This window comes from Homo sapiens, chromosome 5 (genome assembly GCF_000001405.40).
Source record: "Homo sapiens chromosome 5, GRCh38.p14 Primary Assembly".
Lineage (NCBI taxonomy): Eukaryota > Metazoa > Chordata > Mammalia > Primates > Hominidae > Homo > Homo sapiens.
In genome coordinates, this window is record NC_000005.10 from 50,948,528 (window position 1) to 51,020,616 (window position 72,089).

Genomic DNA, 72,089 nt, shown 5'->3' on the forward strand with positions numbered 1-72,089 from the left:
GCAGAAAGATGTTCTGAATAAGAGTGCAAAAGATATACTTTTCTGGCCACAGGCTTTGGTACCCAAGTCTTAGTCAAATAACTCTCACTGCTTCATTGTTTGTCACAGGGCTCCTTGCTAAAGAACACAGAAGTCCATTTTCCTCTCAAGGCTCTTCTCAACTCACAAACTCATGATGACTTGTCTCTTTGACAATTGCTACAGTTCGTTTAATGGATGATTACTGAGTTCTTAATGTGTGCTGTATAACTTTTTAGTATCTTTTTTCTTAACATATGCTTTTATAATTGTCATTTTCCTGATTATATCCCATCTAGGGCTATGAGGTGCATAGCTCTAGGTGACACCACTCATGTTGTATTCTGTGTAAATGATCACCTTGTAGTTGTGTCATGCAAAGTCCTTGCTATTTTGACCAAGAGGACAAGTTCTTTGGAGGCAGAACCAATGTGTGTTGCTACTTGAATTTACTTCTAGGGTTAAAGAAAAGATGCTGCACATGATAGTTGCTCAGTTAATGGAAGTAGATTATTATGACATTGATGATTATTTTGAATTTGTTTCCGTCAGTGAAAGAATCACTTCAAGTATGTGCATAGGTTGTTAAGGTTATTTGGTCTCTGAAAATTTATCAATCAATACCCTTTCATGACCATGTTATTTTTATTTCTTATCTTGAGAATGTAAATAGTTAATATGTTTGGGAAAGATTTCACTGTGATATTTGCTTTTATCAAGGAAAATAATTGCATTTAAATCAAGCACTGTTTAAAAGTGATATAACTATAGATCACTAATGTTTACACTAGCCAGAAAGAAATATCTTTGATTTTGCCCAACTATGTATGCAATCTAAACTGTTTTTATACTAAATAAAATAGAAGTATTAACTTTTTTATCACTGTGCACATGAATATAGCTCCTTATTTATGCTTCATTAATGTTAAGATTGATAAAACACACTTAAGGGCCTCTGAAGAAATCTGTGCCCCAATGTTTGCGTAGACCACTTGGAATGAGCTAGTCCTTGTCCTGCCTTCAAAATTGATTTTATATTCCATGATGACATTTTCAGTTATCACATATATGTGAGACAATATCATACTTCATATTTGGAAACTATATAGTTTCACAAATTAAACTTTACAATTTATTTAATTTGCAGACATGGTCTTGAATTAATGTAACTAGAAATTACAACTATAAATAAATAAAAGGAAAATATCAATCAAAGACCCAATTTACAAATACATATTGTTCAGCAAAGTGTTAGGTCTTAGATTGGTACACAGATGATTTAAAAACATGGTTCTTATGGTCAAAGAACACACAATTTGAAAATTAATGAAAACAATTACAACTGGTTGAAAACAATATATGGTAATATGTTGCTTACCAATGGGGTTACAAGCTGAGAAACACATCCTTAGGCAATTTCACTGTCATGTGAACATCATAGAGTGTGCTTACACAAACTTAGATAGGGTAACCTACGACACACCTAGGCTATATGATAGTCTATTGCTTCTAAGCTACAAATCTGTACAGCATGTTACTACACTAAATACTGTAGGCAATTGTAGCAGAAAGGGAAGTATTTGTGTATCTAAACATATCTAAATACAGAAAAGGTACAGTAAAAATACAGCATATTAGATAAAAAATGGTACACCTGTATAGTAGAAGAAGTACACCCTAAAACAATGATAAAAAGTATAGTATAAATGTAAACTGTAACATAGTCATTTATTGTCATTATTGAGTATTATGTATTGTAAATATTTGTATGTGCTATACCTTCATATGACTGTCAGTGTAGGTTTGTTTACATCAGCAGCACCACAAACATGTATTGTGTTGCCCTATGATGTAACAACTGCTACAATGTCACTAAACCATAGGATTTTTCATCTCCAGTGTAATCTTATGAGATCATGGTTATATAAACTGTCCATTGTTGACCAAAACAATGTTATGTGGTGCTTTATTGTACTGATATTAAGGCTGTGTTTTACATTTAGGATTGTTGTAAGTACTCCCCCCCAAAAAAGTTAGAAGATCAATGAAGAATGGACTGAAGCTTGAACTGGGCCTTTAAAAATAAATTGAAAGTGAACGTACCTCTCAGTCTCCATCATTACTGGACTAACTAAGTATTGAATAAGCAGCAGCATTTGTCCAACCTAGGGCCTACACTCATGACATTCCCTTTACCTGAAATGTTTTCCTCTTGTTCCTGCCCACTGTGTCTTACTATCCCTGATCATCATCCTTAAGGTCTCAAATTAGTTCCCTATTATACTTCTTCATTTTACTCTACATTCTCCCTTTGTTGCATTTATCAAGACTGTCATGAAATATTTACTTATGCAATTATATTTTAATGATTGTGTTTTTGCTAAAAAATGTATATTCCAAAGGGTGAAGATCAAATATATTTTGTTTTCTACCCATCACAGTGCCTAACACATTAGGCACTCGATGCCTCATATGAATGAATGAATGAGTCAAGCATAGTGGATACTGGGGGAAGAAAGATAAATAAACCCTTATATAACTCTTGGAGAACACACAATATAACAAAGAAGAGCAGGTACTCATACAACAGTTAAGTTTTAGGGCTAGCTTTTCTAGAAATGTTTTAAAATAAAGACTATTCACTTAGGAGAGGATTTATAGCATTCCTGACTTGTGAAGATCACTTTGTCCCACAACATATAATTCAAGCTACTTACTATAAGCCTGAATGGTTGCACTACAAGATCTACTTGCAGATTTTAAAGAATTATGAATTGAATGCCTTTGATAGAGTAAATGCATTTGAAGCACAGTACCCTTAAAATGAATTACAATCTGAGACGGTACTCTAGGAAGAATGGAGAGATTCAAAATGCCCTTTGTTCTTTGATGTTTTTTCTTTATCCATATGTAATTATTCTAGTCTTTTGTCTTTAGAATTATTGTTCTATGCTTCACATTTCAGGTTGTTTATTACCAGCAGTTACGTGGATTTACTATTTTATGAAGCCAAAGAGATGGCAATTAACAGGTTTAGAACACTGGTGATTTTATTTTTAGATGCATTTTCCTAATATTAATCACTATATGTAAATCATCACATTATTCAGTTGTAGTGGTTTTAATTGTGCTAGATGAAAGAAACAATGATAATTAAGAAATGCATATGTATATGTGAAAAAATATAAATAGCAAATTGTAATAGTTGTCTTTAGTGAAGGCTTAAGAGGAATTTAACTCAAACAACACTAAGCATTTTAATACAAAGCGAATTAGAAAAATTGATGTCTTCTCTTGTTTAAAACAAAAATAAGAACCTGAATAAAATGTTATCCATGATTGTAACACGAAATAAAGATTTGCTCAAGGGAGAAAATTATATTGGAGAATTTAAGTCCACAAAATACTTGACTGTTGCTACTTAACACAAGAAACTTGCTTGCCTATGGATAAGCATAATAGCATCAGTATCGCTGGTATAGGAAATGAAGCTTAGTCATCAAACATTCTGCATGTGAACCTTATGTATGGATTTTAGGGTGTCCCACGATAAAGAGATATTTAATTGAAGAATACTCTCTTCTTCCTTTTTTTCACCTTTTGGTTGAGGAATAAATAAATGTCCCTCTTTTTACTTTTAGTTCAAATTAATACATTTGGTTAACAATGGCTTCTAAAAAGTTAAATTTATTTTCTTGTGTAACAATCATTCTGGAGAAAGGCAACATAGGGTGAGTGTAGCTGCTCAAGAAAGTGATGAGAGACCCAGACTTCTTCTTTCTTTATGCTCTGCCATGGTGTGGCATGTTCTAAAACCTGTTAATTGCCATCTCTTCGGGTTCATAAAATAGTAAATGCGCATAACTGCTGGTTATTTTGTGACAGTTATTAATTTTTGTAATATAATAACTTGAAATGTGAAGCATGAAACAGTAATTCTGAAGACAAAAGACTAGAATAATTAAGTATGAATAACGAAAAAAATCAAACATGCTCCAACAGCATCTCAAGATGGCTGTTGCATTTGAAGGCAAAACATCCACATTTCAGGTAGGAGGAAGTGGGGAGAGAAGAGATTTTTCCCCATTGAGCCTACATTAGGGAATGAAACCTCTGTCCAGGAATTGTTGTCTCCATCTTATTGACCAGAATCGTATCACAAAGCCACCTCCAACTGCAAGAAAGGCTGGGAACTTGAGAATTCTATTTTTTAGCCTTATTGGAAAAGATGATAAAAGTTGTTGGGGGGGTGGTTTGGAATGGGTGTTGTCGAGCCAATTTAACAGAATCTGCAATAATACTACTTAAGAAGTTCCACCTTCCCTTAGAGAGGTCCTCATAACACAGATTCTGAGGAAAGGTAGAGAGAGGATAACTGGTTGGTTATTCTAGCTGTGTAACAAACCACCCCAAACTTAGTGGTAAAAACAGTAACTTTTCTTATGGTCCTGTATTCTGTTGTCCAGCAATTCAGAAGGGCACAGTGGGCACAGCTTGTCTCTCTGCTTCTCTGCTCCACAGTGTCTGGGGCCTCATTTGATACAATAGTGCACATGGCTGAGAGTGACTTTCATCACGGTGGGGCACTGGAATTATCTGGAGGCTGCTTCACTCACATGTCAGGCTCCTGGGCTGGGATGACTTGAAGGCTGAGCTCCGCTGGAGCTATCAACCAGATACCCACACTTGGTTTTCTCAGGCTTCTATCAGGGAGGAGGCTGGATTCTGAGAGAAGACACTGGAAGAACAAGTATGCAAACAGATCCAAGCAGAAGCTACATGACTTTTATGACTAGCCCTGAAAGTCACATGGTGACTTGTAAAAATAGTTACCAGTCCACCCAGATTCAAGAGGAGGGGACAAAGACCACTTCCTTTCAATGGAGGATGCCCAAAGAATTTGCAGCCATTTTTAAAAACTGCCAGTCACAGTGATGGTACTCAATATTGAGCATGATTTTCTTCTCTTCTCTTCTCTTCTTTTCCCTTCTCCTTCCCTCCCCTCCCCTCCCCTCCCCTCCCCTCCCCTCCTCTCCCCTCCCCTCCCCTCTCTTCTCCTCTCCTGTCCTCTCCTCTCCTCTCCCCTTCTCTTCTTTCTTTTTGAGTCAGGGTCTCGCTCTGTCACCCTGGCTGGAGTCCAGTGGCCTGATCATGTCTTACGTCGAACCCTGGTTGATCATGATCTTCTAAGAATGGTCTTATTCAACTTTCTTTCCATTTTCCCCATTCCTCAAGCACACTAAGAAAAGGCTGTATTACATGGACACATGGAGGGGAACAACATACACTGGGGACTGTCAGGGGGAGGGGAAGGCATAGCTTCAGGAAGAATAGCTAATGGATGCTGGGCTTAATACGTAGGTGATGGGATGATTTGTGCAGCAAACCATCATGGCACATGTTTACCTATGTAACAAACCTGCACATCCTGCACATGTACCCCTGAACTTAAAAGTTTGAAGAAAAATAAAAAAGAATGCTTCATCCAGGTGAAGTTTTCCAAAAACAACAACAACAACAAAAGAATGCTTTTGGAGTTCCTGGAGCAGGTGGCACGAATTCAATCAACTGATACCCTCCAGTGTCAAGTCTCACAGAGAGACAACAGTTCTCTACCTCAGTGCAGAAAGAAAGAGTGAGGCCCTCCAGGGCTACCAGTTACAATAATATTATGTTCTTTTTTACTACCTTGTACGTGGTGCCAGGGCCATATCCCGCAAATTCAAAATTCAGCTCCTGTAGTACAATCCATATGGGTAATCATAATGGTTGCTGACCTATGTGATTCCAGGAGTGGGTCTAAATCTTGAGACTGTAAACCAAAAACAAAATGCTAAGGCCCCCCAGCCGTCTGAATGGACTTCCTCCTCAGCCGAGGCACTCTTAAAATTTAACCTGAAAGACTGGAAGACTGGTTGAGGCCATGATGGGGCCGTGGGTGTCGGATATGCCTCATTATACCTCTCTGGCATTAGCATCAACACAGCCCTTAACTCTGATAAGAAGAATTTGAAGCATTTACAATCGATTCTCTCTGAAGCCTGCTGCTTGAAGGCTTCCTCTGCATGATAAGAATTTTGATCTTCACAATCCTTTAACCCAGACACTTCCTTTCAATTGATCCCAGGTCTTCAGATAAACTCAACCCAGAATTAATTAATTAATTAATTAATTAATTAATTAATTTTGAGATGGCATCTCGCTCTGTTGCCAGGCTGGAGTGCCGTGACGTGATCTCGTCTCACTGCAACCTCCGCCTCCCGGTTTCAAGCGATTCTCCTGCCTCAGCCTCCTGAGTAGCTGGGACTACAGACACGCCACCACACCCACCTAATTTTTGTATTTTTAGTAGCAACGGGGTTTCACTCTCCATCTCTTGACCTCGTGATCCACCCACCTCGGCCTCCCAAAGTGCTGGGATTACAGGCGTGAGCTAACGCGCCTGGCCCAGAAAAATTTTAAATTCACCTATAACCTGGAAGCCACCTCCCCCACCACCCATCCCCCTCCTGTCCCCTGCCCCGCTTCAAGTTGTTCCACCTTTCTGAACAGAACCAACATATTTCTTAAATGTATGTGATTGAAGTCACATGCCTCCCTAAAATGTATTAAACCAAGCTGCACCCTGACCACCTTGGGCACATGTTCTTAGGACCTCCTGAGGGCTGTGTCACAGGCCATGGTCACTCATATTTGGCTCAGAATAAATCTCTCCAAATATTAAAAAAAGAAAAAAAGACTGTGTTAAATCTATTGACGAAAGCCTCTTTCCAGTGTTTCTAAAGGAGGAGTAAGCTGTTGATCCACTGGCCGGTAGAGAGCATTCAGAGATGAGGCTGTTCTACCAGGGCCAAGCTTGGTGTTGTCTGCCTAGTGAGCATGAACAGGATAGGGCAACAGCCAGAGAATTAACCAATCTCATCTTCACCAAAATGGCTGGGTTTTTCTATGTGCATGTTCAAGTGTAGAGAATTGCTTTTCTATTTTCCATGCAGTTTGGAATGTATGACGTGTGTTTGTAACAAGGAAGCCAGATACAAGGTTAGATCATGAAAAGACAGTGAGGTGGAATCCAAGAAGGCTCCTCTTGATCTGCAGCGAAGAGTGACATGTTGTGATACTCTTCATAGCACAGGAAAAACATCACAGCAACATTTCTGAGTGAATGGGGTCTATGAAGAACAATTTCAGGCACTAGATATCATTTCTGATTTTGAGGCTCGTACAGTCCTATTCTTTGCAGGTAAGTGCAGTGGAATGATTTAATCTTATCCCTGACATGTACTAACTCTGGGACTCTGGGCAAGTTCACATAGCTCACTCTCAGTTTCTTTTTCTCACTTCAGATAATGGGGATAAAAATGCCCATCTTAAACTGCCATTATGAGGATTAAATGCATATTTTCCCTCCCTCTTGCTTCCTGGAATTCCTGTCTTTTTACCTCTGCCCCTAATGATGAACAGTCTGCCGGTGCTGAAGGATGTCACTTCCTCCTGGAAACCATATGACATGCCATCAAAGACTGGGTCAACTCTCTCTCCTATGTACTTCCAAATAGAGCTCTGTGCTTACCCCTGTCATAACTCTTAACATCCAGCAATTCATTTCATGAATTCTAGTAGAAAAATGAGTGTGTTCCAGGCACTGTCCTAGGGTCTGGAAACAAAGCAACGAATAAAATTGGAGAGGTCTCCACCCTTGTGTTTTGAACTCTCTAGTAGGCAAAAGAGACAATTAATAAGCAAGCAAATAAGATGAATGTAATTCCACAGAGTGATAGGCCCATAAGGAATTAAAGAACGTGGTAGGAATGAGAGTGACTCTTGAGGAGAGCCTGGTTTTAAAAGGTCGATGAGTCTCAAAATAAATATATTAAAAAGGCCGATGGGAAAATTCCAGTCAAGGACATGACATTTGAGCTGAAATCTGGATATTGAGAAGTAGCTACGTATATAATCTAAATACCAGGCACCTTTATAAGCACTCCCAGTGTATTAATTCATTTTATCTGCACAACAACATATTGAAGTAAATGCTCTTCTTATTCCTAATTCACAGATGAGACAACAAAGGTCCAAGGGTGAAGTAACTTGCACAAGATTACAGGGCTAGCAAGTAGCAGAATTTGTATTCAACCCAAATAGGCTGTCTTCAAAGTCCATATTTCCAAGCACTGTGTTGTAACTGCCTCTCAAAAGCATTTGATATTGCATCAACCTTGACTTTTTACTTGTATGTTTCTCCTACTGGACAGTAAATTAGTTTATGGTTAGTACTCAGTCCCAAGAATGCCCAGCTCTTAGTGTGTGTGTGTGTGCGTGTGTGTATATATATATATATTTATTTATTTTTTCCTTTTGGTCTGAGAAAGGGTCTTGCTCTGTTGCCCAGGCTGGAATACAATGGCGCAACCATAGCTCACTGCAGCCTCAACCTCCCAGGCTCAAACAATCCTCTCACCTCAGCCTCTCTAGTAGCTGGGACCAAAAGCAAACAACATCACACCTCGCTAATTTTTAAGTTTTTTGTAAACATAAGATCTCCCTGTGTTGCCCAAGCTGGTCTCAAACTCCTGGGCTCAAGCGATTGCTCCTGCCTCAGCCTCCCAAAGTGCTGGGTTTACAGTTTTGAGCCACCTTAGTACAATCTTAATAAGTATTTATCAAATTAATTCATGATTTTAATGAGCAAATATATATGACATGAAGGATCTCACTTAGTGCTTAGCATCAGATAAGTGATTAACATGTTAATTCTTCCTCCCTCCCTCCCTTCCTAATTCCCTGAGTTAGATTCATATATCCTGCTGCTGCACTAAAAGTACCTGGAAGATTTATAGAGGAAGGGTGGGGGGCTGTCTTCATAACATATCAAAGAAGAAATTAGAAGAAGTTTTTCAGTTTGTTAGCAAAAGATGGAAAAGTAACTTCAGTGAGCTCTGAAGAAAAACATGTGCAAGCAAGGAGCTTGTAAAGTAATAAATTTCTGCCCTCCAGCACTAAAATGATGTCCTCTGTGCTTTAAGGAAAAGCAATTTGGAAAATTTCCACACATACACGTTTTGGGGAAAATGTAGGGAGAAATATAAAGTTAGTTAAATGTCTTTCATAGGCACTTCAAAGCCATGAACCATTAAATCATTTCCACAGCTTTTTGACTGTTATCAACCCCACCCCCAGAACATTGCCAAAATCACCCCTTTAAAGGTTGCAATAAATTTGAAAGCCAAATCAGATTTGGGAATGTTGCACAAAAGAGAACTATATCTTGTACTTTAGATACATTTTTTTTTTTAATATCAGCACAGAGCTACATCCTGCCAAAGATGAACTTGGAAGCAGTGACCTTTGCGGATGACTTCTCTTTGTTAGATTTTTGCCCTACAGGATTTTAGAAGCCTGGTCACAAGAACATTTGAGGATACCAGGTGGTTTTGAAATGCATGGTTGAGCTGGATGACTTATCTTGGCCTGAATGTAAATTTGGAAAAGGAGTTCTGTCATGAAGAAAGCGAATATTTGTACAAGAAGCATCAGCCGCAGTGTTCTCAAAAGTAACTGTAACCTTCCCGCTGCTGCTGCTGAGTTTGATGGAGAAAGATGGTGAGCTTAAGAAGAAAGCAAGAGATCATTCTCTGCATTTTTTTTACCCAGTGCTGTGTTGAATTTCTTTCTAGTTACAATTGTAAAGTGTCACAAACAAAAGTCATTTAGCCTATGCAACTTCTGCCATTAAGGTGTTGTCTCTAGAAAATGAACTACAATGTTAGCAGATGCTCCAGCAATGTTAGGGAGAGACCTCCCTGCTAAATGAATTACTGAGATGGGCACACTTATAAGAAAAAGGTAACATTTTATGCACTTAAACACCTAGCATTCACATAAAGGATTGAGGAACAGCATGTATTTAGTCTGTATTGTGAACCCAGTTTATAACTCCAAAGCTAGAGAACTGAGCCTGCTCAGTAATAAAGGAGCACAAAGGGAGTAAAGAAACAGCAAGGAAGCAACATTTACTGCAGCCCAACTCTCCTGACAGTGAGTGTGGCAGAAAGATGAGAGCAACCAAGCAACCAAGATACAAGCAACCAAGATACAAGCAACCAAGATAGCAAAGCGGAGGTTGGGCAGCTGGAAGCATGGAGTACAAATAAATGCTATTAATTCATTAGTGGACTGCAGTTACACATGGTGGCTCCAGCTTACAATTCTGGCCTCAACAACTTAAAGACTGATTTCCTCAACGACCAGCCTGCTGTTCTTGAAAGGAGAAAGAAATAGGATTTCTTAGGTTATTATGCTACTATGTCACACTAAGAGTGTGACAAAGGAAGTAAATTTCTACAAACATTAAATGCAGCTACTGGTTCGAAGGTCATGTTTAAGTGTGATCACTTGACAGGATCTGGCAATGCATCAGTTTTGTTATCTTTACCCACCCCTTACGTTAGAAAATACACCATCAACAATGGATAGCATTGACAGCTTTCATAAATGTAGGCTGAACAGCAGGTGGCAGCAAAGGATACTATAAGAAACACTTCCACTGGAATATCTGAGAAAATTCTAGAAAACTCATTTTCGTAGGATGCAGGTAGAGAAGGCCCTCAAAGATGATTGCTCTCTTACCTCTGGCTAAAGCACGTGATAGAAAAAGAAAGCTATTGGGAAGGTTGATCATGATAACTAAGTTTAAATGCTTTTCTGTCATTTTAATCACCTTTCCACTAAATGAAAGGATTGAAAAAGCTTACCAAAAGTTCAAGTATCCCACAGCAAAGCCCAGCTAATCCTCTTACAAAATGGACATGCATGCTGAAAAGAGATTTTTATAATAAGAAATGACATGCAATATTTATTATAAAATTATCATTCAGTCCAGTATGGAAATATGCCAGTTGGACGTTATCTGTCTCTTGGCTCAGAAGAAATATTAATGGAAGAATATTAACATCCTTCAAAGAAAGAAGGATATATGTAAAGAAAACATTAAAGGCTCATTCATCATGAATGGCTCTTTGAGAATGAGACAATAGCATGGGACAAATGAGACAGGACAGAGCATCTGGATCTTTTGATAAAAAATACCCAAAATAAGAAGGATGAAAATACTATAAGGAAAAGGATGTGTCTTAATTTGTTGGAGGGGTAAGTTTCTTGGAAAAGGGGAAATGTGACTACCTGTGAGTAATTATAATCCAGGGGAATCTACCTATATGCAGATAACAGAGATAATTCAACATTAAGACCAGCTTCTAGGTTTCTGAGAAAACCAAAGCAATGATCTTAGTAAATCAGGTTTTGAAAAAGACTGCAACTTACTTCTGTACATCTTGGCTGTGATATTATCTGTTTTACTTGATGCCCACCTAGATCAGTGAGTAATTAGATGGAGTTGAATATTCCTCCAACGTAGTCAAAATAACTAACTGATAGAAAGAAACACACATGGCAGAATAACTTTAGATTCTGGAATTATAACCACTGGTCTCCAAATGCCATTTCAGCCCTAGGATAACAATCTTTGCTGTGGTTTAAGTTATGAAATTCCTGACTCCCAGTTTCCTGACTGCAAAGTGGGCGTGGATGACTACTCCTAGCACCAAGCCATGTGAGGATTAAGTAGGACACTGTATCGAAATGCTTGCCCCATATAAATTGCTTCTTAATACATTTTATTTTCTTTCTCTCTTCAAGAACATTCCCAAAGGCATTGACACATTTTGAGAAATGTCTCCAAAACATCCTCACTAACATCTGCAAGTGTCAGAAATTCCTAATCGTAAAGTTCTATCTTTAGATGGAGACAAAATGCCTAGGAAGATTAGCTCAGTCTGACCAAGGACCGATGCTAAACAATAGCACATAGCAGATGATGTAAACATGGCGATGGGCACAGTTCTCCATTCTAATCACAAATAAGGTCTAACCTTATTTGAATTCCAATTTCATATTTCCTTCCTTCCTTCCTCTTTCTTTCTTTCATTCTTTCTTTCTTTCTTTCTCTTTTTTTTTTTTGGTGGAGTTCAGCTTTTTTGCCCAGGCTGGAGCACAGTGGCGGGAATCTCGGCTCACTGCAACCTCCACCTCCCAGGTTCAAGTGATTCTCCTGCCTCAGCCTCCCAAGTAGCTGGGACTGCAGGCACCTGCCACCACGCCCAGCTAATTTTCGTATTCTTAGTAGAGACAGGGTTTCACTATGTTGGCCAAGCTGGTCTCGAACTTCTGACCTCAGGTGATCCGCCCACCTCAGCCTCCCAAAGTGCTGGGAGAGAGACTTTGATTTCTCCGAATCCTTGTAAAAGAGATTCATCCCTTTCCAGTCAGTTGTGGGCAGGGAGAAGGCAGAGGTAATGGTGGTTAGATTGGTTGCATAGTGAAAATCTGGCTGCCCAGGTTCAGGTCTGTGGCAGGAGGTGGAGTTCTCATAGCAGGTGTCATGAAGTGGTCAGTTACCCCAACCTGTGTGTGCTACCACCACTACTATTGCTGTACACATGCCTGTACACACTCAAGCACATTCTCTTCTTTATGTCACATTATCATGTAAACTACCATAAAATGAAAGCAAATTATTTATGAACTCTTATTGTTTTGCTTAAACATCACAGATACATTTTTTTTAAGTAATCATAAAACAACATTTTTGGAACCAAGTTGCCAAGAATACTGTGAAAATCTCAAATACCAGCAAGACTTCAAAGCAAGTCCCTTAATCAAACTAGTGCTTATTTACTAGGAAAAAATGCAAAAGGCTGGGACGCATAGCCCAGATAAGCCAGTTCTGAAGTTGCTGTCATAAATGAGGTATGGGATGTGAACAGCTTCAGTGCTTGTGTCTTTGAAATGTTCATTCTCTCTGTAACCTTAAAAATAATTACCGCTTATGATTAAAAACTGTATTTTTCATATGATTGATACTTTATTTTACTAAAAGATATTAATATGAGTGTTGATGTAACCATCGAGCATCTAAGTGCTATATTGTGTTGTGATTCTTGATGAGAATTAACAAAGTGAAAACATCATGTTCTGTTGCTGTTTACAATTTTTTTCTGTTTCCTTTGAGATACTTCACCTTTAATTGGTGCCTTCCCAAAACACATTTTTCTGCTGATACCAATAATCACAGCCTCCTCTGCTAAAGTGTCTCGGTGATGCACATCTGGTTCTTGAGAACTGAAACCCAGAAAGGGTCTCAAATATTTCATGCTGAAGCCCCTCAAAGGGCAGTTAATCACAAGTATCTGCTCACCACTTAGCTGGAGTGGTAAAGCAGATGATGTAAAGATGGTGATGGGCACAGTTCTCCATTCTAACCACAAATAAGGCCTACCTTTATTTGAATTCCAATTTCATATTCCTTTTTTTTTTTTTTTTGAGATGGAATTCAGCTCTTTTGCCCAGGCTGGAGTGCAGTGGAAGAAAAATTCAGCGTTTTCTTCCCTTTTAAATATCAATTCATTTGCGGAGACAGTAGCAAAACTATCAAAAATACTATGCCTGAATTGCAGGACTGGTTGGATGAATGGAGCAGTAATGATAGGTTGCTTAATTTTATTTTAGTGTAAGTTTGTGCTATATTTCTCTAATGTTTATATGATTTTTTTTGGTACCAGACAAAAAATTCTGGATATGCCTTGACTATAGAAAAGGCCACATTTCAAAAATCTGGATTTATAATAATAATTCCTCTTTGAAAGGATGAATATAACATATAAAGCCTATATCTGCAAACTTTTTAGTAACATGTGTTTTCTCTAGTGCTTTAGGTTTACACATTCACTAAATCTAGAAGGTAACTTAAAATTATCCAATGGGTTCACTTCATTTGTGGAAGAGGAAATTGAGGCACAGCTTGATTAAAAGAATTGTCCAAAGTGAGTCAACCAACAACTTACTGCAATAAGAATCTGGTGTCCACCTTAGAGTGGTGGACTGCTATTACTTGCCCTCCTCACAATTATAATTTTATATTAATTCTATTTTTATCATTATTGATAACACTACATATATTTTACCCCAAGGAAAGAAGGAAGGAAACAAGAACCTAGTCTTAAAAATCTTAAAATTTCAAATACTGAAACTCAAATCACTTTTCCAATAACCTGAAAAAAAATATCTTTCAAATAATATCTCCCAAGTAGCCCAGGAAATAATGGTGGGCCTGTGGTTTTCTAGGTAAAATAAGTAAATATCAAATGATATATAAAAGTTAAATATTAAGCCAGTTAACTTTTTCACTTGCACTCTAACCAGGAAATTCTCAAATATTGGTTCTCTACAGTGATAGCATATTATATTATCTGGGAAAAGAAAAAATTGCCTAAGAATATCAGAATCCCTGAAGGTGGTCGTGTGTGTGTGTGTGTGTGTGTGTGTGTGTGTGTGTGTGTGTGTGTGTGTTTACTATTTCGGTTAGAATACTAGTGTGAACCGCGGTTGAGAACCGCTTTCCCAGTCTCAGCACTCAACCCTATCCCACTCTAATCCGCTGAGGGACAGCATCAGACCGCTCAAACTCAGAGGGCACGCCGAGAACCGCGTCCCTTCCCCTTGAAGCCACGAGGGGGCGCTCCTGCACCGGATTTGCTCATTGGCCGCCTCTCATCCCCCAAATTTAGAGACAACACCGCAGAAAAGGCTTTCGTTTGGAAGCCGGCAGAAAGAGAAAAGGCAGGGAATTGCCTTTGTATATCCGAGGGCCGACGGATAATTCGTGTAAACAACAATATCCCTCAAGATGAGCTCTTCGGAGCTTCCTACCCAGTGGCAGCTCCCCGTTTTCTCCTTTGGACTTGGAAAAACTTCACTTCCCGCAAGGAGAAAGTCGGGGGGCCGGCGGCTGGGTGGGATGGTTTATGGCTTTGGATCTTGAGCAGTTCACTGTTCAAATAAATCTTGGTGAGCCATAGAGAACAATCTCCACATTAATCTTGTGTAATTAGCGTTATAACCCTCGGCAGCCTAAGAAGCAGGAAAGACAAAGCTTTATGCAAATGTGGCTTCCCTGGCCTCCGCTCCTCCTCCGCCCGGGCCCCTTTCTCCCTGGGCCCCTCGATCTCGCGCCGCAGACTGCGAGCCTCTTTTTAATGGCACGGTACCTTAAAACCAGTGATAAGGTTCTTGACTTTAAAAATAAAAAATGAAAAAGGAGAAGCAGCGGCAACCGAAGGAGGGGAGAGACGTGTGCAAGCTGAGGCTATTAGAAGGATTTAGCTTCTGGGGAATTGGCACCTGCCTTTGGCAGCCAGCACTGTCCAGTTAAGGACGGAACCCAACACGTGGGGAGACTTAGGGACTGGGAAGTGGCGTTTTCTCCAACCAGCAGCTCTTGGGAGGTTGTGGGGGGGCGGGGGGGGGGGGGCGGTGCGGGGGCAAACCCGTGGCTGGGGCGCTTTTCTGGCAGAAAGGGGCAGTTCTCCCAGTTCGCCCCAGGGACTCCACTCTGCCTTCCAGACCCGCACATTTCCCAGTCAGGAGTCTTGAACCGAGCCCTCAGATGACAGTCTCTGCTAAGCCGAGACAAGGCCCCACAGGAGGAGGAGGGTGTGAGGAACCCCAACACACAAGTCTTCACTTGCAAAGGTTGGGGAGGGGGTTGAGGGAGAGGTGCCCGCAGAGGCCGAGGTGCGCGCACAGCCGCGCACACGCGCGGGCACCGACGCGAAGCCGAGAGGATGCAGATCCCCCGCCTGGCTCTGGATTATCTGCTCTGTGTTTACTGTTTCGGAGGGCTTTACGTGAAACGAATAAATTTTTACTTGCTCCCAGGGACCGGCTTGTTGTTTTATGGCATGTACTTATTTAAAAGCCTCTTTTGTCGGTGTTGAAATGGTCCAAGCTCCCAAACCCTGTGCCGGGCTATGAGCGTGGAACCAGCCGAACTGCAATGAGCATCACTGCAGCAGCAAAAGGCAGTGAAGAGAGGAGCCTTATTCTTTCCAGTACACACACACACGCACACGCACACGCACGCACTCACGCCCTGAATGCTTGCTTTTCTTTTTCACAAACCAGAACCTAATGTTTTTCATGTCTTACACAGGGGGCTAAGGGAATGTATTCTAGCGAATTATACCTGAAATACTGCAAGATTTGAAAATTTTCTACAGAAAGTGTATTCTGATTAAAAACAAACCTCAATACATATCTGTTTATCCCCCTTCCATGTGTATCCGCTTAGGGTTTATTCCTCCCTTTTCTGACTTCCCCACCCTCAAAAAGGTAAGCATAATGCCAGGCAAAAGCTAAGATTGGGCTCTTTTAACCCGTAATCGCTGTCGTCTCTACACTTTGTTTATGAAACGGAATAAGAATGGAGAGAGACTTAATTTAACAGCACAACCAGGCTGTATAAATACAATATTCATTTTTTAAAAGCGAAGTGGATTTGGTTTACTCTGAAGAACAGTAATTCAAACAGCACCTATCTGCTCCAGATAGAGTAGCTATGCACATCTATACAGGCAAGTTTGAAATTTAGAACAAGGCTTTGATTTATTCCCTTTCTATCAGTGATTAATGCCCCTTAATTAGCTAATCTCAAAGCCATTATTTACAACTAGGGCAGACAAAGGGAAAACTGATGATCCAACACTTATGTCAGTTTGAAATTTTGAAACAACAAAAAGTGCTTTATTCAGAGTGGAATTCTGAGTCTCTTAGATGAATCTCAAAATAACAAAGAAACTCAAAGAAAAAAATAAAACAAAAATAAAACAAAATAAATGGGAACAAATAAAACTCCATCTCCCAAACAATCCCAACCGCCACTCCTTTTTCGCAGAAATTGCTGCCTGGCACAATTTGAAATGTGGCTATTTAAAGGGAAAAGGAATATATCTTCTCTTCATTCCATCTAAAATCTATAAGTTTTCAATTTTAGCATAAGAGGAGAAAGCGTTTATAGCTGAGTTTTTCCAAGTTGCTTAAAAGGAAAGGGCTTTGGGATTTGAAAAATCAGTTTTCTCTTTGTACTTTTCCAAGGCGGGGATTTGAAGCTGGGCACTAGATTTGCTTCTCAAGATCCGGTGCCTTAAACGTTGGGGAAGGGGCTGCGGGGGAGTGTGGGGAGAGGAGGTTTGTAAGGCGCCCTTTAACGCGGACCTGGCCTAGGGTCCTGAGGAATTCCTCTTTGAACTCTGCTCCCTAAAGCACCGCCCTCGCAGCAGCTCAAATTCAAGTGACCCTAAAAACTCGTTTCTGGACAGAACTGCAGGTCTTCGGGGTCTTTCTTGGTAGGAAACCATTCAGACCGGGTATCCTGGTGGCTGTCGGGGGGTTCTTGAAGGTTCCAGGGAGTCTCCTCAGGAAAAGGAGAGCGCAGGCCTTGGTTGCCTGATGTTGCAGAGGAGCCTAGGGAAAGAGCGGAGCAGGCCATGTCTGAGCCGAGGCCTGGGTCCTCCACTGTGGACGCGCTGCTGGTCGCCTCAGACCACTTAGGTCATCTCGGCGGTTTATCCAGCTCTCTCCCGCTTCAGATTCCGGAGTGAGGAGAGCACCCCCATCCCCACCTTCACCTCCATCATTTTTACGAGGAAAACCTGTTCATTCGCTGCATCTGGGGACCCTTATGTGCGTTTGCCTGTTAAGAAACAGAAAATATGAAAGGAACAATACCGCGGGACACGTTGCCAAGTCGACGGGGGCAGCTTAAGGTGTGCAAAAGTGGAACTGAGGAGGACCTCGAAAGTCCTTCGATCTGAACGGTTAGGAAAAAAAGCTTTAGGTTTATTCCTGGGCTCCTGAATCCATGACCTGAAAGGGAACAGAAAAAGGCCTTTGGAAAGCGGAACGTGCCTTCAGGCAGCACTAGAATGGGATTAGAAATCCCTCCTGGAAAGTAGGAGGCGAAGGAGAGGGAAACTACAGGGGAGTGGAAACTGGGGAAGGAGAGGCAGAGCTCGGAGACGGGTGTGTGTGTGTGTGTGTGTGTGTGTGTGTGTGTGTGTGTAGGGGGTGGGGGCTCGGGGCCAGGGAGGAAGGAAAGGAAGAGGGTAAAAAAGAAGCTAGAGGAGCGAAGAAGGAAAAACTAGAGGACCTCGTGTCTTTCGTGTGAAAGCACCCGCGTCCTAAATCGTAGGAACGAGGTAGTCATTAGCGCTCTGACCCGGAGGAGAGACGCATTAGAGAAAGAAATGAACAGAGAACATGCACCTCCCTGCCTGGTTCATTTCGCTTTCCTTGAAATCCCTGGGCCTCAAGGTTCCCATCGCTTAAGCTTTCCCCATCTCTCCCTCCCCCGCCCCTTCAACATACAATGCACTGAGGCTGAGAGGGAAGGAACGGAGCGAGTCAGGGAGAGAAATCATGAAGCTTTTCAGGGTAAAATACAAACCTGCTCATCCAGCTTGCCAACACGTTTTTAACATTTGCATCGACTAATCTGTGAACAGTCGTTGGGGTGATAATTTCGTCTGAGAGATTAACCATTCAAGTCTCAAAGTTCCCAAGGATTGTGAAATCCTGCTTGTAAAAATACAGATTTTGAAGTGTTTCTTTTTTCTCCCTTTCTCAAATGAAACCCCGAGGATGCGCTTTGGACTTGGGGACTGAGGGCGTGGTGGGCAGACAGCTGTTGAATCCAAACAAAGACTATTCTGGATCTGACGCCGTTTCGGTTTCCATCTGGGAGTACTTTTCATTTCCTTCTTCCCATTCCAAAGGAAAGAAATGGATTAGGAATGGGGCAGTCAGAATTATGTGTTTATGGCGGACAGATGGAACAGGAGAGGATGAACCTTCAGCAACAAAAGGATCATTGAGATTTGGTTCCTGGGTGTGCAAATTTGGAAACAAAATAACCAAGGAAGCTATGGGAATACCAAGACTCTAGCTATCGACAATGTTGACTCATAGACGAATCATCTCTCCTTCTCTACTTTCCTATCATCAATCAAGAATTGTGGCCCCATCTCACAAACTGCCGCGGAAGCCAAAATTGCAGGACATTTTGAGAAACAAGTCTTGAAATCTGCCTGAAACTAACAAAAGCCACCCGCCAGTCAACCAGAGTCAGTCGCTCTCTCTCTCTCCCTTTCTTCCCTCCTCTCCCCCACTCTTCCTCGTCTCCCGCCCCCGCCCCCCATCTTTCTCCAGCTAGCCTCGCCCCAATTAACGCCCTACAGCCAGTCAGCCTTACACCTGCTGGAAAAATCTTGGTGGCAGTGGTGGGAGGTGGTGGTTTTGGTTTTTAGCAGAGCGCGGGAGCACCCTGTCACACCCTCCTGAGACCGCCCTAGGACCGTCCTCTGGAATATCTTGGAGCCAGGAGCCAGGGAGGCTTTCCTCAGTCCCAGTCGTTGCCTGTCGCCGCTTTCGGTTTCTCTTCCCTAATAGCACCCGCCACCCCTTTTCTCTGAAATTCTCAAAGCAATTTCATCCTTTGCAGAGTTGCAAAGCTCTCCTACTGACTTGGGGTGTGCGGCTTAAAAAGGGGAGAATGGAGTAGCTCGAAAGGGAAGGAGGGTCACATTGAATTCTCCTTTTAAAAATTTTAATTTCATTGACACGTCTTGAAAGGTTTGTTTTGGTATAAGGCAAGGCTGCCAATTCCAAATACAAACAGACGGACACACACTGTGTGTATCAGATGTTGGGAATAAAAATGGTTTATTGATTGAAATAATAGAGGCATTATTTTGATTTGTCTTGACATGGACGCTGATTTATAGAGCTCTTCCCCCAGTGATTTCTTCTTGTAGTCCAGACACATGGAAATGATAAAAATCTCACCAAAGCTCACCTTGGTGCTAATCAAGACTGCTCGATGCACGTTATAAATCTGATACAATATTTATTGCTTATCTGTATTCGAGGGGTTAGTCTCCATCCTAGGATTGTCCCTTTCAAAAAAAATTTTTTGGATGCATCTGTTTTCACTTTGCACTTTCAACGGGCTGGAGCAGACAATAGTGTGAAAAACATCTGAAAATATGAGGCGACAGAGCTGCATGTGTGTTTCATTTCTGCGGTGTTAGGGGAGAAAATAACAAAAGAAACACACACTACAACACACACGCACGCACGCACACACACACACCGGCCCAGGACCTCAGCACAAAGGGCGCGCTGACCCAGCGCTAACACACAAGACAAATTAAAGAAAGGGGCAAATCGGAGGAGGGGCTAAGGCGAGGGTCCAGGCATTTCGGGAAAAGATCAAGGACAAGGAGAGTTAAGAAACTGACCGTGGGCCAGGGAAGACCGGAGAGAGAGAAAGTAAAGTGTCCAGGACTGGAACTCACGTCCCTGAGGCAGGGGACAGTAAGTTTGCTTGTAACACAGACAGTTTTCCTTGACTGCAGGAAACAAGAAAAATAGTAATCATAAAACAAGCACAAATCCCCCAAACATCAGGGGGGTAAAACCCCCATTATTAGCCATCACAAACCAAAACCCAAACCGAGTCTTTTCTGCTGAATTGCTGCAAGATCACAAGAGACCAAGAGATCCGGAGTCAGGCTGTGAACTTGGGAAAGATAAGTTGCCCGGCGAGGTTGGAGGTAGACTGAGGAACGCCTTTTTTTGTGAAGGACACAAATATTTGCAGAGTTTAAAGCTGCAGGAATACAAAAGCAGGAGTGAGATTATCTGATTACGGATACAGGATGTCCGAGTTGTTGCCTCCCAAAAACGACTGCGTAAAAAAAAATAAATAAAAGGCCAGTTCGAAAAGTGAAATTTTAATATCAGTGAAAGCATCGGAGGGACTCGGATTGAACGCGGCAGCTCCGGAACTGGACAACAGCTGCGTGGTGCAGCCAATCCCGGGGCCTGTGGGAACGAGCGACCGATCTCAGGACCACGCGGGCGAGAGCAAGGAGCCTCCCGGCCACACAGCCACAGGCGCTGCGGAACCCAGCCCGGACTCTCCCCGGCTGGAGTGTGCGAAGGGCTTCCCGCCCAGGGGCCCAGGGTGGTCTTAGTGAAAAAGGGATGGCGCTGCAGCACTGACCACGTTGCCCTGGTTTCTCCATTTCTCCTTCCCAAGTCTCTGCCTCTGTTTCCCCATGACCCGGAGGACGCGCCTACGGAAGAGACGTCTGGTCGAGGGGGTGCCGGGGAGCGGAAGGGGGAGGGGAAGGTCTCATCCCTGGGACGCTGACACCCCCCTCCCCGCGGCACTCCAGCTCCGAAGAGCGAGCTTCGGTTCCGCCCGCCCTCCAGACCATTTGCTTATTCTCACTATTGTTTTAATTTATTGTGCAGCCTGTTGCGCCGCGGGCCCGGCTGAGCCATTTGGGGCCCTCTAGATGCCCTGCAGGGCGCCTGTCTCCGGACGACCACCACGCAGGAGCAGCGGGGGCACGCGCGTGTTTTCTTGTGGATAACTGCCTCGGACTTGGCGGGGCCGGTCCCCACCTGAAGCTCACCTCAGGCAGTCGCTAGAAGTTCCAATCCAATCGTGAGCTTTCCTCTGGGAGGGACAGGATCCCCTTCAACTCCTGAGGCTGCTCCTCTGGGCGAATCCCACAGTAATTGCGCATTTCTCTCCCTTTAGTGCTTTGGAAATTTAGAAAGCGCGCTTTCATTTGTACATCGCCTGCCGACAGCCCCTTTGCTGATTAGAGAAGCCTTGTTCCCCCTCTCCACGCGTACGCACACTCATTTTTAGTTTTAACAAATGATTTAAAAATCAAAACAAACCTCTGAGTCAGTCCGCCCAATTTTATGCTCCATCTCCTCTGTGTATGTGTTAGATTCTCTCTGCCAATCGATGGGAAAGAGCATTTAGGGGCATTTGCAATTTCCTTTGTCACTTGCCACTCTGTGCGTATAGATTTTACATATCATTTGTTTACCAAATCAGTTCGTATTTTCTTAGCCCAGGGTTCAGGATTTTGCGTTTGTGGATTAATTGCCCAGTACCCAAAGGGCAGGACAGTCAGAGGAGCCACCTGATGCAAGAAGGATCAGCTCACGTTAGGACAAAACAAGGAGGTTGTTGTGAGCCCTTCTGCGGGCTCTGAATTAACTCAAACAGCCCTTCCTAGGACTTGTTAAAAAGACCGTACCTTGAAGGGATAGTGTGGTGCCTAATGTCTGCTAGCCTATAACTCAATGCATTACAAGGTCATTTTTGCCCAGCCCAAAGAAACTGAGTAAATCCAATGTCCCTGGTTGAAGATAATACGTAGTCACTTCATTTCTGGCCATATGGTGCCTACCTGCATTCTAGTCTTGAACAGTCTCAGGTTCCTTACTGGGTCTCACTTATTGATTTTTTTACTAGATTACATCATAATTTAATATGGCTGAGTGATGTGGAGCTTGTGGATGATCCTTTTATTGCCCTGATTAAAATCCACACAGTAAGAAATTTTTTAAACGGAGGTTGATGATGGAAGCTTCCTCAATAAGTATCCTTCAGTCAAGAAATGATTGAGCTTTAAATTATAAGAATCTCAAAATTACTGTGCAAGTGTTTGGCAATCAATTTCAGGTTTTCATGACAACAGGAGCCTAGGCCATAGGATGGCAAACTAAATTCAATGATCACTTGTCTGCTTCTGCAGATAATCTTAAAGGAAGCTTCATTACAATTCACCCATCAAACAACTGGCATCTCAAAATGCATCAAGAGCTTTGTCTATGTAAGCAGACAGCACATTCTATGGCATTTGAATTTTATAAAAATAACTAGTTAAAAGATATATTTTGAGGTCAGGCTTAATTTTTGTTTGGACCAATTTGCCTTATCATTTATAAAGGTATCCTTAGATGTATGTCGTTACACCAAGCTTTCAGCTGTCTCTAAGGACACATTAAGGTGAGGTGGTGCTGCTGTCTAAGATTCTAAGGACAGCATTCATGGGTAAACAACAGACAAGTCCTGTGCCCTTACCATTACTTCAGAGCACAGCAGTTCCACTGGATTCAAGGTGGCTTCTTCCTACTCTTGTCTTCATTATTGAACATAATTTGATCTTATTTAAGATGATAATAAGTTCCCTGACAGTCAGAGCATGCTGGTCAGAGCAATGTCTCTTTCTTGTGAATGAAAGGACAATTAATAGGAAACTCTGTTGGTCTTCTATATCGTCTTTGTTAGGATGTGGGCAGAGTGAGTCAATAAATAGAATTTGAAATAAGCAACACATATTTGCCCTCCAAATCTTAAGCTATAATTCAATATCTAATGGATTTGAGGAAAGAAAAAAGAGGTACCTGGTCTTCTGAGCTGATAGAGGGTTAGATTATAACCTGATTGAAGGACTGGCAAAAAGAGTAATAGACACAATTGATGGTGTATTTTCATTCAACCACCAGCTAGGCAGAAGAGATGTGGACCAAGGAAATTCCACCTCAACTTTCTTTATTCTGATTCCATGTTCACCAAGAAACTTTCTGATTATAATTGAAATTGCTGTTTATATCTGCTAAGTAATGGGAATGTATTTAGGTCTCTGAGATCTTTTTTGTGTATATATATATATATATATATATATATATATATATATACACACACACACACACACACATATATACATACATGTAAACACACAAAACGTTTTAATCAATGGATTCTGGTCTTAATCACTGTGGTTAAAGTGATTTTGCTCTGAGAGACAGTTTGCTAAGAAGTCAGGTTTCCGGCTAGGTGTGGTGGCTCACACCTGTAATCCCAACACTTTGGGAGACTGAGGCTGGTGGATCACCTGAGGTCAGGAGTTCAAGACCAGCCTGCCCAACATGGTGAAACCCCATCTCTACTAAAAATACAAAAAGTTAGCCAGGCGTGGTGGCAGGCGCCTGTAATCCCAGCTACTTGGGAGACTGAGGCAGGAGAATCGTTTGAACCCGCGAGGCGGAGGTTGCATTGAGCCGAGATCCCACCATTGCACTCCAGCCTGGGTGACAAGAGCGAAACTCCATCTCAAAATAAATAAATAAATAAATAAATAAATAAATAAATAAATAAATAAATAAAATAAAAGTCAGGTTTCCAAGCCTGTGAGATCTAGAATTAGGCATGGCAGACTATGAGGAGCTTTCCCAGAAAGATACCCAACCAACGTTTCAGGAATGGCCAATTACATCTTCCTAGTAGAAATACCACCTTATTGGCCATCTGCCCATACTTCAACAGACAGCAACTTTGCCACTGTATTTTCAGTCCTTAAACTTAGAAGTGTTTGAGAATTATTATTATTTTTTAGACAGAGTTCAGCTCTTTTGCCCAGGCTGGAGCACAGTGGTGGGATCTCGGCTCACTGCAAACTCCACCTTCCGGTTTCAAGTGATTCTCCTGCCTCACCCTCCTGAGTAGCTGGGATTACAGGCGCCCGCCACCGCACCCAGCTAATTTTTGTATTTTTAGTTTAGTTTAGTTTAGTTTGATTTAGTGACAGGGTTTCACCTTGTTGACCAGGCTGTTCTTGAATTTCTGAGCTCAGGCAATCCGCCCACTTCGGCCTCCCAAAGTGCTGGGATTACAGGAGTCAGCCATCGTGCCCTGCTGTTCTCTAAACGAACAAATCAAAACCTCACAAACGTCCCCAGCTTTTATCAAAAATTAACTTATCTAAACTACTGTTGAAATTAATTATAGCTTTGGTCTTCACCAAATCTTGGGTTTATTGTTTGATACCTATCACCGTAAAATATCAGGTTCTTTAACATTTAATGTAATTTAATCGGGTGTTCTCTAGGTGCTGAATTCTGCCTTTTAGTGAGTACAGAAGTTTTATTATTTTATTATCTTTGTTTGTAATTCTGTTAACCCTTTTCTTTCCTCAGAAAAAAGTACTACCAAATTTATTTATCTGCTGTCCCCACAGAAAACTCTTCATCTCCTGATTATAAAAGTTGTTTATCACTTTTATGTTAGTATTTTTCTTGTGTGGCAGACCACATTACATCTCCTACTTCAAAGATGAATGTACCTGAATTTTGTAAAAATTTAATACCTACCTTTAGGATTGTTGCAGGATTAAATTAGATAACCCATGTAAAGGATTTAGCCAATGACTGGCACTTAGTACGTAAAAATGTATTAATTGTTGCAAGTTTTAGCAGAGATGTCCCCTGGCTGAAAGTTTTAAGGGATGGACTATATTGACACCTGTTTCCTTTGCCTGTGCCTAATTGCTTGGAATTCTTCCTTCTTAATCACATATTTAGAATTATTTTTCCCTAAAAACATTTCATTAAAGTTGTTTATGTTCAGGGATTTAACATAAATGTAGAGATTGTTGCTTTTGCTGTGTAACTCTTTTTACAAATTATTTTAAACAAAGTTAAAATAAGGTATAATTCATCATTGATCTTTTGGTGACCTCATTTTTTTGCATGTCTCTGCTCACAGATATTTTTACTAACCCCTTCCATTTCTTTGAATCCTGGAGTTAGAAAACAGCCCTGAAGATCAAAGAATTGTAGATCATTGAATTTTCAACTATAAATGAATTTAGATATAGTGGGTTTCTAGAACCTAAGCCAATTCTTTATTCATCTGTGGTAACTAAGCTATTTTCTCTTTAAATACTTTTACAAAAGTCCCTTTAAAAGTATACCTGAATTATATCTCCTAATTTCCTCTACTTCACAGGGTTTTTCAGTCCTCTTAAAAATGCTTTCCTGTTAGTAAGTAATAATTTCTTCTTATATATTGCATACTGGCTCTTCTCTATTATCTGATGCTTCCTTTAAAAAAACAGATCCTTTGCATTTAAATACATTTCCTCTAATTGCTATGAATTGAAGTGAAACATCCTAGTTATCTCTAGATAATTGTTTATAGATAGATTTGTTTTTGCAACCCATCAGAACTACAGTCCAGTGAGGATTTGTATAAGAACTTATACATCATCATTTAAAATATCTCAATTTCGCATTTAAGTGTTACAAACAATATTTGAATGACTATTATTTGGACAAATTATATCTGGACAAATTATCCAGATGATTTGTTTATGACCTACCTGTTAAATAAGTCTTGAATACCCTGCACTGCTGTAACTGTGATAACTTTAACCCCTTCCCATGTCTTCAATGAATTTCAGAGCAAAGAAGTTCTTAGTTTTATCATTATTGATTTTTCCACCTTGAGTATAATTTTTACAGATTAGTCAATGTACGTAAAATGATTTTAAAAGAGCCATAAATCAAAAATCTGAGTATTTGGGCTGGCTCTATCATCATAATTTACTGTGTGATTATAATAAACCCCCCAAGTTGTTTCTCCTTATTTATTCATTTGTTAAACGAGGATAATACTTCTTTTTACTATAAAGGTTTTGTGATGTGTGTGTGGGTGTGTTAGCCAGTTCAGGCTGCTATAACAAAAATATGATAGACGGGTGGCTTAAACATAGAAATTTATTTCTTACAATGCTGGGTGCTGGGAAGTCCAAAATAAAGGTGTGGGCAGATCTGGTTTCTGGTGAGGCCCACTTTCTGATTTGCGGAGGGCCATCTTTTCCTTGTATCCTCACAGGATGAAGAGCAGCAAGAGAAAGCAAGCTTTCTTGTGGGCTTCTATAAAGGCAGTAATCTCATTCAGAGAGATCCATTCTCATGACCTAATTACCTCCTAAAGGCCCTGCCTCCTAATACCATCACATGAGAGGTTAGAATTTTAACATAACAATTTTGGGGGGACACACACATGGCTCTGTGTGTGTGTGTGTGTGTGCACGTGTGCATGTGAGAGGCTGAAGTTAGACCCTGTAATTTATACATCCAAGGGAAAAGAAGAAAAATATTTTAACTGCCTTTCCTGGGCATGCCTTGTTTGGGGCATGCTACATCTATTATTCCATTTTATAGTATCATCACTCACGTTCATGAAGAATATTATTAGGAAAACTATCCAATTCGAATTTGTAGTTCACTACTTTTTTCTCTATCTAATTCTATGTTTGCCAATCAGGTTTTGCCAATCAAATTCCAATATCTTGATTCTGTTCTTTTCCATAATAGCCTGTTCTTGGTTTAGGGATGTGATAGCCTCTCTGATCTCTTGTAGGATGTCAATTACATATAGATTTTGAAGTCCCCATCTGCTCTAGAGACTTTGTTTCTACAGATGATAATACTCCTGACTTTAGAATTGGGAACCTTGCCTTTAAGGTTTTGGCTTTGCTAAAATGTTTGTTATTTTTTGGCTATGTTCTTGCCTTTGTTCTTGAGTGTTTCTATTTCTGTATGGACATATCTTGTCTTTACTGGCTGTAAGGAAGGTTAAGGATTTGTGGGAGGGTAGACTGTGTAAGTAGCTCATTTTCTGAGCTCACAATATTCTGGTTTTGTCTGGGTATCACCTGTCAATAGGATGCAACGTCGTGTTTCCAACCCAAGCATCAACAGGCACTGGTGACAAATATTTCTGCTGTCCTGTCTTGCCACAAAGACAATAGGAAGACTCCTTTCCCCAAATCGTTTGCCTGAATCTTGCTTCTCTTGTTTCTGAAACTGGAGCAGACCTGAAACTGCTTTCAATATTTGCAACAGTTTTAAGCTGTGCTTCTCTGGACTGCTTACCCACTTGGTTCTCAAATGCCCCAGGTGCCACAGCAAATTCACACGGTACCATGGGATATTTAAGCAATACAAGAGAAACAGTGGTATTCACCATCTGTCAGACACTGCAGGAACTACCAGTGAAACAATCAACTCACAGTTTCAACATTAGATCATGCTACATTCCTTTGGATGATACCATATTTTTGTGAAGCTGATATTTTAGAGGTTGCTGTGATTAAAAAAAGTATCATGTGAAAGTCAATTTGAAACAAGAAATAAGGATGACAATGTCAACTTCCAAGATTCGAAAAGATGTGTACACATCCTACTAGTAAATATTTGTGGTTATTTAAGAATGAATATTTTTCTTTCAATCATATGTATTACCTTTTTAAGTGGCTACGAAGCTTTTAAGACACAAATACTTATTAAGTTGTTTGTATCTAATTACTTAATAAATGGAACTGTTAGGTATTTCTTTTAGCCCCAAGGCATGATTTAAAAAATTACTAAGACACTAAGGGTGGTATAAACAAACAGGGTTTGGGAACCTCTGGCTTTAACCTTTTTCACTGAGGTTTCCCAACCAAGTGCTCTGGTATATGCCCGATAGATATTTGTATTCATAAATGTTGAAACATGATTCATGATCTGATTTGAAAATTTAGAACTTTTATGAAATCATCTCTCTTTTTCTGCATTGAGATTTTTAATAAAACAGTTCTCCCCTTTAGACTTGGGGCAACACTGAAGGTTTCTTTTGGGCAATAAATGGGAGAAAAAATAACCTCTCCATCACTTTTCATTCTGGATTCCCTCAATTTGGCTAGCACTATGCCTAAAAAAAGCACGGGAATTTTTCAACCTTATATTTCTGCTTCTGCAGACTAGATAGTTGTGGGAAGGTCAAATGAAATTATGTTTACACAACATAAAATAATTGATTAAAAATTCTAAATCAAACTGGTTATTGGTCAACATACCCGCACACGGGTATGTACACACACACACACACACACACACACACACACACACAAGCACACACAGCATTGTCCGGCATGTCTGCACACATAAACACAGCCTGACCCACCCACAGGTACAAGAAGACCCAAGTGCCATGGGGCAGAGTTGCCATCACCTATACCATTTGGAAGTTTTCTGGTTTTATGTCAGTGGATAAGATAAAACTTGGGACATATCTTGGTCCCTGCCCTTGGCTATAGCCCCATTTCTCTTTAGGCTGCTGAAATGCCTGAAATCAGCTCCATTTTTTCTCAGTGAATTGTCCAGTGGTACTAATGATGCATTGTTTTATAGGAACCTATTAGTTTAGTTTACCAGATGAATTTTAACAGAGAGAACCCTGAGCACAGAGGCAATGGAATAGGTAAATTTTAAGGGGTGAGCAGGATGACAGAAAAGTTTTGTGATTATTTTCACGTGAGGAGATTAATGAAAGAGCCATGATCTGTGAAGCCTGTACCTCCCAAGTACAAGAGTAGCACCCAGGCATCCTAAAAGTAGATTTATGAAAAATAGAAGTGATGCGTAAACCTTAGCTACGTCAAGAGCTGGCCTGGTGTGAATTCTGTGTCTCTTTGGGTTTATCCTTCAACTCCTACATTCCTAACCATCCAACTAACTAGGCAAGTAGAATCTGATCCTTCATAAGAACCCTACATCCCAAAGGGCCATGAGATGAAAGCCCTCTCTAGTACCTTCAGAACTCTCAATAGAATTACTCCAAACCTTTTATATTGACAATCCAAATCAAGTTCCAGAAATTTTGCAAAGAAGAGAAGAGTAAAACCCCATTACAGAAATTGGCATCTCTAAGTTGGAATTTGCATTAATTCAAACGGGATCCTCTCTGAGTTGACCCATTATTAGCAAACAATACAAGTTAGAGTAATAGTCTACATAGTTTCAGTGAGAAGAAATGTGGAAAACTTAAAAAAACAAAATGCTTGAGAATATCCTGGAGTTCTTCTTCAGTCTGCATTTTGTTGATCTAATCAAAGTTTGTATGCTAAGTCAAACAATAATTTAAAAAAATGTATAATGTGATTACAATTTCCACTATTTCCGCTCCTTCTTGGAAGGCAGATTGTTGCCCTATTGCTCTGAAACTAGTGGGGGATCTTGATTGATAAGAAAAATTCTCAATTTGTTAGCATAGTTTGGTCCACAAGTACTTTAGAGATGGAAAACTTGAATATATTTACATAAGGGACACTTACACGTAAGTTTCCTAGTTTGGCTTATATGATTGGTCATGCACTTTCGAACTAAAAATATAAATCAGTGAATAAGTTCAAAATTTTCCAGGTCATGCTAGCTGAAGTGTTCCCAAACTGAGATAGTAATCTTGATGATAAGCCCAGTTTGGCAAGCTCAGTTCCATATGTTCCATTTCTTTTTTAAATATTTGATTTCTTAGAACTTGGGGATGAGAAATCTCTCACTTAAAATGTAGTTATTAGACAAATGACAGACTACTTTGTAAAGAAATCCCATTGTTGCTATGCTTCATAGCTGTCAGCAGGTTGAAGTATGCTGGGGTGAGGTCCTTGCTGTGTTTGAGCTTGTGATTCACTATTTAGCAAATAGAATCATGTCCCTATCATTGCAGCATTGCAGAAAAATAACTGCTGAGAACAGGGAAGAAAAGTCCTGGTTTTCTTATTCTGAGGTAATTTTCGTTTCTAGAAATATGGATCTGAATAAGAAAAGTAAGTGAGTCAGTTGCAAATGAAAGATGATTGAAGTACTACTCTCGTTTTACAAAACAGACACATTTTGGTTCATCTTTCTCTTCATTCTGTTGCACATCTGTTTTCTTTGTCACATGCATACCTTCTTAGTCTCCCCAAGTGACAATTCTTTCTCACTACCAGTGATATTCTTATTTGGCCAACGTACAATGGCACGTTCCATTGGTAAATGTTATTTTGGAGATGAGGAAACTGAGACCAAAGTAGGAAAGTCTATTATTCATGGTCACACCTAGTTGGTTGGAAACACAGCAGGAATGAGAACCCACTTCTGGCTCCTAATCAAGTTCTCTCTACTGACTTCAAAGCTGAGTTCCTCCTGATGTGATTTCAAAATACCTAACTATTGCTTAAGCTTCAGTTTCAGGTTTTGATATAATTTGACCCTTAAAAGGCAAGTTAGATTGGGTTGATTCATAAACAAACAGCATAAAGAAAGTGATAAATGTATTTCAGAGATAAATATGTTTAATTAGAAAACAAGCATGAGTCCCTATGATAGGAACCTCACTACTTCCAAAGGAAGGTAAAGCATAAGTGTAATTTCTCATGCTCTATTGTTTGGGAAATGAATTGTGTATAAATTGTTCCTAAAATAGCATGACAATTTATTAACATACTTTCAGTGACTTCCAGGAGAGTGTTCTAAGATACAAAGGCCACGTCTGTATGTAATCATAGAATTTATCATTTTAATGTAGTTTTTTGGTAGGACATCTTATCAGGCCAGTTTGGAATGACAGTGGTATAATAAACTATCTTTTTTTTTTTAATCTGTTGTTTTGCTCTACAGAAACAAGCAAAAGTGAAAGGAAAAAACATCACTTAATTGACTCAGTACAAGTGTGCTTTAAATAGTCTCTCCAGAACTGGTTCACCTTTTTTGTTGTTGTTTTGTTGTGTTTTTCAAATCCTTTCCCTCTCTGTCTCTTTTTCCTTTCAATAAATGTAAAACATGATGTAGAATGTACAATTTTAATGAGGTTTCCATTTATATCAACTCATTCCTACCCATTCATTATTTATTTGGCAATTAAGGGAATCTGTACTGCTATTCAGTTTATTTTGTCAACAAGCATTTGCTACAAAGCTACTAATTTTCCTGGGTTCAAAAGAAGTGGAAATCCTGGCATATTCCCAGCAGCCATAACATTTAAGAACTCAAAATGCTTAGTAAATAATATTCTAAGTTATTTACATTTTTCTGTGTGTGTGTGGGAGGGTATGGTTTTTTAGAAATGCAATCTCAAGGTGGCAGAAGCATAGGAGATGCATATAATATACCATCATTATAGAACAAATTTAACATTGACATTTTGATGCAACATCATTGTATTTAAATATCCAGTGACTAGTTCTACTAAGTCAAGCTCCAGTCTTCATTTAGGTATTAGAGTAAAGAATAAGCTTTTTCACTCTGCTCTTCATAAAAGCCTTTTTCAGTTATGAGTGCATCTATAAAAGCCTAAAATATAAGATCTGATTCATTTTCAAAACTGTAAAACTTTGTTCATACAGATTAATTTCATGTATATATGTCTAATATCTCTAAAGTTTTAATAAACTAAACTCTGTATCTTTTATTCCTCTAAGATAATTCAGTGTATTATATTCTGAATGACACAACCAAAGAACATTTGATAAAACAAGTTTTATGTGTTATTTATGAGGAAGACACTTAAGGATTTAAATAAGACTTTAAAATATTTACATTTTTACTTCTGACTTTTTGTTTCACATTTTAAGAAAATTGGACTTTTCTCTTATATTTGATGTAGGTTTCAAACTTTAGATTTATATTTCAACACCTCACAACAAATTTTGTAAATATTCGGTGGGGGCTTGGCCTGAAATATAAACACTTCTTGCTATTGAAGCACTGAAGAAAAGCAGAACCCCTCATTTATTATGAGACATCCAGAAGACTAAAGAGATTTTGAACTTTTTTTTTCTTTTTTCTGGAACATCTTCTTCAACAAGAAAAATGAAATGTCATCATGCTAAGGTGAATCATAATAAATGTTATGTCTTGTCTGACACTGAAAATAAATCCAAGTAAGTTAGGAGAAATATTGGTGGCTTTTTCCCCCATAGAGGTTTAGATCAGCTTTATAAATTAAACAGTATGCGTCGACAGCTCAGGGCAGTAAGTAAACTATTCAGTAGATAATCTCCATAGAAACAAAAAAAGTTTAAGCATCTCAATCTAAAATAGCACTTCTGGAATCAGCAGTTGAATATAACAGGAGCAAATCCTTCCTTTCTTCAAACTAGCAACAAAATTACCTTTTGTTTAAAAAAGTTCAATATAAAATAACTTAGAAGAATCACATAGGTATTAATGGTTGTGGTGGTAATCTCAATATAAATTTTTCCTCTGAAACTGTCTGATAATCTTTGCTGACTTTCAGAGAGTACTGCTTGTTTACCAGACATTTTTCTAAGCATTTTATGTATATCAGCTCAGTCAGTCCTACACCAATGAAAGGAGATTCTTTCTATTATCCCCATTTGACAGATGAGGAAACTGAAGCACAGAGAGTCAATGACCCTATGTAATTGGTGAAGCCTGGGCTCTGTGGTCTGCCATATTCACGATGTAAACCACGGGGCTTCCCCACGGCACAAACCTGCATGAACATTTGTGTCGGTTTTTTGTGGACAAGGAGACAATATTATTTTGAATGATAAAACCTTAACTCAGTTTTAATCCTCCATAAATCTCTGGTGGCATAATTTAACAGATATTAAAATGTATATTCTCCAACATTTACCTGCATTTGAGCAGGGGTCCCCAACCCCTGGCTATGGCCTGTTAGGAACTGGGCTGCACAGCAGGAGGTGAGCAGTGGGTGAGCGAGCATTACCGCCTGAACTCCGCCACCTGTTAGATCAGTGGAAACATTAGATTCTCACAGAAGCGCAAACCCTATTGTGAACTGCACATGTGAGGGATCTAGGTTGCACACTCCCTATGAAAATCTAATGCCTGATGATCTGTCACTATCTCCCATCACCCCCATCTGGGACAATATAGTTGCAGGAAAACAAGCTCAGGGCTCCCACTGATTCTACATTATGGTGAGTTGTATAATTATTTCATTATATATTACAATGCAATAACAATAGAAATAAAGTGCACAATAAATGTAATGCATCTGAGTCATCCCCAAACCATGCCCTCTCCCTGGTCTGTAGAAAAATAGTCTTCCATGAAACTAGTCCCTGGTATCAAAAAGTCTGGGGACTGCTGCTCTAAAGTTGGCAACTGCCTGATATGCACATTATCTCCCCCTCCTTTGGTGATAAAGGACTGTAGAATATAGCAGGAAATCCTGTAAATTGTGAATGGCAACAAGCATAGATTAGTTTCTGTGTTTGTTTAGCTAGTGTAGAGTACTTGGTTTCCCTCCCAAAATTCAAGCCCACCTGGAACCTGTGAATGTAAATTATTTGGAAATAGGGTCTTTGCAGACGTACTTTAAGATGAGGTCATGCTGGAGTAGGGTGGGCCTTAAATCCAATGTGACTGGTGTCCTTATAAGTAGAGGAAAATTTAGACGCAAAGACACTTGCACACAGAGGAGAAGGCCATGTAAAGAGAAGGCAGAGATTGGAGTGATGCAACTATAAGACAAGAAACACCAAGACTGTCAGCAACTATTGGACATCTTGATTTTAGACTTCTAGCCTCTGGAAATGTGAGAGAATACATTAATATTGCTTAGGCCATTCAATCTGCTACACTTCATTATGGCAGCCCTAGAAACTAAGACAACTAGTAATTAGCATCCATTGCCACCAGAAGAGTACAAAAACCTAAGGAACAAGTACAGTAGGCAGATTTGAGTGGTACTGCCTGGGATTGCTAAAATGTCTCAAATTGAACTATGAGTCTGAAGAGCACTGGCACTTAGAAGAACCCAAATTAAAAATGTAGGAAAGGTTTTAGAAGAGTAAATCCTCAAGGGAGAACTAAAGAGGCACTAGCTCGAAGCATTTTCAGCCTCACAATCCTAACTAGGGCATGTCTTACCAAAAAATAGAAGTTTGCAGAGAATTAGTGAGCTTCACTTTACCCCTCCCCTCCCCTTGTGTAGAAGCGTTCTTCAAAGGTGCACTATTATGCTGACACAGTTTACTAAATTAATCAGAGACAGTGACAATGTCTTTTTCATCTCTGTACTGATACTACAAAGTGCATACTACCAGACCAGGGCTGGGACCAAATCTACACACGAAAATCCCTTCCTCTCTGCTTCTGTTGCCTCTGACATGTGTTTCTCATTGGATAAAGCTTAATCTGCATTTGGAGAGAGGCTCATTCAGATGTTTCTTTAAAAATCAGCCTAAGTACTGTCCAAGGTTTGACCATCAGATACTATGCTACTGAATTCTAGGAGCTCTCGCTGCAGTTTCACCTTTTCCAGGTGGGCCAACATGTTGCTGTAAGGTTTGTAATATTTTCGCTCTTCTTCTTTCCTTCTCCCTTCACTTGCCATAGGTATCACTTTTTTGTCCAGAATAGGTATTCAATATTTATTTATTAAGTAGTTAATTATCATAAAAATATGCCAGGCATAATTTTTAATCTTAGCAATACTGCAATGAACAAGATGGCCTCTGCTCTTAAGGCACTACTGCCTGGTAAGGCAGACTGACACATAAAAAGGCAATTATAATTCAGTGGAATAGTGTTCGAATGGAAGAGAATAGTGGTAGGAGAAACTTTCCTCTTGGAGGAGCTGGGTTTTAAATAGAAGTGAGCCCTTTTTGTCCATTTCTCTCTCGAATTGAGATAGAAAAGCATGTGAAAGACAACTTAGAAGGAAATACAAATGGTTATTAAGCACACTGTCTTATTTCTTCCAAATATACTATAATTTCCGTAACTATGAGCTCATAATGATAAAATTTTAGTCCTTATAGCTGGTCATAGAAGATGAAATTTTTAAAGAAATGGATCTTTTTTAAGTTTTCTTAAATAGCTTGAAATCAGTAACCACTGACTTTGCTTTTTGTGTAGTCAATCTTTAGTCTGAAACCCATTATTTCCTTCTTTGAATTTGGTGAGAAGTCATTTTGGTGGAACCTTAGCAAACCCTTATAAAGTATCACTCTATGCTGAATTTAGTCTATGGAAAGACATCAATCAACAAGACAGAGAAGTTCCCTGCCCTCTCAGCAGCTTGCTGTCCTAGGAAAAGAAAGAATTGTCTTTCTCAGAGAATTACTTGCATCCTCATTTGAATTGTGCCCAAAATTTGCTAGAGGAGATATAACCACAGCTATGAGATGGTTTAAGGTTATTCCACCACAAAGGCAACAATGGTTGGAAATGGAAGTTTTCTGGTTGTTTTTGTTTACTTGAAGTCAGCAAGCACTTGGCTTGATATAACCTCTACCCTGATCGCCAATAGAATTTAAACCAAGTGGTGGACTTGGCCCAGTCTGTAAATATTTCAATCTCTGTAGATGCAAAAGAAAGAAAAAAGAAAAAAAATCCCAATTAAAAGCTCAAAAGTATTTAGTTACCTTCTTTTGAGACTTTAACTTTAATCCTGTTTATTACTCTTAAACTATTCCAGAGCACAGTATTTTTTATTGGTGACAGATTGCCCAAACCATTGCCAGTGACCTAATCTCCCTCAGCAGACATGACTGCATACTGCGGAAAGGTGTTCTCTTGAATGAGAAAAAGGTGAGTGTCTCTCTTATGGCAAGTGTACCACTCTTTGTTACCCCAAATATGTATTACGGGTTCATGCAGATCTATTATGTGTCTCATCAATTTTCACTTAAAATCTTGGCATTGGATGTGGCTCGATATGCAGTCATATGGCTTAATTCTCTGAATCAGTTCCTCCTTATGTTTTGTTGGTGGAAATTTGGTATTTGGTGTCCTAAGTTATTTACGACATGTGATTTGTGGTTCTAAGAAGAAGTCTAAATCTAGATCCCTAGCTTCAAAAGCAAGTGTCAGAAAAAAAAGGCCCTATTTTTAACTTCCCTAATCACCTCACTGACCTTTGTACCTCAGTTTTCATGTGTATTAAACAGTACTATTCATAGCTTTGCTTATGTATGGAGTTCAGATGAGCGCCTGCTCATATAAGATAAGGGTTAATTATTGCTGTCAAAGATAGTGGCAGGATCCACTGGCTTAATAATCACATTTTATTATCTCTTTCTTTCCCAGCACTTCATGAGGTAGTGTTCATTGATTTAAATTACTTGAGTCAGAATAAAATTAGTTTAATGTGTCGCATCAGTAAAGAAGCAGGTAATGACAGATTTGAATGAAAAATAATATTAAAGAGTCTATGGGATCTTTCCTGCCTTATCTCCTTGTATATAATATATGTAATCATGTATATGTGTATAAATATATAATCTCTTAATTATTAACATTTCAAAAGATTATTTGGCACTTGCTCTCAATGAGTCCTTGCAGGAACCTGGCACAACAATGTATATAGAGATAACAGGTGATTGACAAAGAATTTTTGAGGAAAAAAATATGTGCAGTTCATGCATATAAACCTCAATCATGTGTCCTCTTACTCCTTTACTAGCTATAGATTGTAAGATGAAGAAAAATGGGGAAAAAAAGAAAGATAGAAATCTTCTGTATCTACCATTCTAATTTTCAATCCCAAAGATTAAAAGGCTTCAATGTTAAGATTGGTAGGGAAATAACTGACTTTAAATTATGTATACATAAATAACATCATAGGGGCTAGAGAGCTTTTATAGGCAGGCATGGTCTACAATACTATGAAACTGAAGTGGCAATGCTTACTGACCAAAGAATATATGAAGGTGAATTCATTCCTTTATAAGCAAAAGGCTAGTAATTTATGATTCTTATACAACCTAGATCAGACTCAATAGTATGTTTGCAAAAGGTTACATTTTGCATGTATGAAATAATTGCGTGGACAGTAAGAATTTTACTTCCATCTGTGCATGCTTTGCTGATATATGAGCTTTGGTAGAAGTTCAACTACAAGAGGTTGGTGGGGTTAAATAAATTTCAGGTAACATCCAAAGCATGGTTAGTTAGAACTCCCCCCCAACAACCTCTTTCCACATACACACCCACTATCTTCTCTCTTATACAAACATTATATATTTGATATTGTCACAATCATAGGTTAAGAAAAAATCTTTGCTACCTTTTAGGAAAAATTCAAAAACATTCGAACACATATATACAAATAACAATTCGTATATTTTTGGACCTACGTATTTAAGGATCTACTAATATTATTGACTTTTAGATTTTTAAGATATGTATCATAATCTACTCAAAGATTTTTAATTTTTCAATAACAAAAGATAACAAATATACTTTCCAAAATTGAAATATTCCAGCAGTATAAAAGAAAATATAATCAAACCTGGGCTTTCACACTAATTATCTAAACTGAGAATTTATTTACTTTACTTTGAGAACAGATGTGATCCATCACGGTAGTCCATAAATACGGTGTCAGAATGTTAGGCTGATCAATGAATATAAATTATTAAAAAATAGTGTAACTCTAAGGTCACCAAGGAATTGAACTTAGTGTTATTTAAAAGGAAGACTTTCCATTCTTAAAAATATATGGGCATACTTAAGAATGAGTGGTTCTATTCTAAACAGAATTTCTAGGCTTCAAAGACAGATTTGTGTTTGCTCATAAGAATAAATGATAATTCTCAGAGTCTCTTTCAGCACCTTCATTAGGGACAATTCTTTTAGAATTCTTACATAATTTTCTGTGGTAATTAAAATATGTCCACATCTGCAAATCCTTTGTTGCTCTTTCCTTTAAAGGTATAGAATGATTTCCCTCTCCTTGAATGTGGGCTATTTATTACATTCAGTCACTCAGCTTTTAATGAATTGAATATGGGGGACGTGATTGTGTGTGACTTCCAGGGCTAGTCCTGAAAGATATCGTCACTTCTGCCTTGCTCTCTCTTGGACTATTTGATCTGAGGGAACCCCAGCTGCCATGTTGTGAGGACACTCAAGCATTCTGTGAAGAGGTCAACACTGAGGGAAACTAAGGTCTCCTTGACAAATAGTACAACTCACCAGACATGTAGGTCAGTGTGTCCTTCAGCCCCAGTCAACCTTTGGATGAGACTGTAGCCTTGGGGGATGTGTTAATTGTAACCTCATGAAAGAGCTAGTTAAGCTGCTCCTGAATTCCTGACCCACAGAAACTGGGTAAGAAGTGTTTACTATGGTTTGAAATTTCCAAGTTTTGGAGGAATTTGTGAATGCAGCAATAGATAACTAAAAAATAAAAACTCATTTATTTATTTATCTGTGCCCATGCAAGGCTGGTGAAGTGGAGGACATTTTTCACCTTTACCAACAGTAGCCTGTGGGCATTAATAACTGTAGAGAATAACTCTATTGGTGGCAGATGAGCAGAAAACATATTTTAGGAAAAGAAGGGTCTTTAAATTGTAATAGGCAGGCTGGGCATAATGTCTCACACCTGTAACGTCAGCACTTTGGGAGGCTGAGGCGGGCAGATCAGCTGAAGTCAGGAGTCTGAGACCAGCCTGGCCAACATGGTAAAATCCCGTCTCTAGTAAAAATACAAAAATTAGCCCGGTGTGGTCGTGCATGCCTGTGGACCAAGCTACTTGGGAGGCTGAGGCAGGAGAATCCCTTGCACCTGGGAGGCGGAGGTTGCAGTGAGCTGAGATCCCCCACTGCACTCCAGTCTGGGTGACAGATCCAGACTCTGTCTCAAAAAACAAAAACACAAACAAACAAACAAAAATTATAATAGGTAAACTGCTGCCAAATTCATAGTGTATAACTTGGTTTTTCTGCTTTGTGCATTGTTGTCATGCTTCTAGTAATGAGACTGCTATCAGTCAGGGCCTATATACTTTTCAAAAGCCTACAAAAATACTTAAACATTTAAAACAAACAAAGATTCCAAAAATTATGAACAAATGAAATGCAGTTAGAAAATAAAAATTTTACATCATGCTAAACTTGAACAAATAAAAAGAAATTACAAAATAGACATTAGTAGTTAATATAAGTTTACAGAATATCACTAACTAACTTCGGCTTAAATAAGCTCTTCTGATTATATAAAAATTATACTTAATGTAGGATGTGTCTGCAAAGTAAGAGTTCTTGGGGCCTGCAAAGGTCCTGAGTGCCTCTGAATTTAGTGTGTCTGTATAGAATAAATTCTATATTTATCTATATTTCTACTTGTGGATGCCCCTGGAACAAAAAAGGAATTACATATTCTTCATACAAATTGAGACTATTTACTCTTTTCTCTTGCTAGCTGATGACAGGCATACCCTTTCAGGAAGTGAGACCCGGAATTTTATGAATGGCAATTATTTAAATGGTGTATCTAAATAAGTACAAGAGAAGTGTTGAAGGGAAAAATGGAATTCTAATAAGGCTTAGTAGTCCTTCTTTCTTTACCTCTCCCTCTTTCCTTTTCTTCCTCACTCCCTTCCTTCCTCTTTTCTTTTTCTCTTTTAGGTCATTAGAGCAAGCATTTTCTGAAGGATTTTGGATGACACATTGCAAGATAAAGTAAAAAAAGCTTGGTAGAAAAGTTTAAGCATGGGCAGAAAGTTGGAAGTATGAGCAGTCATATTTTATTCATTTCATGGCCTGAGGTGAATTTCTTACTTTTGATAATTTTTCTCATCTACATAGTGAAATAATAATAGCTCAGATTTTTATAGAGTATGCGAATACATTTTTGTAAGTCCCTTTGAAAATAGAAGTGTCACATAAATGCAAAGTATCTTGATAAGAATACCACTGAAGGAAATAATATCTCTGAGCCAACAGGGCCTCCCACAAAGGAATTGGATGCCATGTAAGTTTCAGCTTGGACAATAGAGTCCTGTAGTGCTTAGTTTTCTTTATATTCTGATCATAGAAATGTGTCCAATTTTACACACTTTCTTCTTTCTGCTCTTCCACTACTGAAATGGAAATTTGATGAAAGATTTGATAAGTGGAAGAACAACAGTGGCCACATTTGGCTTTGGGGGAATGTAAAACAAAAAAAAATAAACCTTATTCATCCAAGTAGATTCTGGGGACACCAAAAATATTTGTGTGCCTATTTGAGCAGAAATCATATTGCTGTTCAAAGAGAAGGGGTGTGCTCCCAAGATTCTCTGTGAGGAATTTGCTGGTGGCTGTTTTCTGAGGAGGAGTGACAGTTTCACTTTAGGCTGTTCACTAAATTCCAGTCTTCTTAAGAGGTGTGCAAGTTCATGTTTTAGTCTTTGGTTTATAAAAATTTTCAGATAAATGGGCAGCTCTAAGGCCATCTATAAGGCCAAGAATTATAAGATTATCTGTTAGAACTAGATTTCTCAGGTACCTTTTCTGTTCCAAATTTTTTCTTTCCTAGCAATCCATGTAATTAAGAGTAAAATCTGATACTATGTTCATTTGAAGAAATCTGAATCATTGATATTTCTTTCAATTCTAGGACAAAACAAATGTGGAAAAGATATTTTGAGGCATATAACACCGGTATTCTTTTCTCATTAGATATAATTACAGTAGATGTGATTTATATAAATATAATTCAATAAGTAAATGAGTGAGCTATAGGAAAAATTAGTTTTGGTCTAATTTTAGTTTTCAAGACCACTTTTCTGTCCTAGCTATGAGTTAGTTATGAACTTGATTATATGGGATTTTAGGTAAAAGAGTTGCATTTTGTGGTGAAATGAGGTGAAAGGGTAATCAATATGCCATAGGCAGAACTCTACTACAGTCCCCAAGATTCCTGGCCCCTGGTGCATACACATACACACACACCTTTTCTCAGTTATTCCAACACCAATCTATGTACTACTATGAGGGGATTTGCAGATATAATCTAGGTCCCAAATAAGTTTACCTTAAGATAAGGGGATTACCCAGGTGGGCCTGACCTAATCACATGATCTCTTTAAATCTGGATTTAGAGTTCAAAGATTAGAGACGTCAGAGATTTGAAGCATGAAACCAAAGCATTTCTGGCTTGACGATGGGGGTGGCCACATGGCAAGGACTGCATCTAGGTGTCCAGAATAGCCCCTGCTTGGCAGCCATCAAAGAAACAGGGATCTCAGTCCTACAATTGCAACGAACTTAATTCTGTCAACCACAAAAATGAGCATGGATATGTACGTTTTGCTGAAGCCATCAGATGAGAACAGCCGGGCTGACCAAGACCTTATCTTCAGCCCTTGCAGTACCCTGAGCAGAGAACTCAGTCACTTCTGTCCTACAAAACTATGAGCTAATAAATGGATGTTGCTGTAAGCTGCTAAGTTTGTAGGATCTTCTTACACAGAAACAGAAAACTAATACGTGATAAAATTAGTATCACATTTGTATTTAATTTTAGCTCATGGCCACAGCAAGAAAGAACAATGAACTGACTCTTGAGATCGTTTGTTTGATACACTAGCATGCAATCGTTTTTATCTAGATACATATTTGTCATGCTTCAAGCTTCAGGAACCAACAGGAACAATGTAGATGGCATTTTCAGTAATACACTGATCGCTCTGCTCAGAAACGCTATCTAATCAGTGGAAGAAAATCCAACATCTTCTAGGCGGTTCTCTCCCCAAATGTTTCTGAGATGCCCTCAGTTGTGAGGGCTGCGTATGTGTAATCCTGTGGTTGGGTGATTAGCACGGTGGCTTTCCCTCTCAGAGTGTCAGGGCCCCTTTCTGAAATGCCACATTCCTTTATTCCATGCCCACCTTTGTGTTGCTGATCTTGGGCCATGTGCACCGATTGTTAATTTCTTTCAGGCACCTGCCTTTTCCACTGCCTGTGGGGCCCTGTGCAGTCTGTTGCTTGCTCCGAATCGTGCGCAGAACACGCAGGGTGTGATCTCAGGCCGTGGCCTCTGTACTTTCTCTCCCTTCCTTCAGCTTTCACAATGTGCCGCTGGGTCTCTGCAGCTTGTCTTTCTGTTTCTGGCCACTAGCACAAATCTTTTTCTGTTTCGGATGGGAGAGGCAGGAGAAAGGGGGTGATGAAGAGTAGCGCTTCATTGACCTCTAGGGATGAATTCTGGCTCTTTTTGGCATAGCCGTTGACTTCCTCAGAGTGTCAGGCTCTCCAAAAAGATGGGGTCCGGGGTGGTCAGGGACTGCCTGAAAGCCTTTCTACAAGCAACCAGGCCCACCTGCTGAGTCTAGCTCCCATCTGCCACTACTCACAGGGGTTTCCCCCTCAGAGGCTTAGTTTTCCTCTCTGAAATCCATTCAGCCATGTTTGTGTGGGTCTAGATTTCAATGATAGACACACCTTAGTCCTTTCCCATGAACTCCTGGCTTCAGTCAAACCAAGGAGGTGATTGGACATTTATTTGAGTCCCAAATACTTTATGATAGGAATTTGTTCACTAAAAACATAAAAAAGGGAGATGGGGGAGCAGTGTGAGGGCTGGGGTTGCCTAACTCTACCTACAGCTAGCCTGGCTGGATCTGAGGGGCAGTCAAGCTAGAACAACCATAACTCTTATTTAAATAGCATTTCTGAACTTTATCTGTAGACAAGCAACTAAAAACATAGCCTACACCTGGTTCCCCAGTGCAATGTGAAAGACTTCAGAAACTAAAAAATATTTATGAATTGCAAATATACATGCAATTACTAATGATTTCCACTTGATTGCAGTTCTTAGCTTCTAAATTTAGAATTCTAAATAATCAATCATGGACAGACCATCACTTTGTTAAATTTCTGTCACGACAATTAACCAGAAATGAACCATTGTTTTGTTTTGCTTTCTGAGAAAAGGGCATTTAGGAATTAAGTTTACACTGAGTGGATATAGTTGCCTTTGTTGTGCACCTGCAGTGTCTCTAAATGTAAGTAACTTCCATGGATTTAAACCTCAGGGTAAACTTTTACTACAGATGAATTATCTGTTGAGTTAGGAAGTAAAGAGATTAAACAATAAAAGAACCCATTTTACCATTGTGCACTTCCCTATGTGCTTTTGTGGGAAAAATAAATATCATAGGATAAAGGGACAGAAATGGATTATGGTAGAAAATAAATACAAAACAAAATGCAAGTGACTCTTCAGCTCTCAAAATGTCTCTGGCTTGAAAGGCACAGAGTCTGTTTAAGGTGTTCATTGTCTTGAAAGCTTTTTAATTTTTTTTAATTTTTAATTTTTTGAGTACATGGTAGGTGTGTATATTTATGGGTTCCATGAGGTATTTTGATGCAGTCACTCAATGATAATAATCACATCAGTATAAATGGTGTATCTATCATGTCAAGCATTTATCCTTTGTGTTGAAAGCTTTTTTAAAAAACATACATTTTATTGAGATATACTTTATATTAAATACATTATTTTGGCCAATTGAACTTAAAAAAAAAATAGTACCTGGTACCTTTAAAGGCAACTAACAGAGTTAGACTTAGGACTCTATTTAATTGTTTGACCCTTTCCCTGGAAGATAGTTTTGTGAAAGGATTAGCTTTGGCACCTTAAAACTACATTATTCTCTGAAAAATACAGAAAACATTGATGCAAATACTTATTCTTTAGCACAGCTAAAGTAGAATAATCACCTCTATTTTTGTTCATTAGATTACACGTTTAAAAGCTGTATATTAAATACCTAGTGACATTGTTATTTTTCTACTGTTATTCTTGGAAACAATCTTGTGAAGAATTTTTCTTGGCTCCTTTTGAGTTTTTCTTTCTCCCTCAAAATGTATGTGATAATTCATGTGCATGCATTCATATGTATATATTATCAGTTTGAACTGATTACATATTTTACAACCAACTAGATTATGTTGGTCTCATCATCTCACACATACTACCTTACCTCACTCATTACTCAACATACTGGCCCAAAAAGCTGCAATATCACACACAAATGCACACACACACACACACACACACGCAAACAGAATCACACAAAAAATAGAAGCCAAAAGAAATGGTGATGAGGTTTAGAGTTGTCATTGTCCCAGACATTCCTAATACTTTATAAAAACAAAAGTAGTATGTCTAATTTCTGCTTTAGGGTTGTTAAGTTGGATAAAAATAAGTCACCTAATCTTGCAGCTTTACTAAAAGTATAAGAGAAAAAAATGAGCTTTTTTCTTATCATTCATGAATCCAAGAATATTGGTGTGTGCAGTTCTGAGAAAACCCTTTTGTGTCATAAGTTTCAGAGTCTGGTCAATGTAAAAATAATTCTATAAGCCCTGTATCTACTGTCTGAAGCAACTATCACTTCTACACATGTTTAAAAAATCACTTATATCTGAGTTTTAAATCACTGAGACATGAAGTAGAATTTATTTTGTGTGGCTTCCTGGTGCCAATGACTCTATTCTTATTCTACACAGCGTTAGTATTGTATTACTGAATTAGACCGAAAATGCAGGATATGTTGCTGTAATCAGTGTCTTGCCATTAATCACTTCCCTTGTCCCTTTGCCTCACCATCACTCCTTCATGGCAATACCTTAGGGGCTATTTCAATTTTCCACCTCCACTGGTGGATCTCATGACCAAAGGGCTTGGTGCTGTGTGAGTCAGGGTCCAGATAGAAAATAGAAACCAATATCTGTATTTAAAACAAGGGAATTTCATGTGAGAATTGGTTAGCTAGAACTGAAAAACCCACCTGAAGTTGCAAATAAACTCATAGATGAGCAAGAACAGGAAATCACGTTGCACTAGGCTGCAGGGACAAAGGTAGGAGGGCTATTATCAGAAAAAGGGAATGTCTAGGATAGATACGACATTAAATAAAGTTTGAATAGACACAAAAAGCATTAAAGTATTAAGTAATGGCAACTGGAACTTTAACAACACTTCTGTCCTTCTGTAGTCTGTTGATATAGATTGGATGTGTGTCCTCTGCAGATCTCATGTTGGAATGTGATCCCCATTGTTGGAGCTGGGGCCTAATGGGAAGTATTGGTTCATGGGGGCACATCCCACATAAATCGCTTAGTGACATCCCCTTGGTGATAAGTGAGTTCCTTCTTTGAGTTCATGCGGGGTCTGGTTGTCTAAAAGAGTATGGCACCTCTCCCCAGCTCTCTCTTGCTCCTTCTCACCATATATCATGGTAGTTCCCATTTGCCTTCCACCATGATTGTAAGTTTCCTAAGGCCTCACCAGGAACAGGTGCCAGCACCATGCTTCCTGCATAGTTGTTCACTCTTATTCTTCAGAATGGCTACTGCAAATATTGTCCAGATGTCAAAGCTCCCTACTCCACTCTGTGCCCCTCCTACACTCAACTTGTTAACTCTTTGCTCCCGATGCAAACTCACTTGTCCTTTCTGTCACCGTGGATGTCTCTCTCCTCCCAGTGCAGTTACCCTCCTGTGATTTGGTTTCCATTTCCTTTCCTTTCATTAGGAACTTTAGATCATTCATTTTAAACTCTCCTCTGTGTCCTTAAGTTTTTCCACTAGTCATTGGTATCGACATTTTAACATGCTCAAGTCTCCTCTATTTCTCCCTCCCTCCAAAAAAAAAGAAAAGAAAAAGAAGAAGAAAAGGCCCACTCCCCCATCCTCCCACTCACAGTCAAGATTTTGCAAACATTGTTCATCCTGACCTCCCATTCACTTCTCAGCTCGCTGGAGTCAGCTCACTGCACTGGATTCTGAATCTTCAGCATCCATTTACATATACATGTAAATCTCTGATTTCTAGTTATCGCTTAGCTTTCATATCAAGAAGCAGAATTGAAGGACTCAGAAAAATACTGTAGTGAATAATATGTTACTGTTTAGAGAGAATCTTCCAAATTTTAGACAGATGCCTTGAGGCTTAATTCAACCCCTTCTCCTTCCACTTTCACCACCAATAGGCTGCAGAACAGTAATTCACTAAGTGAGGCTTTGGGACCTGCAACACCATCACCTAGAAGCTTATTAGAAATACAAAGACTCAGAATGTACCCTAGTCTAGCAATCTGGACTTTAATAATTTATTCAGTTATCCGATGTATGCTAAAGTTTGATAACTACTGAGGAAGGGAAAGCTCTTTTCAGGAAGGAAAAGAAAGTGGAAAATACCAAAGACAAGAGGTAGAGGTAGAATAAGGTTGTTAGGTATGGAGGGAATGGGGAACATCTGGGGCTGAAGGGTGGGGACAAGGGGCATCAAGGGCTGAGGGGTATAGCAGAAACCACCAAGGAGTGATGAAAGATCCTTAGAACGTTACAAGAAGGGTAATAGATGAGTTGGGTGCTTCTCCAGGCAAAACCCTTGGAGGAGATTCATGCACCATGACAAACTGTGGCTCTGAAGAGGCTGTGGCCACAAATGCATTGCAGCCAATGCCTAAATCCCAAACCCACCTTGGTGAGCTGCAAGTACAGCTGGAATGCTAGACCATGTGAACGCTAAGGACAAGAACAGGCAACCGAGGGCACATTCCTTGGTGACTAGAATCAGTTTTCATGGCTGGTTCTGAGCAGTAGTGAATGTTTATATTTGGCCAAAGGTCCATATGCAAGCAGACATAGCTTGGTAGTGAACAGTGCTAGTGCAGAATAAAGTAGGTCCCCACTGCAGAGACAAGAGTATATGAGTAAAGATCTAAGTTATTTCTTCCCCTCCACTAGGAGGACTCAGTAAGCTTGTGTACACTCCCACATCCTAGGGAAGGATAAAGTTGGGGAGGAAACTAATTTGAAAGACTAAAGACTTTATTTGAAAGGGACTTTTGTCAAATGTATTAAGAAACTGTAAACTAGAAGAGCTTGTGTTGTCATTAATTGGAAAGCCTAGGTTTCTCCATTTCTCAGTAGGGTGAGAACTTGTGGAGATGTTTGGATAACTGATGAAAAAAATAAAGAAGCCACTTTTTCTTTGTATCCTGAGGATGCCGGAACATCACCTTTCTTGGTGTCTGCTGCTTTGCACGCTGTTTGCCACTCCTCCCTTGAATGCTTTCTCCCCTTGGCCTCAGTAGCACCAGACTTTCACTGCCTTCTCCTACCTCTAGGATAACTTCTTCTCCATTTGCATAATAGATTGGTCTTCCTCCATTAATTCCTAAAATATTGATATTATACAAAAAGTTATGTCCCCACCTTTTCTCTTTATGCCTCGCAATCTTTGTGTTCTTATTCTTATAAACACAAAATGACTCTGGTGTCCTCAGAATCCAGTCTTCAGTTCAGGAAAAAGGAAGAAAAGAGGAAAGAATAAAGAGGAAAGGCAAAATAACTCTACCTGTGAAGCCTTGCTTTTTTATTTAGAAAGGTAAGCGCTTTCCAAGGAATTCCTGTCTGTATCTGAACAGTTAAAATTGTGTCACATGGGCATTTCTAGCTGCAAGAGTTTTGGAAGGTAAGTATTACAGCTTGGTTTATTTAAGTTAACAGAAAAAAGTGGAGCAGAGGGAGAAAAGATTTTAGGTAAGAAACTGTTAGTGTCTGTCTCAATTCATTATAATCAGTTCTTCATTAAGAAACCATGGTGATTTGACTTAAAATGAGAATTTTTTTTTAATTCTCTCTCTAAAAAAAATCTTTCATTAGCTTTAACAACACAACCCAGGATAAAAATCCAAGTTTCTTGACATAACATGTGAATTCTTTCATGATCTGGCCTCTTCTTTCTTGTTTCTTTTTAAATTTCATGTATTTTATTTCATTTTTTAGAGACAGGGTCTCACTCTGTCACCCAGGCTGGAGTGCAGCAGCATAATCATAGCTCATTTCAGCCTCTAACTCCTGGGCTCAAGCAATACTCCTGCCTCAGACTCCCAGTTAGCTAGAACTATAGTTGTGCACCATCACGCCCAGCTAAACTTTCTTGTCTCTTAATACTCTCCTTCCATCATTTGCTGTTTTAATCCATTTGAAGTGCTCAAAGTGCTATTTGTATCTTTGCCTATATTGTTTTATCTGTCTTGAACAATTTTTTCTGCATTTTCATCTGGATAACTCATGTTTATTCATAGGGATTCCAATGAAGTGGTCAGAAACCTCCTGTGTCATCTGAGGCTGGGTCAGGAGTCCTCCTATATTCTCTCTTATTCATACCAAGCACAGTTACACTCTATTGTAATCTTCTGTTTACTTGTCTGTCTTCTCTCATATGACTTGATAGAAAGTATTATATCTCATTTATTATTATACATGCATCCTGGAACACAGTACATACTCAATACATATTTGTTGTTTGAACAAATAAAGTAGAATCAAAGTTCAGGTTTGAGTCAGTCTACTATAAACAATTAATTCAAATATATAATGAGGTCTATTTGCACTTAAACTAACTAGAATATGCATTTGACTTTTGTGTTACTGCTGGGGAAGACCAGGGATAACTATCTGGAACCTGTCTGGAGAAAGAGGACCACCAGTAAGTAATTTTGGTTCTGGTTTGAAGTGTTGCCAGTTTTAATAGTCCTTTGACTTTCATTTTTGTTTAGCAGGGCTTTTATAATTCTGATATCTTTCTGTGCAAAATCATTCAACCAATCTTCATGACTATATAAGTTTGGAGATACTTTAATTTTAGTTTAGATTGTCAAATAATGATCCTTTTCAATGCAGTTAAATGGTTTCAACTGTTAATAGTGGCAAAATATGAATCAAACACAGAGCTTTGGTTCACTGTATAAAGACTATGATATTGAACTTCCCTATAGTTTTTATAGTATATATAAACTCATGCATGACAGTCATAAGTTCATGAACATGTGTTCACATATAAATAAAGATACTAATGTGCTCAAGTCCAAAACCCACACAAGTTCAGCCATTCACCCAAGCAGCTGTAGAAGTCTTATCAAAGACGTTGTCCAATATGTCAGTCAATACTGCTTTTATAAACTTTCATGTAAATTTTTTATAAGATTTAGTGCCAGGACATATTTCTATTTTTCTAACAAATTGGGAATATTCCCACCCTCCCCTCTCCTTCCTCTTCACTTGATCTTAACCAAAAGACCAAGAAGCGATGCCCTTCCTCTTTTTAACAAACAATGTGCATTATATACTTGACCTCTCTTTAGTAGCTACAATGAACAGGGCCAAACTTGCAATTTTATTATTGTGTTTACATTAGTTCTTATACTCTAATTTCTTGCCTTCTCATTTTACATGGTCTTTGAATTTTTGCCTAAGCTTACATAAGCTTTAATACTTCTTTGATATTTCCACTTTTATCATAATTTTATTATAGATGGTTTTGTTGTAATTTTCCTTAAATTCTCTGTGGAACGAGTGGTGACAGAAACAAGTAATAAATTTCCATGTGTATATTCATACTTGCATAAGATTGAAAATACATAAAGGAGAAACTTGTCTATGCTTGTGCTGAGAACGCTTCATAGAGTAATTCTAAATGCAACATTGAGTCTAATCAGTCTGTCTTCATATTTCTTTGCTTGGGTGTTTTCTTAGTTAACATGCTTTTGCTTCTCCTGATTATATCACCATGCAGACTAATCTGACTAAAATTTATACTTGCAGAAGTTCCTGAAATTATCCTGCCAGCTTAAACATCAACAAAACAAGGGGGAATGGAGAGATTTTGTGAAAAACAATGACATAATAAACACTCCGATCTATGATAATTGATTTCAGATCTATTGTAGCAAGAGAATAGAAACTGATGCATTCAGGTTGTTTGAATAACTATAACAAAGCTTACATATCACTATCTCTCATGTTATATGTTAGGAAACTGAGGTTCAGAGAGATTAAAGAACTTGCTTACTGCCACAGAGGTAGTAAGAGATATCCTCCAAAAATGTGATGAGATAAAAAAATCACACTTCACCATTCCTCTGGAAGTGAGAAGAATGTGGTTTGGTCCCAGACACGTCGATGAATCCTGCCTCCTAATCCAGCTGAGTGAACCTGGGCAATTATGTAATTCTCTGTGCCAGAACTTCATCATCTGAATTGGATGACATTTTATTTATGAAGTTGTTTTCAGCAGTAAATGAGACAAATACAGAGATTTGATAGCACAGAGCCTGGCACATAGGAGGTGTTTAATAAATGTTAACTCTTGTAAGTGAACGGGAAGATGAAATATTTTCTTTCTATATAAAACAGTGAACTACATATCCTTAAGATATATTTCCATAGAAGATATATATATATATATACATATATATATATATTCATATGCCTTAGTTGGTAGGTCATTTTAACCATAAGCTACTTCATTTTCCCCCTCAGTGAAATGAGTGTATTCTTAATTTTAATTTCCTAAAACATCTAGTGTGATGCATGTGATCTTTCCTGCATTTTTATTTGGACTGCCAGATTAATTTAAATGGGACTTGACAGCCAGTAGATTTCCTTTGTGCTCATGGACAATGTAAACATTCGTATGGCCAGGAAAAAAAAAACCTTTAGCCACCTGTGTTCCCATTCTTCATCTTTGATTATTTTATTATTATCATCCTCATCATCATTATCAACAACAAACATTGATTTGTCATTTATTACATAAAAGCTAATATATTAGAGCATTTGGGGACATTTAATGATTTTAAATTTCTGTCTTTAAGAAGCTTACTCTCTAAAGAGAGAGAGTGTGTGTGTGTCTGTGTGTTCGTCTGTGTGTGTGTGTGTGTATTTGTGTGTATTTTTTTGAGACATTCTCACTCTGTCACCCAGACTAGAGTGCAATAGCATGATCACTGCTCACTGCAGCCTCAATCTTCCATGCCAAAGTAAACGTTCTATCCCAGCATCCCAAGTAGTTAGGACCACAGGCATGTGACACCACACCCAGCTAATTTTTGCATTTTTTTGTAGAGGTGGAGTCTCCTGATGTTACCCAGGCTGGTCTCAAACTCATGGCTCAAGTGATCCTCCCATCTTGGCCTCCCAAAGTGCTCACATATATTTATATAATTTAACATATAACAATATAATCTTATAATAATAATTCAAGATGGAATGATACAGATCTATGAATAGCAAGATCAAAACTGATGAACGTGGTTCTTGTGGGGCAAGAGGGCAGGCAGAAGGAAAATAAACTGAGCTGAGGTTTTAATGAAGCAGAATTGTGGTCAGTGAAAGTGGAGTAGAAGAGGCTCTGGGAGAATGGTCATCAACAATGAAGGAATTAAATCAGTTAGGTGGTGCATGTATGAAGTGTGTGTATGGAGGTCTGTGTAAGGCAGTGGTGGGAGATAAGAGATAAGAAGATTTGACATCCCTCCAGATGGAATGATTCTGAAGAATTTTGAACAGGAATCAGAACCAAGAAATTTCTCTTATCTGATGTTAAAGAGACTTTCTAATTAAATCAAGTTTGATCTCCAAGTAGCTAGGACTTTAGGATGAGTTTCAGCTTGATGGGAGTTTATTTTTTCATGCCATTTAAAAACAAAGTTCAAATTCTACATCTTTTAAATTTTATGTGAAAGGGTTGGAAAGTCAAAGTGTGTGATTGGGAATGGGAGGGTGGATGGGATTTCTGGATTATAGGAGAATAGCTTTTCAATTTAGAGTTGGTATAAGATTTGAAATGTCACTTCTGGAGTAAGATTTTCGACAATAAATGACCATCTGTGTCTATGTTTAGCTCTGTAAAGTTGTTTGTTTCTTAGAGGAAACTTTACAATCCTGTATGGCTATTTTGGCTCGATTGTTTATATACTTCTACCAGTTCGCCTAATTTGTTTCAAACATTTGGAATATAGGATACCAGAACATGCCAGAGATTGATCCTCTCATCATGCAAGAGTATCTTTAAACTTCTCTTTAAAAATGTTATTCCTGACCCCCGTAATACTCCAGTTACTATGATACATACAAAAACATAGAACAAGTCTGGTGATCTACTTATTTGTTAATAGGAACTTGAAGCAGGAGAGAAAATACTGTGCAAACACGCGTGGCTTCAGGCTCATGTGAGTGGGAAAGAAGTAAGTAAACCATGGCTGTTCTATCAAATATCTCCAATGACAATAGGAATGGGTCTATTATATTTTCCATTTCCCATTTTCCTGGCTATTGCCCATTTTCTTAGCAGAGATAAATGGATTTGCTCAAAGAACCCTGACTGACTACATGGGTGGCCCATTTAACTGGTAAAAGGCATCCCAGTCATGAAAATATTCAGTTGGTAAATTACACACACATGCATATACACATACAGACACATCACTTTTATTTTGGTCTGGCCTAGTACAAATATTGTGTATGCTCTTGGTGTCCCTTCTATGGGCTGCAAATGTAGCTATCATTTGTATACACGTTCATTAATTTTCTTATTCTACGTATAGTAATACTGCTATTTCTGACTCTGAACAAATAGCACAACACATTTAAATGAGAATCTTTGCAAGCTCAGAAGTACAAAAATAGCAATGATACATCACACTTTTAAAGAGCATTTCATTAATAGATGGATCAGAACATACTTCTTGTTGTACATCATTTAATTGTTATGTATTTAAAATAAGACATATATCTAATATTCTTTTCAAGCTTTCATATGCCTCAAATTTATTATGTCAGTTGTTAGTGGCAATGACATCACAAGATGAATTCAAAGCAATGATTGCTTTAACATTTAAAAAGCTTAGAGTGTGCCGATTATTCAGGCTGCTAAGTGAAAGTACAAATGTCAGTTTAGCTATCTATAATCTCATACTGTTTAAAGGTTCATGAATTACACATGCAGTGGATAGAAATGGAGGAACTGAATTTGACTAAAAGAGCTTTTTCACAAAAAATTTGCTGAAACGATTTCTTCTAATGTATTTTAGTGATTAATCAATTTGATTTAAAATGTTAGAATTATTTAAGGTCTGTACTTTGAATTTACTGTGAACTCAAAGCATGTTTATATTTATTGCATCAACTAAGTAAACAGCATATGCTTAATGCTTTTAAAATGTTCCCCAGTAAAATTTAGGTCACTACTTACGTGTTAGCTATCAGCCCTGGAGATACATTGACATATTTGATTAACAGTGTGCTTCTCCCACACTGCTTTGTGTAATTTCTGCAATTTTATGTCATTGGCAAAAATTCAGTATCAGCCGCTATCATACACTTAAAGATGCTTTACTTGCATTAATTTTTCATATTTTTCAATATTTATACTTAAAAATCATATTTATCTTCTTTGAAGAATAAACAATTCTACCATGTAGATATTTTTTGGAGCATAAAAATAGAGATACTCAGGATGCATTGATTTCCTACTAACACAGAGTGCTGATAGACCTGGTTTCAAATATAATGAGGACTGTTAATTTTTGAAAATTAAGATTATTTGAAGTTTTAGCCACTATCTGGCCCCATTAAACACTGTATATTACTATTACTATATAGGTGTATTAATGGAACCAAACTACTGAACTGTCTGGAAAGAAAGATCTTACTTCCCTTCTCCAGCAAGCAATTCTTGGTTTTGATTCAAATTATTACTGGTAAATATGAATGGATAAATGCTATAATGGACACCAAGAAAAATAGGGGGAGATAATTCAGCTAGAGATATTAGGAGGAGAAATGGTTTGATTATATGTTGTCAACCACCAAATCTCACTTATCTGTACTGAAGAAGATGTTTCCTGCTTATAAATCCTTCCACCCACTTAGGAAAGAAAAGAGGAAAGGAAAATGACAAATGTCAGCCCCAAACACTGAAACCCTTCCTCTCTCTTTCTCTCTTTCTCTCTGTTTCTATCTATGTCACATAAAAGAATGTATGAATATATAAAAAATCGTACCAGTTCTGGCATTGAAAAATGCTGATATGGCTACATTTATTCAGCAAGCAAAATGTCTTGCTGGATAATGGTCATTTGGTTTAAGGTTGAAGAGTATAGAACCACAGGCTGACAAATGGGAATTACAAGGCTGATTTCACTCAGTTAAAAATTGAGGCCACTGGACACTCCTGGCTTAGCTGAACAGTCCCGCTTACGGTGAACAATATTAGCCCAAACTGACCAGGTATTTCACCATTGGTATCTATCTAGGAGAGGCCAACTAAAAATTATAGGATTCTTTCTCTTTTGGATTTTGAAAAGGTAGATGAATCAGTAAGCAACTGACTGGGTTCATTTATATCTTAGCAGAGGAAAAGGGCACAGGATTCAAAGATTCTGCCTCATGTTTTGGAATTGTCTCCATTGTCCATGTTTTTAAATGGTTCACATTGTTCGCTTGGAGTTACTTGAGTCAGAGCGTCCTTTATCTTCACCCAGATATCTTCCACGCATTCCCACTTAAGTCAAAAGTCTTCAGGGTATTTTCTCTTGGAGGTCACTTTATACTTTGTATGTTCAAATCAGAACTTATTATGTTTCCACTTTAAGTGAATCTCCTTCTCAGTGTGTCCTTCCTATGATTGGTGTTAATAGTTTTTTAAGTCAGAGAAGTATTCCCAGTAAATTTTATTGACATTTCCCACTCTATGGAAAAGATGATGGCATCTTTTCAATCTGTCATCGACCCGACATTCCACTGTCATTTCTACCTTACCTTGGCTTAAATATTTTAAATTTATTTTTTTAACTGACCACCTTCTTCCAGGCGATCCAGCCACCACTATTCTTAAAACTGTCATGCAACTAACATATCTAAAATATGCTCATGTTCAGAAGTTGTGATAACACTTACAATTAGTTCCAAATTCACCTGTGTCTAGTTTTCAAAGATCTCTTCAGTTTGGCTTCCTTTGTTTTAGATTAGTCTCTTCTGGCTCCAACTAGGTTAATTCCTTCCTGAGCTTTGCATATACAATTTTAATTTCAGATTGGAATTTAGATCTAATACTCAGAGTAACATATATATTTTCTCAGTCTATCCAAAACCTACCTCTTTGTTTTTTTTTAAGTCCTTTCATGCCTCCAAAATCTACCTTCATGTTACTTAGTCCAGTCCTTTTCAATTCATGACTATGCATTTGTTTTTGACAATCATTCTTCCCATCTGAAGCCTTCTGGAGTATATGGAACCATAGCTATATTTTCTAAGCCTCTTGTACATTTCTCTTTGTAATCCCACCTCCTTTTCCCTCCTAGCAACTGCATTTCAAGCTCCCTGCAAACTTCAGTCTCCCAGACCTGATATTAAAACCCCTTCTTCACTTGTTGAGTTCTCCCAAGGTCAATTCAGTTACAGTACTCATTACTGGGGCTCAATGACATTTTTTCTTAAATTATTTATTTATTTGTTTATTTTTTTTGAGATGGAGTCTTGCTTTGTCACCCAGGCTTGAGTGCAGTGACACAATCTTGGCTCACTGCAACCTCTGCCTCCTGGGTTCCAGCGATTCTCCTGCCTCAGCCTCCCGGGTAGCTGGGACTACAGGCATGTGCCACCATGCCCTGCTAATTTTGTATTTTTCGTAGAGATGGGGTTTCACCATGTTGGGCAGGCTGGTCTTGAATTCCTGACCTCAGGTGATCCACCTGCGTCGGCCTCTCAAAGTGCTGGGATTACAGACGTGGGCCACCATGCCTGGCCAAAATTTTTTAACCAACAAAATAATAATTATGCATATTTACAGGGGACAAGGTGATGTTCTGCTGTAAGTTTACATGTGGAATGATTAAATGAAGCTAATTAACATATGTGGCATATATACACAAAACAATACTATTTAGCTGTAACAAAGATGGAAATTCTGTCATTTGCAACAACATGGATGAACCTGGATGACCGTATGCTGAGTGAAATAAGCTAGGCACAGGAAGACAAATGCTGCATGATGTCACTTATATGTGGGACCTGAAAAGTCAAACTCATGGAAGTAGAGAATAGAATGGCAGTTACTAGAAGCTGGGAGAAGAAGGTAGTAAAAGGTGGTAATAGGGGACGGTCAAAGGGTATAAAGTTTCAATTAGACAAGGAGAAATATGTTTTAGAGATCTGTTGCACAGCATGGTGACTATAGTTAATAATAATGTACTGTATATTTCAAAATTGCTTAAAAAATAGACTGTAAATGTTCTCAATGCTACTTTCTGACCTTGGGTTTCACTGATTTTAAAAAGCTTTTCCTGGTAAACCTAATCAAGACCTCTGCTTTCTGGAAATCAATAACACTATTTTGTGTGGGAATTGAGCATGATAAGTTGCAGCCCTTTACAATAATTTCCCAGATTCTTTCAGTAAGATCTAAATTTCCTCGAATGTAGGGGAAATTTTGGTTCTCCTGACTCCTTCCTGATTTCATCAGGCAATTAAGCAATACGTATGCGATTGAACTAAACTGAAAAACAGGTAGAGGGATAGGAATGATGTAATATGGAGTACGAAGTTGGATATTGAGCTGACAGAACACCAGAGAGTCAGAAGAGGACTTCAGCAGCTTGCTGTGAAGACTTGGCAGCTTGTGGAACGGGGCAGATAAATGAACGCCATTTGATTTTACTAGCATTAGAACAGATCAGTAGGTCTCAAACATGGTTGCACTTTTCCACCCTATGAGAGCTTTAGCAAAGTATTATTACTTGTTTCACTCACTCACCATCCCCTGAACAACCACCCCTATTCTTATTTTGGTTTAATTGATATGGGATGGAGACTGATTATTTTTTAAAGGTTTTGTAGGTAATTCTAAGGTACACAGAGAGCTAAGAACCACTGATATAGGACTTGGTTACTCAATATGTGGTCCCAGGATAGACAGCGTAGGCATCATCTGGGAGATTAAATCTCCTCCCCCCATCCCACCCCTAAACTTTCTGAATCACAGTCTCTATTTTAAACAGGATTTCCAGGTTATTTATATGTACAATGAAGTTTCAGAAGCACTGTTTTATGGGATCTATAACGATTTCATCCTAGGGGACCTCTGTGACAAGCTAAGACTCTAGTTTGGTATTACTTTGGGCAGATTCCCTACACAGGGATTAGACACGGCCCATCAAACTCTGATGGCTGCTGGCATGCTGAATGGGTGTAAGAGAGGCAGAGGGCAGGAGAAAGAAATTGCGGCCAAGAGGAAGGCACAGCTCCCCCAACCCAGGCAATTACTCCAATTAGCCATGGGTCCCTATATTTTTTTCAGGATCAATTTGATGTACTGTGACTCAGCACCTCCGCCTCCTTCCTGTCTTCTAACAATTTCACCCTCCCCCAAGAAAATCTATTTCTTTGTTGATCATCTTGAGTTTTAAAGCTACTTATCCAAAGCTTCTTATGGGGAGTATTAATGCTAATGGATTTAGTGCTAACCACACCAGTCAAGATGGCAACCACATCCATGAAAGGATATTCCTGTTTCCTGCCTCTTTCATGCTGGGGAAGTAATCAATAGGAAATTTGGAAAGGATATGAGTGTCGGAGAAAGAGGACATAATCTCCTAATGTTGACAAGGGCTCTCTGTCTTTCAGTAACTAACTCAAAGTTTCCTTTTAAACTTTGAAAGTGTGAAACACTACCTCTGACTGAGGAGCTCAGTCCTGGTTTACTTCCAAAGTCATCTGGAGCAGAATGGTCTGTAGCTGCGCTGTCCAAACTTAAGCCACTAGCCACAGGTGGCTCCTGAGCATTTGGAATATGGTTAGGCCAAATCGAGGTGTGCTGCATCAGTGAAATACACACTGCATTTGGAAAACTGTATAAAAACAGAATGCAAAATACCTGTGTAAAAATTTTAGGTTGATTACCTATTAAAACCATAGTATTTGGATATATTGGACTAAATACAAATATGAATAATATTAATTTCACCTGTTACTTTTTATTTTTTAAATGGAACAATAGAAAATTTAAAATTACATATGTGGCTTGCATTATATTTCTATTAGACACACCAATCTAAAGTAGCTGAGCTGTCCTTCCACGCAGTTAAATATCTAGGTTGGTATTCACTCTCACTCTGATTTAGCTCATTTACAATGAAGTAGTGGGTCTCATAGACTTAAGCTATAGTTTTAGGAAGAAGCTATGTCTTGGGTAGCTAGGGCAGAGGCAGGAAATGGCAGAAACATCAAATCATAGTTAATTTAGTTTGAATGTAATTTTTTGTTCTTTTACACCAGGCTGTCCAGAAAATTTACAAGCCTTCATAAACAGTCTTAGGGTGATTCTCACTAGTTCAGAGAAAATTTTGGAGATGCTCTATTAAAATGATAACATTTAGTGTTTGAGAGAACATACAGGAGATAAGTCCTATCTAAACAGCAAATATTTATAGAACCTACTATGTGCAAGGCACTGTGCTAAGTGATGCTTCATGCTGAAAGGATTTCATATTTTATAGTGGAGATGGAAAACAGGAAAGCATGAAAATATTCTGTCTATTAGCCCAGTATCTCCAAACAAAAGAGGTAGGTCAATGTTAAGACTGTATCACACTATGGAAGTTGTGCTTTTATGAACTGGACAGACTGAATGCTCCACATCTGTATTCAGTTTGTTTTTAACATATTGTCACTTCCAAATCAGCCTTCAAAATTGTCTCATGTTTTCTTTACTCTTTCTACATTACTGAGAGTATTAGCTATCTTTTCTCTTTCTACATTACTGAGTATTAGCTATGTTCTTTCTTGGGCTTCAGTGGGCCAAGCATCAGGCTAACCTTGTGTCAAATTTCACTACTTAGGAAAGATGAATTGTCAACACTCGCAACAAATATGGTATATTTAGTCTTTCTTGAGGGAAGAATGTGATGATGAAATTAGACTCATATTAATCTGTGGTTGCCAAATATTAAATTCTTAGAATATCACAGGTAGGTCATTTATTTAGCTGTGCATCAAGCATAATTTTTTTTCATGATATCAACATCTTTCAATATCTATAACAGCTTTTCCTTTGACATTTAAAAAGAACTATTTAAAAGCACAATATAATCTACCAATGTTTTGTAAAGAAATGACACAATATGAACAGAGACCAATTATTATCAGTCTTCACTTAGAAGTTATGATGCCAAAACAAATCAATTCTAAATGAAAAAAAAAGAAAACACCTCACAAACCAAAAAAGAATTGATAGTGTATAATAGCATTAATGGCAAAAGTGAGCAAATGTACTATCAGAGTCCAGGTGAAACAACATATTCACATAACCCATTGAGAGGAGGGTAGAGATGGACCATGCTTTAGACATCTTGGCCCTTTTTTTTTTTTCAAACATCAAGAGCAAAACCTAATGAGTTGTAACTAGAATTTTTAAAAAAGATACAAAATATCAATATTCATTACAAGTTGTAAGGGTAAGTACTGGTTCATGAAAAATCTTGCTTTAGTTGTCTGCCTGTGTATATGTGCAGGAGGTGTGTGCATGTTTGTGAGTACTGGATCATCATGTAAAATATCTCTTTATTATGAGTAGTCAAAATTATTTGAAGAGCATTATAAAACACATTTTAATGGATAACTATCAAAATGATGAGTCTGAGATCCACAAAAATTAAGTATTTCCCCAAAGCTACAGAACTGATTTTACATTTATGTTTATTTTTTAAATTTTTAACGTTTGTGCGCTTATAGTAGGTATGTATATTTATGGGGCACATGAGATATTTTGACACAAGCATGCAATGTATAATAATCACATCATAGAAAGGGTAATTCATTCCCTCAAGCATTTATCCTTTGTATTATAAACAATCCAATTATACTCTTTTAGTTATTTTTGAATGTACAATTAAATTATTATTGACCATAGTCACCCTACTGTACTATCAAGAGAACTGATTTTAATAAAATAAATGGGCATAGAAACTTAATGACCCCCTATAAACTTCACCACACTAGGCTGGTATTTCATTTTAATCTCAGGGATCCTACATTTGAATATGGAGAGAAGATTCTGCTTCAGGTTTTATAAAAATTGAAAAGCTTATTACTTCATAGATCCTTTTGTACATGACTTTGTAGACTATACAAATAAGGTGAAAGTGTACTGATACAAAGTTTTCTTCTAGTTCTATTTTAGGTCTAAGTAACAGCAATGGTTTTCATATTTAAGAAAAAGATGGGCAGGGCGCGGTGGCTCACGCCTGTGAATCCCAACACTTGGAGGCCGATGCAGGTGGATCATGAGGTTAGGAGATGGAGACCAGCCTGGCCAAGATGGGAAACCCCATCTCGACTAAAAATACAAAAATTAGCCAGGCCTGGTGGAGGGCACCTGTAATCCCAGCTACTCGGGAGGCTGAGAAAGGGGAATTGCTTGAACCCAGGAGGTGGAGGTTGCAGTAAGCCAAGATCACGCCAGTGCACCCCAGCCTGGGCGACAGAGAAAGACTCCATCTCAAAAAAAAAAAGAAAAGAAAAAAAAAAGAAAAAAGAAAAAAATAAAGGAAAGAAAAGGGTAGATGCTGATTTTCTCTTTTCTGACCTAATTCTAGGTGATAAATACAAGTGGTTATACCATGGTTACTAGACAGCAAATTGAATTGGGTGAGCTATCATGAAAGTGTTTTCTCCTTTTCTTTGGCTACTTAGGAGTTTCTGATCCAATAGAGAGCACAATCATGAATTTTAACCAACTGCCAAAGGGTTCATTCAATAGATTTGGGTGTAGGATTCAGTATGATTGTTGTGTGAACAGAAAAAAGTCCGAATGGAAGTACTTAAAGAGATTAAGCCATTTTAAGCTATTGTAAACTATTGTAAACCGCCATTAGTCATTGAAAAAAGCTAAATGGAAGGGAAAGACATTTTGTAACTGTAAAAATGTATGTTCCAAATGGAAAAATAGTTGAGCATGTGTCTCCAAAAATGGGGATGTAATATATTCATTAACTTTTTACCATATTACAAAGATATATTTTTATGATCTTTAAGATCATTAGCATCCACTTGAGGTGTATATTAAGAATGCAGTATCATAATACTTTATAATGTCTCCAGAGGCGAAATTTAGGTTGAGACAATATGAAGAACTTTGGACAAATCTTGTTATAGGATGCATTCTCTTCTTTTCACCAACCTACCCTGAGACCCTGAATCTTAATAAGATACACACAAAATGAACCCTGTTATTTCAAGTAATCCTGGCAATTTGCTTGTTTCTTTTCAGTAATAAGCATGAAAACGTGTACCTCTTTCTAGGAAAGTACCCTCTTACCCTTGATTCTATAATATCTTAGGGTTGACTTAGGTACTTTTTTCCAAAGAATGTATGAATTACTTCTATACATGTGTAGATATATGCACATATAACTTAGACAATTATATTAGAATATTTATGGAATTATTTTTAAATTACTGGTGGAATAAATATTTTTTAAGTATAGCTGTATTAACCTCACCAGTATTTTTATTGACATGTTAATTGTTGCAAAAACATATATTTTCATATAATTATCATTAACCTACAAACAATAACCTTCTGCATGTTTAAAGTGGTTGCAGAGCTTGTTATTATAGACTGCTTTCAGTGCTGTTCATTTAGTATGCTGTGTTTTTAACACAAATGTAATCCACTCTGCATTTTCCATTTAAAATGCATAAGGCAAAGTGCATCATAACAGGATGTAACTATGTATTAATCAAATTAGCACAACACTTCAAAGGCTTGGGCTTTTTGCTGGGCTACTGTTAGATCACAATTCATGAAGGAAAGAAGCAGCATAATGAAAGGCTTGGCAAGGGAGCAGTTTATTTTCTTTCCAGAAAGATATAGAGTGGGTTAATTTTCATGATGGGAAAACATGTTGAGAAGGGGTAACACTAAGCATTAAGCTAAAGAACAATAAGTGGAATTTAGAATACTAGGATATTTTTGCTGCTGATAAAACATAAATTCTATAATTATTTGATGACACAACAGAACTCCAATGACCTGTAGTTAAATTATTAAATCTTCATGACCCAAACAAAATCCAGTATAGTTGATATTAATATTCAGAACATGGCAGATCAGATGGTTCTTTGTCATTGTGAACAGCATGCTGTATAGCAATGAAGAATATAAAGTGTAGTGTATCCAAATACAGGACTCGATGCAAACGTAACATGTGACATGTAATATAGCATAATTGAAATTGATTATTGATCTTTTGGCTAGTGTTTTATTTTCCATAATCCTAAATATGCATACAGGATAGTGCATAAACAAAATAAACTGGATAGAACTTAGCTAGGACAAGTGATAAAGAAGAAATCAGACAGCCAAATAAATGGAAGTCAATTATTTTGTAGACCATTCAACTGATTGTTATCATTAGATGCCTGATGCTCTGCAAACTTCCTCTTTATTGCTACTGACAGATAACAAATGAGCAACTAATTTCCTTTTAACCTAAAACTTTATTTTTCCTGGCATGGGTCTTAGAATGAGGGGGACACAGTGAGAAGCACTCACCCCGCTCCAGCATTTTTCTAAACAGTAGTACAAGGTTGTTTTAATGGTAGGTTCCATTGTTTTTGTTCCTCTGTGTAAGACCATGTGGTCTACTTGATGCAAGAGAGAAAACAGACAATTTTCAAGACTAGATCTAGATGAAAGTGATTTTTATTTCTGAGTGATTATAGGTGTGTGCTACTGTATACAAACAAAGTCCTCTTTCGTGGTACATAAATCCAGATATCTGCACATGGGCAAAAGATGTGTGGTATTTAGAGTAAGAAATGTAGAAGGAAAGAGAGCTGAGCTTTGTTCAGAAACTTGACAAAGGGGAAAAACAGGAGATAGGAAAGAAATGGGAAGGACAACTGAGGTGGTGTAAAGGAGAAATGATAAGGGTATAAAGGCAAGAAGAGATAAATTAGTGGGGAAGGGAGAGAAGCAGAGAGGTCAAGGAGAGACATGAATGGCTCATCCCCAGGGCAAGCAGTTGAGTTTAACTGGACACCTCACCTCTGCTCTCTATCTATAAAATGATGGTCATGGTGGTTGTGGTGATGGATTAGAGGAGTTTTAAAGAGTTTATAATTCTTCTTTTTCATTCTCATTCCGCTTTAATCAATTATTCAAAATTCTTGTATTTGTAAATACAAAAATACTGTAGCTTACTACTGACACAAGAATGGCAATGCACTAATGATAAAATCAATGTAGATGCTAAACTATTTAGAAGTAGTAGCAAGCTTAAAATTCAAAAGTTCTGTAATCTGTGGCTCTATGACTTTTTCTACAAGTACCCATCAATTTTTCCTTTTGTTTAATAAGAGAAAGGCTTTCTTTCTTTTTTTTTTTTTTTTTGGAGGCAGGGTCTCACTCTGACATCCAGCCTGGACTGCAGTGGTGCGATCCAGGCTCACTGCAGCCTTGACCACCTGGGCTCAAGTGATCCTCCAGCCTCGCCTCCCAAAGTGCTGTGATGATAGATGTGAGCCACTGCACCTGGTCTTTTTATTATTTTTTTTTAATTTTGTAGAGATAGGGTCTCACTATGTTGCTCAGGCTGGTATCAAACTCCTGGGCTCAAGGGATCCTCCTACCTCAGCTCCCCAAAATGCTGGGATTATTGGTGTGAGGATTTCCATTTTTAAAAGGGAGGTTGCTACTTGCAGCAAAACCAGCATTGGTCTCATAAACGAATTAAGAAATCAGGAGTGTTCACATTGCTAAATCCTACACTTTGCTTTTTTAGTTGTTCAGCTTTCTCTTTGAGAGAGAGTGGAATCCACGCGAACTAAGGACTTTTTACCTGTACATTATTTGCATTTTGAACTGATAATTATTTGGCGGTGGTGAGGAGGAGGCATTGCTGCCCTGTGTGTTGTAGGGTGTTTGGCAGCACCCTTGGTCTCTACGCACTAAATGCCAGTGGCAACACCCTCCAGTTGTGATAATTAAATATGTGTCAAACATTGCCAAATGTCCCAGGGTGGCACAAATTATCCCTGATTGAGAACCACTGATCTAAACCGAATGTAGTTTCATACAGCCAGACACTCAAAGAACAAAGATAAACTAAATGAAAATCATTTTAGATTTCATAGCATATAACACCAAGTGGTCCAGGTAAATTGAAAAAAAACCTCCAGGTCTTAAGATACATTTGTATTAGACCAAATTTATTTAAAAAACAAAATAGGGCCAAGTGCAGTGGCTCACACCTGTAATCCCAGTACTTTGGGAAGCCAAGGCGGGTGGGTCACCTGAGGTCAGGAGTTCGAGACCAGCCTGACCAACATGGAGAAACCCCGTCTCTACTAAAAATACAAAATTAGCCGGGTGTGGTGGCACACGCCTGTAGTCCCAGCCACTTGGGAGGCTGAGGCAGGAGGATCGCTTGAACTTGGGAAGCAGAGGTTGCCATGAGCTGAGATTCACCATTGCACCTCAGCCTGGGCAACAGGAGTGAAACTCCATCTAAAAAATAAAATAAAATAAAATAAAATAAAATAAAATAAAATAAAATAAACACCCAAACAGAGTGCATGGAGAAAGTAAATGAGTTTTAAGTAATAGCTGAGAGTAAAAAAATTGCAAATGTAGTTATAACAGGTTTGACAGAGAGAAAAAGGGAGTGTGTGTCTGACTCCATTTAGGTCAAAGTCCACGATTTGTGACAAACTTTGAAACAGATCAAATGAATTTAGTAAACACATGATGTGCTGCTCTGAAAACCTTACCAGAAAGACTAAAAATTAGAGTTAGGCCAGTTTATACTTACATCAGTCACTGATTAGACTCCTGTAGCAGTAGGAAGCAACATGTCCCTTAATCTGATGACTTTCGGGTAAGGGAAAAATCAAATATTCTGTGATGACCTTGCTTGAAGTCAGTTTTTCTCCACAGCTTTGCTGGGGGTCAGAAGATTTAAATGGCAGGACTGTGACACTGCAGGCTAAGTCCGGGAATCATTTTGTTGAAGATCTTGTTTTTTAGACACTCAGATACCTAAGGGAGGCACATTATATAGGACAGGTAAGTGAGTGCCGGGACATTCAGATTTTCTCTGTGGTCGTTTCTCAAAGTCCAGTGTGCATCAGAATCACCTGCAGGCTTTATTAAAGTAAAGCTTGCTGGGCACCAACCCAGGGCTTCTGATTCATAGATTTGGGGTGGGACCTGAAAAAGTGCATTTCTAACAAATTCCCAAGTAGTGCTGCAGGTGCTGTGGTCTAGGGCCACATGCTGGGTGCATCTACCTCAGTGTTTTCCTAAATTAACCCTACACAAAGTTATTATTTCTTTCAGCTATTTTTTTTATTGCTTCTGTTTTAGCTATTGTGCCTTTCTCACATTTGCTTATATGTTGCCTCTGAATATGTCACTAATTTTTTTCATGGTGAAAACCTTGTCTCCTCCTATAGAATATTTGCTCTGCCTTTCACTTATCGCATAGTGCTGAGTACACAATAGATTCCTGATAAATGACTCCTGAATATAGAATGAATGAAGACAATGGAAAGTATAAACTACAATATATTTTATCCTTTTGATTTTTCTTCATCAAAAGTAGCTATGTTTTAGCTTGGCCTAATACCAACTCCATTTTCTTCCTACTTTAAATCTTTTTTCTCTGCATATAGACCTCATTTAGGAAGAAGACGAACACATATTATGGCTTACATACTTCAACATGAAAAGCATATAAAAGGACTTTATAGCCATACTTCTATTTTCATTATCTAAGTGTATTAGTAAAAGCAAACCTATTACATCTTCCTTTTGAGAAGCCAAAAACATCTGGAATTTATGTTATGAGAAACAGCTTTGACAGACTTTATTTGACATGCACATCAACTGCTAAGAAAAAAAAATCACTAGAGGAAATGTTAAACTAAGTTATGACACTGTCCTGCCAACAGAAGATTGAGGTTGGTTTGTTGGCTGTATCTTGAAGATGCATTAAAATATGAAGGCACAAAAAGGACAGCTGTTTCGGAGAGATCAACCCCACATTATCCTAACTGATAAATAAATGTGCAATGTAATATATAATTCCGGTGTGGGGCTCCAGAGCTGAGATAATTCTTAAGAGCAGGGCTCAAGTGATTTGTCACCAGGCCCTTAGAAGCAACGCTTTGTGTTACGTTGCTGCACACTCTGCTTTTATTTAATGGGAGCTTTATCATTTTTATTTGATTTCTTATTTATATTTCAGAATTCTTGAAAGGTTATTCTGCTATCAAAGTGAAACTATGTATATACTGCCAAGCCATTTGAGCTCATATATGTATAAATAAGAGATTTCCCCTGCCCCTGGCTCCTTGATGTTCACTGAGATGTTCCACCTTTCATACTGTGAACTGTAAGAGGGAATGGACATAATATATCGTCCATCTCCCCCCCGACTCCAGAACACACCTCCAGATATCCTCTGAAACTGCAGAAAGGAGAAAACCCTTTTTCCTTTTCTATGTTCCTCTTATTTCTGCATAAGACGGCATATGTACATATATAGACACACATATATACACATCTATAGGCATACATGTATATTTGAATTTCAAATTAAGAAACATAAAATGATACTTCAAATTAAGACTGTCTCAGAAAATGCAGCATACAAGACTGTTGCAAGCGTTTGATTTAGATACATGGGTTTTCTAAGAAACGTACGCTGTTAGCATCATGGTTGCCTGTAAGGAAGAGCCAGAAGTGTTTGTACTCAAGCTTTCTTATCTTCTCTTCATCATCTGTCCATTTTCCCTCATGGTCAGATTTCAATGTTACTTCCCGGAAAGACCATGGTGCCTCAAGGGAGACACAGCAAAGGGACCCCAAAGCAATGACACATGTGTCTGGTTGTGTTGTGGGCCAATGATCTGATGGCACATTGCCCTCTCCTCTTCAAATAAATCTGCAAAGAGCTGTTCTCCATTGTTGTGTATGTATGACCTTTTCAAAGTCACTGGAGAGAGTTAGGAGGGAAGATCCTAAACATTAAAAAAAAATTAAGAGAAGTCAATACATGGTTACAAAAATTAAAGTATATAGTAAATATTCACATTTAATAATGCTTTTAATCATCCAAATTCAAGACAACATAATCAGGCAACTCAACAAGCAACAAATTAAATAAGATATATTAATTTATAATGTGTTGGGTTGTATGTTCTAGTAATGGCATGCACATTTGAAGTGTTATGAAGAATATCAACTTTTTTCAATCTTAACAGCTTGTCTATTGTAATCTCATGTGAAAATGACATCACAAATCTAAATCTGAGGCCTTTCATGACACCTTGAATAGGCACTGTATACAAGATATTCTCCAGTCCACTTTGGGGAATTAGGCTCATTATTTCACAGATTTATGGCATCCTATAAAATGCTTTACATCAAGCTTGTCCAACCTGCGGCCAGTGGACCACATGCACCCCAGGAGAGCTTTGGATGGCATCCAACACAAATTCGTAAACTTTCTTAAAACATTATGTTTTTTTTTCTTTGCTAATCAGCTGTCATTAGTGTTAGTGTATTTTATAAGTGGCCCAAGACAATTCTTCTTCCACTGTGGCCCAAGGAAGCCAAAATATTGGATATACCTGCTTGACATGAAAGAAACCAACCACTGAAAAAAATCTAGACTTCACTTTTTATCTAGTAACTAAACTAAATTTATGCTTTGAGCAATATATATACATATTGCTCAAATACATATATATGGCTCAAAGCATAAATCTAGTTACTAAACTATATATACTATATACATATATATGTATATATGTGTATCTATACATACATATATATGTATATATGTGTATATATACATTTGTACATATATGTGTATATATACATTTGTACATATATGTGTATATATACATTTGTACATATATGTGTATAAATGTATATATGTGTGTGTATATATTGCTCAAAGCATAAATTTAGTTTAGTTACTAAACTCTATATATATATATACTATAAACATATATATATAGTACAACATATATATATATAAACACATATATTATATATAAACACATATAAATATATATATATGTTGTACTTCTGGTTAACATAAGAGAAAATTCTGGTGCTCAGGCCCTAGTACCTAACTATCAGTGTAGTTAAATACCAGTAAATTTTATGTCCAAGTCTCTGATCAAATGTTAGTTGCATCCAACTAGAATATTTTATTGGAGAAACTTTAGTGGCTCAACCCATTAAACTCTACATAGAGGTATTTCATCTTTCAGCATAATTATCATGATCAAATGAGCTCTCTTGATTTTTTTAAATAAAAAGAATCCTTACTACTTTTTCTATTTTAATACTGCATTTCTAAAGAATGTTCAGAATGATCACACAACTGAAAATCAAATAAATGACCCCTTTTCCGTCTTTAGCTAAAGAAAGATATTGTTGACAATAACTTTAAAAGAATTTCTTTTTGTTACAAACCAAGCCAAAAGAGGAACCATCCATCAATTTTCTTAGGTGTGGCCCACACCGTTGAATGTAATTCATAAAACATTTGGAGAGTGGACCCCAGTATATTCTCACTGAAATGCAGATCCCTATAGATAATGTTCCCTGCTCCAAGTCAAGAAGTTATACAAACCCTTGTACTTCTATGACTTTGCCTTTTCAGGATTTTGGAAATGATTATCTTGAATAAGGTGTTATGCTTTGTTTTCAGATTGCATATGTTCTTGAAAGAGCTAAGACCAATAGCACAACAGGCTGACTAGTCAACAATAATTTCGTTGTACATTTAAAAATAACTAAAGGGGTATAATTGTATTGTTTGTAACACAAAGGATAAATGCTTGAGGGAATGGATACCCTATCTTCCATGATGTGATTATTTCACATTGAATGTCTGTGTCAAAACATCTCATAAACTCTGTGAGTATATGAGATAAATATATACACCTACTATGTACCTACAAAAATTAAAAATTAAAAAAGAAAAAGAAAAAAGAGGTAAGAACATTGTAGAGATTTTTGTTACCAAGTCATTTCAGGTGAATAAGTTAGATTTTTCTGGTCAAGCCGTGTTTCACATTGTAGTTAGGATTTTATTAACACAGCAGGTTTTTATGCTCATTTTCAGTTTCGACATCTGAATTATTCCTAATTTCTCTGTCTTGAAGCTTTCTAGTTGCCTCTATGAACAAGGTAAGTATACAGTTATTTTTATGTGGAGCACAATTCTAGCAATTCCAGCCTACTTTTGATAGCTTTTTCATATTCATCCTCTCAAATTTTTCTTAACTAGATGCTCCTTTCACTAACCTAAGGAGTATACCTAAGAAATGTTTCTCTACTCACACTGTTCACCAAATATGTATGGTTTCAAACTGAAGTTCTCTACAACTTCCTCATTTTCTTTTGCTTCCTACTGACTGTCTTTTGAAATGCCTACTTCATCTGCTTCCAATTTTACCTTTCCTAAGGGAACACCAGGGGTCTAATCTGGAGACATGGATATCAGTTATTTTTCCCTTCCCAATGACTCTTCTCCCATCACTCTTGGTAACAGTCAATCAGTTTCCCTTTAAACAATCACCATTCTTCACATCAGTCATCTGGGTGGGGTTAATTTTACCCCTTGCTCCAGTAATGGACATGTTCCCAACCTTGGCCAACGAGATTGTGACGTGGAACTTCAGCTGCAACAACTGGGAAAGAAATGCTCTCTTTCTTTTTCTCTTCTTTTTTTAAAACTTCAGTCATGACTTGGCATTTGTTAGACAAAATTTTGATTGACAAGCAAATAAAACCATGTTATAAAGTTTGGAGTCCACAAAAATACCCAGTCTACTTCACAAAAACTCCCACAAAATTGCAAAAGAGACAATCCATGAAAGAGCGACTTACCATTGTGCCTTATTCTATTTAACGTTCATTCTATAATGCAAAATTCTGCTCCCAGATACTCCAATTTTCACACTCCATAAGGTATAAAATCCTCTACTTAAAGACTGTTCATAGTCTAGTTTCACATGGCCTGACCAACCTTCTCACACAGCACTTTCAATACAACCTCTTTGTAGGCAGGTGGGTACAGGTACATACACAGTATTTCATTGAGGAAGGGTTCTTGAATTATTAAGACTCTTTAAGGTGGTCAGAACAGCTGAAAGGGATTAGAAACCAAAAATGCCAATGCAATGAGTAAGTAAACCATGAAAGTCAGATGCACATTTAGAAGGGGGAAATGGACAACAAAGTTATTTGCCTGTTTCTCTGGGAGCAAAATTGAGGCTAAAAATAGACAGCCCAAGAGGGTGATGAATACTTCTTTAGAATTGTTTTTTGGTCTTCATCCATTTTCAGAAGTGACTATTATCCCATATCATCCCAGCTCCATGGGGATTCTAAAATTGTGAACATTTGTAGATTTGCTCCTGAGGGAAAGAAAAGCTATTTCTACTAGGGTGACTTAGCTCGGAAGAAGTATGCCTGAAGATGCAAAGGGCCACAACCTGGAAGGGTGTGCCCAAGAGTGAAGCTAATACCAAGGGAAGCAGAGTTAATGTGCCTGATTTTTTAGTTATCTTAGCCAAAACATACATCCCTTTCCTCATCTCTCTCCCTATATTAATTTATGAGTACCCACTATGGACCCACAAGTGTAGTAGGAAGTGGGGTGCAATACAAAGAAGTACATTACAAGTTAGTTTCGTAGATGAGACCAATGCCCATGATACAGAGAGCGGCAAACAGGATATTTAAATCTTAAGTGCAAAGACCCAAATGATAAATGTAGTAAGTCTGAAGATGGCAGAGACCACCAAGGTGATGTTAGCTAAAAGTACCTTTGGACAAGAGGTGTTAATTAAACTAAAAATTTAAGAACACACAGAATTTTGATAGTTGTAGAAGAGGGTAAAGTTCCCTGGCTGGATACGGAGGAGATCTCCTCCCTACAAAGAGGCTGTGTTGAAAGTGCTATGTGATAAAGTTGGATAGGTCATATGAAACTAGACTATAAAAAGTCTTTAAGATAAGTAGAGGGTTTTATACCTTATGGAGTTTGAAGATGGGAGCAATTCTAATTTGGTAAGCAAGGAATGATATGGTGAAAGCAGTAATTTAAGATTGCTGAATCCTCAAAGCTGGTCTGCATTAAACTGCCTTAAGTGTTTGATAAAAATACAGATTTCTGCTACTGCCTCAGATCCACTGAATCAGAATCACTGATGCGGAGACCAAGAATCTTTATTTTCAACAAGCACCTGTGGAGATTTAAATGTGAAGCCAGATTTAGTGGTCTGCAAATTGAGCATGGATTAACTTCACAATCATACTGACTTCTAGGCTTTCCCTCGTGTTTTTCATACTGTAATTTCATTTACTCTCTCTATCACGAGATCCCTCATCTCCCTCTTCTTCATCTTAACATACACTTTAAGACGCACTATTAAAAACAGCGAAGGCTCCCTACCCTCTATATAACTCAGTTTCCTCATCTGCAAAATAGTCTTAATTATGCTAATTGAAATTTCCTGGTACTTCATGGGGCTGATAATTATTGTCTTTCTCCATTTTCTCATTCTTATTTTCAATGGCATTGGAAACCATTTATTTTCTCCTGCTTATTTCCACTATGCTGTGCTATCAATCTGTTTCTCACCTCTACTTTCAAAACCTTGTCCACTCAGTGACAAAGTCTTTTATTTTATCTCCCTAACAGGCCACTGCACTGTAACGGCCCTACTGTGGTTTTAAAAGAACGGCCTACACTGGCTTCTTAGGTGTTCTTTTCTTCTTACAGCCAAAATATCTTGCAAATTTATTCATTCTCATGTTCTTCATTTCTTGATAGTCTATTCACTTCTTAGTTTCTTCTGTTGGTGTTTTGTAGAGCTAACCAATAGTTCCTTTCTCTCCCCTTCCTTAAATTTGGTGCAAATTAAGGGAGAGAAATAGGGATCAGTGTGAAGGAGATCAAACTATCAGTCTTATCAATAAAAAAATAGATTGGAGTATATGCTTACCTAGGAACTTTACTGAGCTTGATAGCAATATTGAAATAAAT

General features: G+C 38.2%; 2 long non-coding RNA genes across 2 annotated transcripts, besides 2 other annotated features; both read right to left on the bottom strand.

Moving 5' to 3' along the window:
• Nucleotides 14,577-15,114: an enhancer, noted in NCBI's record as "H3K4me1 hESC enhancer chr5:50258938-50259475 (GRCh37/hg19 assembly coordinates)". NCBI's record gives its function as "activates a minimal SCP1, AML or CMV promoter by ChIP-STARR-seq in primed H9 embryonic stem cells {active_cell/tissue: H9 hESC(primed)}" and the evidence as "EXISTENCE:reporter gene assay evidence [ECO:0000049][PMID:30033119]".
• On the bottom strand, nucleotides 16,624-19,045 carry LOC124901181 (uncharacterized). The gene is made up of 2 exons (XR_007059131.1): nucleotides 18,359-19,045; nucleotides 16,624-17,605 (listed from the first exon to the last, which is right to left on the bottom strand). It is a non-coding gene; the product is annotated as an uncharacterized LOC124901181 (long non-coding RNA).
• A 1,644-nt stretch (nucleotides 19,046-20,689) lies between these two features.
• On the bottom strand, nucleotides 20,690-21,660 carry LINC02106 (long intergenic non-protein coding RNA 2106). The gene is made up of 2 exons (NR_104653.1): nucleotides 21,396-21,660; nucleotides 20,690-21,050 (listed from the first exon to the last, which is right to left on the bottom strand). It is a non-coding gene; the product is annotated as a long intergenic non-protein coding RNA 2106 (long non-coding RNA).
• Nucleotides 21,140-21,661: an enhancer, noted in NCBI's record as "H3K4me1 hESC enhancer chr5:50265501-50266022 (GRCh37/hg19 assembly coordinates)". NCBI's record gives its function as "activates a minimal SCP1, AML or CMV promoter by ChIP-STARR-seq in naive H9 embryonic stem cells {active_cell/tissue: H9 hESC(naive)}" and the evidence as "EXISTENCE:reporter gene assay evidence [ECO:0000049][PMID:30033119]".